Source organism: Dromiciops gliroides, chromosome 1, assembly GCF_019393635.1.
Source record: "Dromiciops gliroides isolate mDroGli1 chromosome 1, mDroGli1.pri, whole genome shotgun sequence".
NCBI lineage: Eukaryota > Metazoa > Chordata > Mammalia > Microbiotheria > Microbiotheriidae > Dromiciops > Dromiciops gliroides.
In genome coordinates this window covers 153,981,763-154,053,851 of record NC_057861.1, presented here as the reverse complement: position 1 = coordinate 154,053,851, position 72,089 = coordinate 153,981,763, and the positions used below count along the sequence as shown (strand labels likewise).

Sequence of the window (72,089 nt, the reverse complement as noted above, 5' to 3'; positions counted from 1 at the left end):
ACGTAAGCTTAAGGAAAGGGTCTGTTTCAGTGTTGTCTAAATATCTGGAAAAGTGTTAGTACATAGTGGGTATTTAATAAATGTATATTGATTGATTTCCTGTACCCAAAGATCCTCTTGATATTCACTGCACTGATGTTGTCCAGATTAAAATAACAAAGTTCATTCAAATCTATCAACTTCTCAAAAAGAAGAAATAATATAAATAAAAGTTGCTGTTAAAATAATTACTCCAAACCAACTGTCTCCTGGCCCACTTTGACTTCTAAAAATATTCTTCCTCTTTAGGGTTTCTAATATGTCATGTCTTCAGCATTATGTTTAAAAGAAAACAAGCCAGCGATCGATCATCTCCAATCGAGCTAAATTCAATGGGTATTGATTGAGCACCTCTTATGAGTAAACCACTGGGTTTGATGCTCAGAAAATACAAATATTATTAATGATATATTTGTAAATACATCTAATACAATTATTAATGATATATTTGTAAATACATCTAATACAATTAAAAAACACTTTAAAGTTGTTTTTAACCAAAGCTTTGATTTCATTGGCACTAGATCTATACCTTCTCTGCAATTAGTAATTAATCTTAAACAGTAATCTGGGGCACTAATATATTAAATTATTCACCCAAGCTCATACAGCTCAAATAGGTCTTCCTGGCCCCGAGGCCAGTTTTTTTACCATTATATGACATTTTCTCATTCGTAGTATTTACATGCATTATCTTATTCAATATCACAATAACTTTGGGAGAATAAGGTATAGTCCCATTCCTAGTTCACCCTCTAAAATAGGGCATAAGAACAATCAGATAGCTTTAATACAAAATAGACTGTGGAAATGCCCAAATCAAATGCAAAGTAGCATCAAGGATGAGACCCCATGGAGCTAAAGGAATCTGAAATACTTTATGGAGAAGGTGTCAATTGAATTGTGACTTTAAAGCCAGGTAAAATTTCAACGGGCAGTATTGGGGAGCAGGAGAGTGGATTCCAGGCATCACACAGAATTGATTTTTCACAACTGACTATGCAAACACTTGCTGGGCTATGTTAACTGCCTCTGAGCAAGTGCAACAGAAAATCAAACAAGGATCATACTAGAATCAATCAACTAAGATGACATAAAAGTGATTATTGATCAGACATAATGAATGAGGAGGCCTCTTAAGTACCTTCCAACTTTAATTTTCTGTGATGCTGTCATTTATTAAGGGCCTATCATGTAATAGGCACTGTGGGAGAATACAAAGACTTATAAGGCAAGGGTTACTAATAATTTGTCTATGAAGCAAGACACAAATATACTATAAGGAAGTATGTAAATGCCTCATAAATAGCATCAACAATGAGTGCCAGAATTTGGGGGGAAAACAAACACACACACTCATAGAAGATACAAGTTGAACATCAGCCAGAAGCTTTGGTTGGAAGAGTTTGCCTTCATTAGATTGAGAAAACTTCCAGGCTGCCTTCTTAGAGCATGCAGAGATCTGGGGGAGCTGCAGCCCCTTGGAAGGTGCCGATGAGCCTTGGTCCAGGATATCTGTAACTCTCCTCCTTCTCCTCTCTCCCTGACAGCAGAGAGCTTCAGAGGAAGGGAGTACCACTGGAACTGCTCCCAAAATAGTAGACCATGTGGGGAAGTGGGCTTCGATGGCCTTAGAAAGACTATAAGGAGAAGTTGAGGTTTGTGGGGGTGGAGGGCAGGGCGGGGCAGCAGAATGGAACTGTGGCGAGGAAGGCCACTGTTGGTGTTATTTAAAGTTATTTAGTCACTGGAATTGAATATACTTTTTTTTAATTTTTTTTTTTGTGGGGCAATGGGGGTTAAGTGACTTGCCCAGGGTCACACAGCTAGTAAGTGTCAAGTGTCTGAGGCCGGATTTGAACTCAGGTACGCCCAAATCCAGGGCCAGTGCTCTATCCACTCTGCCACCTAGCTTCCCCTGTATATACTTTTAAATAGAGACTTGTAAAGATATCTAAGAGAGTATATATCCCAAGTTTCCAGGTGAAGGGGAGGGGAGGGGAGGGAGAGGAGAAGAAAGGGTGGGGAGGAGAAAGAGGAGGGCAAGAGGGAAGGGGAAAGTTTCTTCTTGAATAATGAAAATCATGCCCAGAATAGGAATTTCCCTCATTGGATATACCACCTTCTGAAGGATGAAATTATCATTGAGGCAAGCCAGGAAATTATTAGGTATTTTTTGTACTGGTAGAGAGAGGTGTTGAACAGATGTCCCCAATAATACAAGTCCCTTATCACTACTATAGCAGGTCTCCATGCCAAGCTTGTAATGTTTACTCCATTCCTGATTTATTTCTTCATTTTATCCAAGTGGTCCTGGTGGCAATATTACTTCTCTTTCTGTTTCTGTTCATCTTTACCCAAATGCCATTCAGTATGCATCTCCTCTCTGATTTCTAGATTTCCTCAAATGTATTTTAATATAAAACATTACTTCTCCTTCCACTTTTATCTATCCAATTCTACTCTACAATCATATAAAATCATTGAATCGTACATATAGAGTTATAAGAGGCCTGAGAGGTCATTAAATCCAAGGTCCTCATTTTACAGATGAGGAAACTGAGGCTCAAAGAGGTTAAAGTGACTTTCCCAGGGTCACAAAGTTAGTAGGTTACTAAAGCAAGATGAGAACCCAGATCCTTCTGACTCCAATTCTAGTAGTCTTTCCCCTATACAGTGATTCTTCCATATTCTAGATATGAGTCCATCCCATTTCTCAGTGATACCTGGGATCAAATTGATTTCCATTCTTCAGGAAGGATGTTTACTTTGCATCTTAGCTCAAATAGGTCCCACAGCCCCATATTCTCTGTTCTTCTCAAATAACTACGGGAGTCACTGTTTTTGTTTTTTTCATTTTATGTTAACTCATGGTGAGTCCACAGTGATTGACCTCAGAGAGAATGGAAAAGCTTCTTAATGGTAGGGTTTGTTTCAGGTTTATCTTTTTAATCCTTAGAACCTAGCACAGTGTCTAGCACATAGAAGGTGCTTAGGAATGTTTGCTGATCAAGTGATTAATTGATTACCTAGTCCCTGACCCAGCACCTCCAAAAGGAATCAGAATGCCCCACTGAGTCTCAGAGGGTTCAGAGAGATACTCTCATCCTCCTTTGTGTCTTCTTTTTTTTTTGGCGAGGCAATGAGGGTTAAGTGACCTGCCCAGTAAGTGTCACTTGTCTGAGGCCGGTTTTGAACTCAGGTCCTCCTGAATCCAGAGCTGGTGCTTTATCCACTGAGTCACCTAGAAGCCCCCTTTTGTGTCTTTTTTTAATCTTTTTGTCTTACTCCTTGGTCACCAGGCAAGGTTATACAAATTATCCCCAAGCTGGTTCTTGAAGATTTACAAAAGGAGTCAGGGAAGTACAGAGCACAATGTCCCCACTGGCTCCTGTTCAGCATATATCCCTATGTTGTAACCCCTTGCTACACATGCATGATATATAGCCATCATGACCCATTTTGAATAGTCTATACACCTTTGGCCTCTCATTTCTTAATCCTGAACTGTATTGTCCAACATATCTTTTCCCTGTCTTCCTGTCTCTACCTTCCTATTGATAGTATCATTATATATGTTTATTTTATTTGCAAGAGTTTGTGAAGTTCTTTGTAGAATTTCTTTACCACTTTCTTCAAACTCTGCAATAAATATTGATACAAATTGTCTCCTTAAGAAGGACCTAAAAGTCATCCTCCTACTTAGCTGTAACTTCCTTATATATTCTGGCATGATTTATAGCATGAATATCTATTTTAATAAGGTTTCATTCCTTCAGGAACAATAATAACTAGCATTTTATATAGTACCTACTATGTGCTAGGCACTGTGCTAAAACCTTCAGTAATAATAATAGCTAGTGTTTTTATATAGTACCTACTATGTGCTAGGCACTGTGCTAAATGTTTTACAAATATTAACTCATTCAATCCTTACAAGAACCTATCATGCTATCATGTGCCCCATTTTACAGTTGAGAAAACTAAGGCAGACAAAGATTAAGTGATTTACCCAAGGATGCACAGGGATTATGTGTGAGGCCAGACTTGAATTAAGGTCTTTCTTATTACAAGCACAGTGTTCTGTCCCCTGTACCACCTGGCTGCCTTCAGTATTATATAGATTCATTGATCACTGGGAAAGGATCTCACTTTTAAACTACCAACAGTTGAATTAATGTCAAAAAACAGTCTAAAAATTGTAATTCTTGACCCCCTTTGTATTCCCTTTTCAAACTCTCTTCCACCATCACTGTAGAGTAGAAGTGCCATTGAATACAGAGAAACATTAGATATTTTTCTTTTTTTCATGTGTTTCCATGATCAGAGAATTATTTATCTAGTGACCGACCTCCTGGTTATGAGCCTCCCAATGCTTAGGTAAGCTGGTTCTTGGATAATTGACATGGTTTCTCTTAGGGACAAGATCTGAAGTCTTTCCAAATGGGGAAGAATTTGCCACAGCTTGCCTGTGATAGATAGGCTTGAAGAAATCAGAGTCCCTTCTATACCATGATGAGGCATCATAGTAGGATTTATCAGGAGCCTTGGAAGCAATACTTTAAAAAAAAAAACAGTCGAGGCAGCTAGGTGGCACAGTGGATAGAGCATAGGCTCTGGATTCAGGAGTACCTGAGTTCAAATCTGGCCTCAGACACTTAATACTTAATAGCTGTGTGACCTTGGGCAAGTCAGTTAACCCCAGTTGCCCCACAAAACAAAAAACAAAAACAAACAAACAAAAAAACAAACCAGTCACCGTGATGATTCTTTCAGGATTAAAAGTTATTCATCAATGAATCAACAAACATTTATTAAGTGCTGGCAGCTAGATTGACACAAATAAAATAGTTCCTGCCCACAAGGAACTTACATCGCAATGAAGAAACTAATAAAAATTTCTATATAGAATGTAAATGAAATGAATAGAGGATATGGAGGAATAAAGGCAATAGCATCTGGGGGAACCAAGAAAGGTTTCATGCAGAAGGTAGAACTTGGGCTGAACCTTGAAGCAAACCAGGAATTGCAAGAGGCAGAGGTGAAGGAGTGAATTCTGGGCATAGGGGACAGGAAAGTGCAAAGGGCACAGAGAGCGGAGATGGAGATTCACATGCATATGGACGTATATATAGAACTGTGATTAGGCCGATGTGCTTGAATTGTAGAATGCAATGAGGGGAGTAAACTATAAGACTGAAAAGTTAGGAAAGGGCCAGGTTGTAAAGAGATTTAAATGTTAGACAGAGTTCAGATTTGATCCTGGAGGCAATAGGAAAGCTACTGGAGTTTATTGGGTAGGAGTCGTGACATGATCAGACCCGTGCTTCAGGAAAATCACTTTGGCAATTGTGTGAAGGATGGATTACAGCAGGCAGAGGCCTGAGGCAGGGAAAACAACTATAGGCTACTGTAATAGTCTGGGTGAGGGGTGATAAATACCTAAACTAGTGTTGGCTGCAAGAGTGGAGAGAAGGGGATGGAGATGAGAGTTGTTGTGGAGATAAAGGCAAAAGAGTTGGCAACTGATTGGATATATAGGGTAAATTAGAATAAAGAGTTAAGGATGACATTGAGGTTGGGAACAGGAGGGAGTAGAAGGTTAGTGGTACCTTTGGAAAAGAAGAAAGTCTAGGGTAGAGGGAGAGAGAAAATAATGAGTACTGTTTTAGACTATGTTGAGTTGAAGATAACTTTGGGTCATCCGATTTAAAATATCTAATAGGTAGTTGGTAATACAGGAGAGAAGCTGGGACTTTTTACATAGATTTTGAATTCACTTGCACTGAGATGATGATTAAACCCATGGGAGCTGATGAAAAAGAATATAGAAAGGGGCAGCTAGGTGGCACAGTGGATAGAGCACCGGCCCTGGATTCAGGAGGACCTGAGTTCAAATCCGACCTCAGCCACTTAATACTTACTAGCTGTGTGACCCTGCGCAAGTCACTTAGCTCCCATTGCCCCCCCCAAAGAGGGAAAAAAAGAATATAAAAGGAAAAGAGAAGAGGGTTCAGGGTACACTCACAGTCTGTTGAATCAAACGGAGATGAAGAGAAGTAATTGGACCAATAGGAGGAAAACTGACAGAGAGGTGTCCTAAAAAACCAGAGCAAAGAGCATCTAGGAGAACAGGGTTGTCAGCAATATCAAAAGCAGCAAAGAGGTCAAGAAGATGAGGATTGTGAAGAAGCCATTAGACTTGGCAATTAGGAGATTATTGACAGCTTTGGAGAAGGCAGTTTTAGTTGAGCTATGAGGTCAAAAGCTGATGGTGCAGTGGATAAAGCACTGGCCCTGGATTCAGGAAAACCTGAGTTCAAATCTGACCTCAGCCACTTACTAGCTGTGTGACCCTGGGCAAGTCACTTAACCCTCACTGTACCCCCCTGCAAAAAAGATGAAGTATTGGCATAGTGTAGATCGAGTTCTAGACTTAGAGTCCCTAATATCTGTGTTCACATAGTGAATAGCTTTCACATTTTGTATTCACAAAATGTCTTTGATTCTTATAGACTATGTGAGCATGAGCAAATAAGTGCTATTATTATCCTCACTTTACAGTTGAAGAAACTGAGGCAGATAGAGATTAAGTGACTCGTCCAGGGTGTTGTAGCTAGTAAATATCTGGAGCTTGATTCAAACTCAGGTCTTCCTAATTCCCGGTCCAGTGCTCCATCCACTTCACCACCTAGGTAAATAAAGTCTAAGATAGGTGTAGCATTTGTCTCATTTCTTTATTTCTGAAGGTCTTAGAGCCTATCCTCACTCTTGTTTGAAATCAACAAGAGAAAACATTGAATAATCTTTATATATATATATATATATATATATATTTTTTTTTTTTTTTTGCGGGGCAATGGGGGTTAAGTGACTTGCCCAGGGTCACACAGCTAGTAAGTGTCAAGTGTCTGAGGCCAGATTTGAACTCAGGAACTCCTGAATCCAGGGCCGGTGCTTTATCCACTGAGCCACCTAGCTGCCCCAATCTTTATATTTTAATAATGGTTTTTCAAAACTAATTAGAGTTGAAAGGATTTTCCAACTAATATAGAGGTTATTCAGAATATCCTGAAACTCTGAATAATCTCTGTCTGAATTATCAAATCCTCTCAATGATAGTTGGTTAAGTAGTCTGTCTGCCTCCTCTAATTTCTCATAAAGTACAGATGTAATTAAACAAGTAGCAGACTGAGGAAGTCCAAGTGGTTCAGGGCAGGACAAAATTCCCTCAGGCATGAAGTAATGCTGTCCAAATGGAAGCATGGACAGCAATTGACTCTAACAGGGCAGGAGAGGCCTTGGCAATGGGGCAAAGAAAGAGAGTTGCAGATTGAGACAGAATATAAGGAGCAAATACCTGACAAAAAGATACAGAAAAGAAGACCAGCAGCTGGCTCCCTAGGTAGAGAACAGGACCATTTCCCTGGGTTTTTCTCCCACAGCCTGGTAAGAACCTATACTATACAACTGTGGAATAGCTGAATAAGTTGTGGTATATGATCATGATGGAATATGACTGTGCTATACGAAATGATGTGCTCGGGGGCAGCTAGATGGTGCAGTGGATGAAGCACCGGCCCTGGATCCAGGAGGACCTGAGTTCAAATCCGACCTCAGACACTTGACACTTACTAGCTATGTGACCCTGGGTAATTCACTTAACTCTCATTGCCCTGCAAAAAAAAAAAATGTTTTAAAAAATGTTAAGAAATGATGTGTTCAATGATCTTAGAAAAATATGGATAGACTTGCATGAAATAATGAAGAGAAAAAATTAACAGAACCAAGGCAACTTTGTGTAGAGTAACAGCAATATTGTTTTTAAGAACTTTAATAAGTCATTTTGACTATTATAAACACCCAAATTAACTACAAAGGACATATGAAGGAAGACCCTATCTATATGCAGAGAAAGAACTGATAAATAGAAGTATGTATAGAATAGTATAAATAGAAGTATACACACACACACACACACACATACACATATTTATGTCTAATGGTAACCATCTCTAGGTATGTGGGGAGGGAAGGAAAGAAAAGGAATTTACATGAAAATTTTATTATATTTTTAAAGGGAGTAGCAAGTTGTACATAATAGATTTGTAGTTTCATGTGCTGTCATCTTTTTATTGAGCTGTTATGGAAATGCTTGTTTTATTCCATAAATTAAATTAAATGTATTCCATAAAAATAAAGAAGTTATATTCACTGTCACAATTTTCTTTTGGTAAAGGTTGAATCATGTTGGTTGTTTCTTTATGTCCCTTCAGCCTAACTCTTTCCACCCACCCCACCCCCCTTCCTCATGGTAAATAAGTGGTGTAATGGATAGGGTACTGGACTGGAAGTCAGAAGACCTGAAATCAGATCCCACCTTACTAGCTGTTTGATCCTGGCAAACCATTTAACTTCTCAGCTTCATTTTCCTCAGTTAAAATGCAGCTAATAATAGTGCCTACTTCAGAGCATTGATAGGAGAATCAAAGGAGATAATATAAGTAATGTGCTTTTCAAACATTAAAGGCTACATAAATGCTAGCTATTATTATTAAGTATAGTCGCAGGCTTCAGTTCTTGTGTCCTCTTTTTTGGACTTCCACTTTCAAGAGAGAAGATGGATGATGTCAATCCCACTTCAGATAAATGAGAGAGAATAAGACTGGGAAGAAGCCTATATGAGAGGTGCTAGTAATCTCCAACATGTCCCTATCCCTAACTTACTATAAAGTGACTTTGGGGAATTTCCCCTTGGGAACTAGTTGAGCAGAGTTATCACACTCCCAATGAGAGAGTTTCCTCACTCCATTCCTTGTTACATATTCTGCTAGGTATACATTTTCTGACTTCTGTTTTGCTATTGACTTGGATAAATAGGTTTCTTAATACTTTAAGAAAAATAAAGAGGGGGCAACCAGGTGGCACAGTGGATAAAGCACCAGCCCTGGATTCAGGAGGGCCTGAGTTCAAATCCAGCCTCAGACACACTTGACACTGGCTGTGTGACCCTGGGCAAGTCACTTAACCCTCATTGCCCTGCCAAAAAAAAAAAAGAAAGAAAGAAAGAAAAGAAAAAGAAAGAGCAGATTTAACAACAGTGTGTAAGGTACTATGACAAGCCACCAGCACTCCCAATGGATAGGTTGATAAGAATAAGACTAGGACAACTTATTATTAACTCTGGCTGGAATAGCTGAATATGAAGAGTCCATTTTGCTTTTGGGAACAGTAAGGAACAAATTTTTAAAAATAATTAAAAGGAAATTCCAAAAATTTGTAATTGGTCAGGCAGCTAGGTAGTACAGTGGATAGAGCCCTAAGCCTGGAGTAAAAAAGACTTAAATTCAAATCTAGCCTCAGATACTTACTAGCTATGGGACCTTGGGCAGGTAAGGGCATTTAACCTATGTTTGCCTCAGTTTTTTCATCTGTAAAATGGAGATAATAATAATAGCATCCAACTCCCAGGGTTATTATGAGGATCAAATGAGATAAAAATTGAAAAGGGCTTAGTAAGTGCTATATAAGAGCAATTATTATTATTGCTATTATTATTATTATAAACAATAATAATAATTAGTGGGGTGACACAGTTCAGCCCAAGTAAGTTGGAGTTTCCTCCAGTTTATACCAGACCAGCATCCCAAACCAGTATCATTTGATTCTAGGGGCTGATATTCTCAAAAATAGAAGTGGGAAAAAGAGGCAGACCTATATATTCACTGGGGGGATGGCTCTTCATGTTTATATCAGTTACCAAGAACAGAAAAGCAGCTGTTTATTCCCTTGTACAGGGAAAGTACACAGGGTCATAATCTTTCCTTCCAGAAGTTCCAATAGCCTTTCTCCAAAACAAGGCCACATAGCCAATGCATCCTGGTAAGCCTTTGCTTTCTCTTTAAAGTATCCCCATTTCCTCAGGCGATTATTTTGTTAGATAATGAGGGCCACCAGTGGATTTACCTGGAAGCAGAACTGCTGTCATTGCTTAGAGTGGGGGGAAACCAATTAAAAACCCAGAAGTTCAGACTTATTTTGCAATATTGATGTGACCAGAGGTTGGGCTTCATTTTATAGGGTTGGGATGTTTCTATTTTCAATCCTCAGTCTGTTCAGGTTTTCTCTGCTCCTGTTCTTCAACTGTTTACTTCACAACTTCTTTGCAGATTCTCGCCCAGTGATTAATAGGATTTGACTTGTCTGAATGATTGCAAAGTTGGCAATAGTACCTCAGAGCATTCATCACAAAGGCTCAATTTACTACATAGCAGAAGCTCATGTTCAGTTGGAAGTGTTTGGAAATCTGGTTTTTGAAGCCCATTTTCAGAGACACCGAATATCCCTTGTGCCCCTTTGTTTACTGATGAACTTGAAGTTCGCTCACTGTCCCAAGAGGAGAGGGGACTTGTTTTTGCTCTAACTTTGAATGAAATGTTTTGTAAGACATTAGCTGATATAGCCACATTAATTTCATTCCAATGGATATCCTTACCACTTACAAGGATAACTGTGACATTGTTTTCCAAAACCTTGAGCTGATTTTCTCTTTAAGACTACTTACTCTCTAATTGCCAGTAATAACAAGAAAAATAATAACTTACTAGACATCCTAGCAAAATGGATAGAGTGTTGGGCTTGAAGTTGATAAAACCTAGGTTTAAATCGAGCCTCTGACAGTTATCCATGGTGATAAAGAGCCAAAATGTTGTGTAACCTGGCTTTCCTAGAATGTAAAAATAGTGTTTTATGCCGCTTTTCAATATGCATTAAATTTATTGAAAGTAAGGAGTCTTGTTTCCTTTCTTCCCAATCTAACACAATGTCTAAGATCTTTTTTTAAAGGCATTTGGGGTTAAGTGACTTGCCCAGGGTCACACAGCTAGTAAGTGTCAATTATCTGAGGCCGGATTTGAACTCAGGTACTCCTGAATCCAGGGCCAGTGCTCTACCCACTGTGCCACCTAGCTGCTCCCAATGTCTAACATCTAGTAAGTACTTAATAAATGTGTGTTTGGTTGGATTTTTACCAATGGGTCAAGACACACAGATGATGTAGTCAGTGTCACAATTTATTTTATTTTCTCTATCACAAAATATAAAATGTGAGACACCTGTGGGATTACCAACCAGAGGACATTTAGCCAGCTTCATGGTTATCATATCACATAATCGTAAGTCTAGAAAACCTCAGAGGATATGTAGTCCAGGCCACTCCAATTTTGGAAGAAGATATTGAAGTCCAGCAAGATCAAGTGATTTGTTCAAGGTCATACAATGAGTATGTACCAGAGGCAGAGTTTGAACCCAAGTTCTCTGACTCTCAACCTTGTACCCTTTCCACTGAACCAAACTTCTGCCATGCCAGATGTGGCCACGTATCTTTCTTCTCTGTTTGTTTTGTTGGGGTTTTTTTTTATTTTGCTTTTTGATTATTCTAGGCACTCAGTTCATCCCTAAAGCTAAACCAGTGTTGTGTTATTAATAAGGATTCCTCCTTCCTACTTCTCCACAGGTCTGATAACTATAAAAGATGACCAATCCTTATACTTTCTGCTGCAGAAAACATTCACGATCTAATAATGGAGAATTGGAAGAAGACAAACCAGTTGATGCACAGGAGGTGAAGGTAGAGATGAAACAAAATATCTCATTATTGAACGGCATCTCTTTAATAGTGGGAAACATGATAGGTTCTGGTATATTCCTGTCTCCCAAAGGTGTTCTGCGGCACAGTGCCTCCTATGGACTTTCCCTGATTATCTGGACTCTCGGAGGGATTTTTTCATTATTTGGAGTTTTGTGTTATGCAGAGCTAGGGACCACCATCATTAAGTCTGGAGCAAGCTATGCCTACATCTTGGAAGCCTTTGGCGGTTTTGTAGCCTTTATTAGACTCTGGTCATCTTTACTCATCATTGAGCCAACAACACAGGCTGTTATAGCCATTACATTTGCTAATTATATCATTCAGCCTCTTTTCCCACACTGTGAGCCCCCATATGAGGCTGTCAGATGGATGGCAGCTGCCTGCATTTGTGAGTATAATACATTGTTATCTTTGTTACTTCTATAACTTTGCTTTATTTAAGGTGTTTTCATGGACCATCTTTGAAATTTCCTTAGTCAGAGTTTTCTAATTATTAAGATAAACTCATGAAAAGCAGCAGGGCACAGTGGAAAAGAGAATAACTTACTTTCTTGGTGCCATAGGCAAGTCTCGCAGGCACCCATCTTCATTGTCAGAAGGAGGTCCTTACAAGAACTTCCTACCCTGATGGAATCATAAGTCCAGTCAAAAACAAATCTCACATTTACATAGAACCATGAAGTTTAAAATGTTTTCTTCACAATGCCCCTCTGAGGTATTTAGTAGAAATAATTCCGCTTTTATGACTAAGGAAACTGAAGCTCAGACAGGGGAATTTTTCTTTTTTGCCCATGATTACACAGAAAGTGTCAGAGCTCAGATATGAGCTCCAAGTAAAATACCCTTTCCATAGTGCTTCCCATTCACATTAGGCCAATTCACATCTGAAAATATAAATTTCCACACAAAATAAATTGTAGCCCGAATCTAATTATTCCTTTGGAGAGCCATATTTATTTATTTTAGATGCATCCACTGAGAAGATGGTTGAAAATACTTGGGATGATTTCTACCTCTTGACAGAGAAGCAGTGGCCTAGAGGTTCATAATGAGACATACATGTTCATACATTGGATGAATTTATTTTTGTTTCAAGGGAGGGCTTCTACTTGGGTGGGAGGTGGTTGCAGAGATGTGCTGGTGCTGAGCTGATTGTTAAATATTCAGTCTGAACATTCACATCTCTGAAATTAGCGAGCACTACAAATCAGGGTTGTTCTGTTGATTGTCAAGACTTAAGAAAGTGATGGAGAAAATGTTAATAATGAAGATGTGACATGAAAATGTGTCATGTGAACTTCTTTTGAGAACCAATTTACAAGCACATGTCTGGTTGTAGAGGACTAGATGGGTAGTGATAGTGGTAGTAAAAGAACAAGGGAAGAGGAGGAGAAGGAAAAGAAAAGAAGACAAAGAAAGGACTGATGAAATATTTTTAAAATATATAGAAGAGAGGCAGCAAGGTGGTGCAATGGATAGAGCACCGGCCCTGGAGTCAGAAGGACCTGAGTTTGAATCCGGCCTCAGAACTTGACACTTGCTAGCTGTGTGACCTTAGGCAAGTCACTTAACCCCAATTGCCTCACTAAAAAAAAAATATATATATATATGTATATATTATATATCTACATTTAATATATATAGTATTCTATATAGAGAGAGAGAATAGAGCAAAAAAATTTCAGGAGGGGATACAGAAAAGCAGGGCAGTTTTGTTACTATTATTTTTGATATATTTACTTTATACTTTATACTTTAATATTACCTTGATATATTTATAATAAATAGTAAATATATATAAATATACTTTAAATATTACTTTGATATACTTTTTTGATATTTACTTTTTAAAAACCTATATGTAATAGAAATTCACAACTTAATAAACAATATTCTTTTCCATTCTTTTTATATTGAAAATTCATGTTTGTTAAATTCATGGTAAAATAAAAAGGGAAAAAATTTTTAAAGAAAATATGAAAAAGAACCTAGTACCTCTGATCTAAGCTAGATCTTCCAGTTGACAGGTTCCTAGGTTAGTAGGTAATGAAAATGAGACAAGAATCTAGATCTCCTGACAACCAGCTCTATCCGAGATTGCATTCATGTGTACTGTGAATTCCAGTCTCACTTTGACATCTAAGAATATCTATTAATTGGAAGAGGCAGCTTCTGATGTAGGCTCTTATTTTGATTTAGCAACAGGTCTTGGGAAAGTAATTTAGCTTCTGCTTTACATTTTGTTTTCAAATAGAATTCCAGTGTATTTTTCCTTGGTTTCCCCACAGTTGATTAACTATAGCAATGCCAAAAGCATTAAACTTTATGTAAAAAAAAAACCACACCAGTGGCTCCTGACCCAAGGGAGTTGGAAGAAAATCTCCCCTACCTCTCCCACTAGGGGCCTCTAGGTCTGGACCCACATTCAAGGACCAGATTGAGTTTGGGTATTTCTAGTCCCTAAAGCTAGAGGTCTGGCTCTTTTTGCCCCATTGCAGAGCCCCTAGGAGAGGCACTTGAAGCTTAGGCTTTGCTCATGACTAGGGTTGCCTTCAAAATAGAAGCAGAAGGGGCAGCTAGGTGGCACAGTGGATAAAGCACCGGCCCTGGATTCAGGACTCCCTGAGTTCAAATCCGGCCTCAGACACTTGCTACTTAACTAGCTGTGTGACCCTGGGAAAAAAAACAAAAAAACCAAAAATGGAAGCAGAAGGATACTCTGTATGATATAGACCAAGTATAGGAAAAGGATGAGAAGAAGGATAAGGATAAACCTTTATATAACTCCTACTATGTTCCAAGCACTATGCTAAGCACTTTACAAATGCTGTTTATTTCCTCCACACAAAAGTAAAAGACTCACAAGAATACATTGACAAAATTCAAACAATCATTAGTAATGTATAACTACAATCAATTGTACTCTCCTGTAAGGCTAATATTAACAAAATGTGAAGCATTTTATGGGACTGCTGAATTAGTATTTCACCTTCTACTCATTTCAAACCTTATAGGCTCAATACTACCTCCCTCAAGCACCATGTCTTCTGGCAAACCAGGCCAGGGGCTTGGGGATCCTTCTCCCTTCTCCTGTCTGCGGTCATCTTCACTGAGAAGGGTGAAATGTAGAATCTTGAAACTGCCTGTCAGCTCCTGTTGTGGGAACTAGTAGCTCTTGACCTCTCAAACTCATGAAAATGCATCCAAGGCCAGAAATATCTCATCTCAGGACTTATGTTTGGCCATTTGCCACATGTTCCAGACTGAGGAAGGAAGCGGGGTGGGGCAGAGTGGGGAGTCACTCCATTCAAAGCCTACTGATTGGGAAGCTCTTCCTGGTTCGGTAGCTAATGCCCTCTGATATAACTCTGATGCGGCCTCCTTCCAGTTGTCCTCGTTGGGAGACCAAGGAACCACTTGGGGTTTGCTATGTCATCCCACAGCATCATATCTTTCAGCACTCAGTCAACCCACTGGAAAGGGTGAGAACAAATGTGTCACTGGAAGGAAGCTAACCACAATGGCAGCATGTGTGGTTCTGAAAGAGGCCCAGCTCCAGGTATGCCCCAAGGCACATTCTTCAGACAGAATGAACTGGTTAAGAGGAGAAGGAGGAGGAGAGGTTTTCTTATTTGGGCCCCATCTCTCTGATGGTGACCCTGCCTGTATGGCTTCTGTGTATTCACCAATCAATCAACATTTATTAAATGCCTACTATGTGTCAGGCATTGTGCCATGTGCTGGGGATACAGAAAAGAGGCAAAACCAGTCTCTACCCTCATAAGGGGTATTGTGACCTGTGGCACCACAGAGTTGCTGTGGAGACATTCTCCTCATATCCCAAGTTTCGCTCATGGAGATAATGTACCAATGCATTTAAATTCTTTTCTTAATGTGAGGCTTAGCTCTGGTTTACATTAAGCCATGGTATCATATAGCTTTTATCCACATCACAAAATGAATTCTGCCCAATTTGGTTCCAATTGTTTGAAGACTAGCATGAGATAGATCACAGTTCTGAACCAAACAAGCCCCCAAAATTATGTGTGTAAAACTGTTAATTTGAGGATTTTAAAATGAGGGGGATTTTTTTTAAGTTGTAGCCAAGATACACTGTTGGGCACTGAGAATATTGCAAAGGGGTGCCACTATGGAGTTCCCAGCAGTTTGTCGTAAGAGAGAAAGCACTGGATTTGGAATCAAAGAGTTGGGTTCAAATCCTACAATTGCTACATAATAGCTTGGGCAAGTGATTTAAGGCCTCTCTGGGCCTCATTTGTCTCATCTGTAAAATGAAGGGGCTGGACTGTGGGACAACAGTACAGGCTACAAAGATCTTCAGTTGTACTTAATTGATTTCTAGGCAGCTAGGTGGTACAATAGATGGAGGGCTAGGATAGGAGTCAGGAAGACCTGAGTTCAAATTCAGCTTCAGACACTTACTATCTATTTAACCCTGGGCAAGTCATTTAACCTTGTTTGCCTTAGTTTCCCCAGCTGTAAAATAGAGAAGGAAATGGCAAACTCGTCCAGTATCTTTGCCAAGAAAACCCCAAATGGGGTCATGAAAAAGTCAAATATGACTGAAAAAATGACTGAGCAACTGGCTTATAAGACTGATAAGCCTAAATCATAGAATAAGTGTGGGAGTGTCTGACATATTCCCTTTCATTCTAAATCTATGACAATGATGCTGATGCAATGATCTCTAAGGTCACCTCCAGCTTCGAAATATGGTCCTATGCTTCCATTTATGCTCTTAGGAGTATTCCATTTAGGGGCATGTGGCACTGCTCCAGCTCTGGAGTGGGGGAGGAGGGGGAGGGAGGGGCAAAGGAGATGGCTGGGAGAGGGAAGCAAAAAGACAAAAAACCTAAGAGGAATAATACAGTGTGGCCTTGGGCAATTAATCATTTACCATCTCTGAACCTCATTACATCATAGAGCTGTTGTGAGGCTTGACTGAGATAATGCATGCATGATACCTTACAAAATTTATAACATCACAGCTATGTCAATTATATTTACATTTTCTCTACAGATGCTTTAGGGACATTTTTTTATTTCCTCCACAGGCTCCTTTCATTCATCAACTGCATCAGTGTGAAGTGGGGAACCAGAGTACAGGATATTTTCACATATGCCAAGATCTTGACTCTCATCCTGGTCATATCTGTGGGCATCTATAAAATTTGTAAAGGTAAGGGAAGAAGGATTGAATATGAAGATGTGAGTAAATAAAATCAAATATATAAATAGAATAATTAAAGTTAGACCAGTTATGATATGCATGTTATTCTTGTTTGTTTGGGGTTTTTTGGGGTTTTTTTGCAGGGCAATGGGGGTTAAGTGACTTGCCCAGGGTCACACAGCTAGTAAGTATCAAGTGTCTGAGGCCGGATTTGAACTCAGGTACTCCTGAATCCAGGGCCGGTGCTTTATCTACTGCGCCACCTAGCTGCCCCTATGCATGTTATTCTTGAAGCTATTCAGGACCCCAGTTCATTCATTCTTTTTTTTTTCTTTTTTAAAAAATCTATTTATTTATTTATTTTAGTTTTCAACATTTGTTAAGATAAGATTTCTAATTTCCAATTTTTCTCCCTCCCTCCCCTCAGTTCATTCATTCTTAAGGGAGGTTTCTCATTGAGAGTACCCTAGAATAATTGATTCAGAGATCCAAATTAATAAATAAAAATTAAAAACCTACCTACCATATTCAAGGCACTACATAAACTATAATGACCTTTAGGAGTGTTTTATTAGCCTCCAAATTGAATGAACTAAAATGACAGCATTGATTCTCTTACCGCCACCACCACCCTTCCCTTTTGAAGCACAAAAACTCTATACAGCTTGAGTCATGTTAAACTCCATTTATAAAGATTGACAGAATCAAAACTAGAGGAGGCCATCAAAGCTTTGCCTTAAGGTGGAAAATTTAGATGGCATAAAAATGTAATACCAGTACTCCTTCTGCAAATTAGGAGGTAAGAGGAGCAGAGTTCAGCCAAAGGAAGGTGTTGAAGCAAAAAAGGAAGGGTTTGCTTCTAGGTTTCTGTGGAGTCTTGGATTGAAGCCTATTCACTCACTCTCTCTTTGCTCAGCCTGTAAAGAGATCACCAACTAGCCCATTCCTGCCCATTCCCCTCCTCAGGGCCTCCTTTACCCTTTCTTCTGCCCTCCCTCCACTAGTACCTACACTCTCCCTCAGGACAGGTGAACAATAATACCAAAGCCAACTTCTCTCCCCCAGGCTTTAAGGAAGGGAGCCTTTTTGGAAAGCCTCTTCTTTTTTTCAATTTTTAAAAATTTTCCATATACTACAACTTGTTCAGTCATTTCCCAATGAACTGACATTTGGGAAAGCCTCTCTGACGGAGTAAAAATAACATCCAAATCCTGTAGACTGGACAAGGTGACCTCCAGAGCTCCTTCCAAGGCTGAGATTTTACCCTTTAAGTCACTTTGATAACTACTTTTCTCTCCCACACAATCAAATTTGTCTTAATTGTTCCATATATTGTTTTCATACTACGAATCACAAAGTTAATTAATATACTGCTTGCCCCAGTTGACTCTTCTTGTCACAGGAGTTGAAATCACCAATTATAGCTCTGAGTATTAATAAAACGTATAAATAACACATTGAAATAAAAATGGTCATTGTAGAAAGATCACTGGACCTGGCATCAAGAAAACTGGGTTCTAGGCCTGATTCTATCATTACCTGTGTATGCCCTCCTGTCAGTTACTTCCAAAATTTGGACTTCATGTTTCTCCTTTGTAAAATGAAGAGTGTGAAGTTTTTTTTTCCAGTCCTAAAATTACATGAATTATCCTGCCTTGAACATTTTGTAGTTTTTACAATTACATCAGAGGTTGTGATTTATTCTACCTGTTATATCTATAATTCCTCATTGCTTTATGATCACAATATAAAGATTTCCCAGGTGATCACGGAATGTCTGTTGAATCATTTAATCAACTTCTTGCTATGCAAATTAGTCCTGCCCTTAAGCTGAAGAGCCTTAAAAGAAGTCATGCTTGAAAAAAAAGTTTCACATTTGTGACAAAGGAGAGAGAAGGTTATCAGATCTTCCTGCTATATGTCAGGGGGTGCTTGAGAAAGAAGAACAGGTCTTGAAGAAGAGTCTATGTATATATGTAGGTCTGTATTTGTTTAAGCTAATTTCTTTTAGATGGGGAAAGGGACCAAGTATTTATTTATTAAGCTCTTACCATATGCCAGGAACTGTGTTAAGTGCTTTACAATATTAATTAAGGTAGGTGCTATTGTTAGCCCCATTTTACAGTTGAGAAAACTGAGGCAGAGGTGACTTGCCTAGGGTCACACAGCTAGTAAGTGTCTGAGACTGGATTTAAATTCATGTCTTCCTGACTTCAGACCTGACTCTTTATCCATTGCACCACCTACATGTCTCTAGATGAAAGATCTTTAGACAAAAAAAAAAGAAGTTTAGAAAAGGCTCGTAAACAAACAAACAAACACTGTGGGTTTAAGGAGCCTGTCTGCAAGTTGTACTGGAAAGAACACTAGCTTTGAAGTCAGGATAGCCTGGAGTCAAGTGTCTGTTTTCCTACAAACACTTAGTAGCTATGTGGCACTAGGCAAGTCAGTTAACTTCTCTGGGCCTCAGTTTCCTCACCTATAAAATGGAAGGTCGGATAGCCTTTAAAGTGATTTCAAACACTAAGTTTCTGTTCTTATCGTTCTGTGACTGTTGATTATTTGTGATGCAGCCTGTGCTTCTAGAAGAATGAAACAGACAATTGTAGTTCCCTGATTCAGAGGGACAAGTATGGAGGAAAAACATGAAAGCATAGCATGATCCTAATAGAATTGTGCCATGAGTTGAGGCTGACAAAGAATGACATAGACAAAATAAAAATATTCTTGAGCTATACTAGGTAAAAAAAACAAGATTTAAGAAATGCTCAGAATCATTGCTTTGAGTAAATGAGATGATGGTAAGAGACAATATTGTTCATTTGGTTTTGGTTTTGTTTTGTTTTGTTTTACCAAACAGAATGAATGTAAACTAAAATAGGACTAACATAGCTAATACAAAGTTGAAACACAAGTAGGAAAATAGTAAAGAGGACCAAACTACCACTGATGAATCCAAGTCATCAAGCCCAGATGAACTATATTCCAGAATAGAGAAAGAACCGATGGATGCAGTTATTATTCTGGCTGGGTCTAAGGAGAAAGGAGAAGAAGTGGAGGGAGATGGGTCACATTATTATATTTGTTGTTGCTGTTCAGTTGTTCAGTCGTGTCTGACTCTTCATGACCCCATGGATTATAGCATGCAAGGCCCTTCTGTCCTCCACTATCTCTTGAAGTCTGTCCAAGCTCATATCCATTGTTTCCATTACATTGTCTATCCATCTCATCCTCTAGCATCTCCTTTTCTTTTTGCCTTCAATCTTTTGAAACAGCAAGGTCTTTTCCATTGAGTCCTGTCTTCTCATTATGTGGCCAAAGTTATTTAACCTTTCAGTGAAGAGCCTGAATTAATGTCTTTAAATACTGTCTTATTTGATCTCCTTGCTATCCAAGGGATGCTGAAAAGTCTTCTCCAGCACCACAATTGAAAAACATTTCCCCATATTCCATGTTGGCATAAAAAACACGAATTACATATCCTTAGTCTCCTACCTCTTTCCAAATGAAATCTACCTGGAAAATCAGGGGATTAGACAGATGATTTCTAATTTCCCTTCCAACTTGAAGTCCTGTGATCATATAATTGCACTTCTGCTATTAGGACTATTGCTGTGGGATATATGGGGAATTGCCCTAACCTTCACAGTAAGATGCTAAAGCATATGATTTGACTGTATTCTTACAAACTCTTTCTTACCTCTTTGATTGACTTTCCTGAACCACCTATAAAAATCAAATATATAGGGGGTAGCTAGGTGGCACAGTGGATAAAGCACCTGCCCTGGATTCAGGAGGACCTGAGTTCAAATCCAGCCTCAGACACTTGACACTTACTAGCTGTGTGACGCTGGGCAAGTCACTTAACTCCCATAGCCCCACCCAAAAAAAATCAAATATATACATATATTATATATAGTATAAATCATATATAATATGTTTTTGCATATGAGACCACTATTTACATAAATATATTAATAAAAACAAAGATATACAATTCTCTCATTGCCTTTTCATGGGGCTATGAGTGTAATGGCCTGAAAGAGTTAATGTACCAGGGCTCCTTTATTTCCTAGAGATCAATTTTCCCTAAAGGCAACCAAGTTATCCCTAGGACTTCCCTTACATACCTTTCTAGTCACCTGAAGTCATAAAAATTCCCATTCAGACAGATTTGATGTGCCTCTAACTCTGTGATATCTGAAGACATTATACCTTGTAACACTTTGCTGTAAACCACCTTTTGTTAACTGTTCAATAAGTTGCGTGTTCTATATTTCATCCTAACATGGAACCTGAGCTCACTGGATTACCTGAGCACCAAGATATATGACCCCAGGTAAGTCACTTAAATACTGTCTGCCTCAGTTTCCTCATCTGTAAAATAAGAATCAAAGCAGCACCTATTTCACAGGGTTCTTGTGAAGACCAAATGAGATATTTGTCTTTCCTTTATTTACTTATACCTCCGCTTCACACAGATATTAGCTGAAAACAGTTTGTCTTATGCCAAAACACTGACTTATTAAATTATTATAGGAGAAACAGACAATTTTAAGGGTCCATTTGAAGGTTCCACCAATGACCCAGGACTTATAGCACTAGCTCTTTACTCGGCTCTTTTTTCCTACACTGGATGGGATACACTGAATTTTATCACTGAGGAAATGAAGAATCCTGAAAGGTACTGTACCAACAATTATACAAAAATTGAAATGTGGAATTCCCCAAAGTAGCTACTATGAGAATAATATGAAACAAAATCCAAGGAAACTCCTAATTGTTTGGTTGTAATAGAATTTTATTAACAAATTCATTGCTAGATATTATGTTTATAATAATGATAAACTGTATCCAGTATCAGAAATCTATGGCAAAGATTACTTTAAAATGTTTTTAACAGAAATAAGTACCTGAATAAGTAAAGGAATATCCTGCATTCATAAGTAGGCAGAGTCAGAAATAATACAGGGTGACCAGGGATTTCCCCCAGATGCCAACATTGGCATCTTCTCTTTTGGGTTCTACTTGTCCCCTTTTTTCCTTCCAAATTCCTCTTCTTTTCAAGAGCACTAGCCATCTGATTGGTTCTTTCCCTCCTTGGGCATCTGGATGCTATTCCCTAGCATCCCTTACCCATGATGGGGCCCATCTTCCCACACACATGGACTATCCCTGATAGGATGCCTGACCTGAAAACTCATGCCACACAAGACATGAAGAATTAGTGCAGGATAAATGTGTTTGGAGAGACATCTAACTACTGTCATCCTGCTTTCCTCTAACTTTCTTCAGGCTCTATAATCTTTCCCTTTCTACTCTGATGTATTACCAAAGTCTTCTTCATGCTATATGCCTTCCTGTCATATTTTTTCCATCTTTTAATGCTGATTGAAACCTACCCTTGTCCACTAAACACCACAGCTCTTAGAATCTTCAAGACCTGTTCTTCTTTCTCAAGCACCCCCTGACATATAGCAGGAAGATCTGATAACCTTCTCTCTCCTCTGTCACCATTATTCAGCAGCCATCTCTCCTCCTTCAGAGTCATCTCAGTCAGTACAGAACCTTGTTATAGAATTCCTAGTTATGGCTCTGTGGCTGGATCAAAGAAATATAGTAAAAATGTCAATAATACCAACCAAAATGGGCAAAATATGAAGACAAAAATAGAAAAGAGTTGTAATATCAATCAGCAACTGCTTCTATAAAACCTGAATAGTATTAGAAAAATAAATAAATGGAATAGAATAGAAAACTCAGAAGCAGAATTTGGCATATATGAGTTGATAAACCCCTATCTGAAAATTACCAAGAACTGGAATCAATTAAATAAAAATTATTGGCTACATTGACTAGAGAAATGGCAAAAAATAAGTTTTAATCCATGCCACTCCTAAACAATAAATTATAATTGAATACATGCTCTAAATATTAAAAAATTATCTAAAACCTCAAAGAAAAAGGAATGATATATTTGTTTCAGTTATAGACAAGTACATATTATTATGGATAAAAATCAGTAGGGTAGATGACATAAAGATAAAAGAATATTATTCAAGGAAAAAATACCTAAAATAGATTGTGGGGAAATATGCAATAAATACACAAGATGAAAATAAATAAATAAATGTACAAGATGAAGATCTAACATCTAGAATTTGTAAGGAAAGAATACATCCATAAGAGTGGATAACTCATCCATGTACACTGTGCAATGGAGATTTGAACAAAAAATCTGAACAGCTTTTAAAGGAGGAAAATTCTAGTACTAGAAATTTTATTCTATTAGAATGTAATATCATTGAGGGCAGGGAATGTTTCATTTCTACCTTTACATATCCAGTGCCTGGTCCATAGTAGGTAAAATGGAATGGAAACACATTTAATAAGTCCTTACCAAGGCTAAGCATTGGGGGCAAGGAATAGGGACTAGACCTGTGATTTCATCAATATAGGGAGCTGCAAGGAGAAGAAACTCCTTCTATGAAAGCAGATTGGAACCTTTTATACAACTTACAGTCTTAGAGAATTGCCTATAAGAGGGCTTCTCAAACTTTTTCCACTCATGGACCCTTTTCACCTGAGAAATTTTTATGGAACCCCAGGTTTATAGGTATATAAAATAGGTCTACATAACATTTTGCTGTTGCCATATTTTTAATGACCCTTACATTCAGTTATGTGACCCCCCATATGGGACTGAAACCCACAGTTTAAGAAGCTAGAGCCTAGCGTAGCAAGAGTGTAAGTGACTTGCCCAGGGTTGCACAGCCAGTGTGTGTGAGAATGGTCAGAATAGAAACCTAGGCTCTTGGACTGGTTGTCTATTAGCTACATCTGTGGTGTCAAACTCAAATAGAAACAGGGGTCACTAAACTGCATGCGATGAGGATTCCTATGGGGCATATACTAATTTATTATCTAAATTGCTATTATCTGTATTTTATTATATTTTATTTGTTTTGTTAAATATTTCCCAATTACACTTTAATCTGGTTGGAACTGCACTTAATGCTGTTCTAGTGGCATGTAGACTTAGGCATTACACCACCATACTGCCTCTCAAGTACTTGGAATGCAAATAGAAAAATGAGACAAACTTTGTTCTCAAAGAACTCACAATCTAATTTGGGAAGGTAACATAAATGAGGGTTCAGTAAATGGCAGCTCAAAAGGCTGCTTGGTACCTGGCTTCTTGTAGGCAAAGCTGGACAACTGGCAAGGACCTGGAGCATCTTTTTTTAATCATAAAAGTATTTTGTTATTTTCCAGTTACATGTAAAGATAATTTTCAATATTTGTTTTCATAAGTTAGTTCCAAATTTTTTCTCCCTCCTTCCCTTCTCTACCCCCTCCCCAAGACAGCAAGCAATCTGAAATAGGTTATATATGTATAATCACATTAAACACATTTCTGCATTAATCATGTTGTGAAAGAAGAATCAGAACAAAAGGAAAAAAGCTCAAAAAGAAAGAAAAGAAAAACCGCCAAAAAGTAGAAACCATATGGTTCAATCTACATTCAGAATCCACAGTTGTTGTTTTTTTCTGGATGTGGAGAACATTTTCCATCATGAGTTCTTTGGAATTGTCTTGGATCATTGTATTGCTGAGAAGAGCCAAGTCTATCATGGTTGATCATCATACAATGTCTCTGTTACTGTGTACAGGGTTCTCCTGGTTCGGCTTACTTCACTCAGCATCAGTCCATTTAAGTCTTTCCAGGTTTTTCTGAAGTCCACCTGCTCGTTATTTCTTATAGCATAATAGTATTCCATTACATTCATATATCACAACTTGTTCAGCCATTCCCCAATTTATGGGCATTCCTTTGATTTACAATTGTTTGTCACTACAAAGAAAGCTGCTATAAATATTTTTGCACATGTGGTTCCTTTTCCCTTTTCTTTGATCTCTTTGGGATGCAGAGACCTGGAGGATCTTGAAAAGCATTGGCTGGGCCAACAAGATAGTGGATCCAATCATCAAAATAGAGTGGGGTTCTAAGATACTCTTAGCAGAAAATGAGAGTAGAGGGAGGTTCAGCATCCAGATTCAAGAAGGCATCCAGCACATGGCAAGAACAGGAAAATGGGACAATTAAGTTAGGTCAGAGGAGAAATTGCTTCTGGGGATAGTATTTGTGAAAAGGTTATACATTGACAGGCTGGACAAAGAATAGAAGATCTTCGATAGTGGTGCTGGTCCTAGTGGTTGGGCTACCCATTGGTAATTAATCAATTAGTTTATTAAATTGAATTGAGGAATTACAAATTATTAATAACCACAAGAATATTTGTTTTAATCCCAATTACTCAGAGAAATATACTTAAGACAACATAAAGCTACCACTTTATGCTTATTAAATTAGAAAAAAAGTAGCAAAACAAATTTATCAAAGTCAATGTTAGTGTGTCTTGAAGGAAACAAAAACTCTATCACATGATTGTTGGGATTAGTCAAAATAAACTTTTTAGAGAGAAATGTGATAGTATACAACAAGGATCACAAAACTAATACTAACCCAACATTTCCATTGCTGGGACTTTATCTTATTGTAAAAAGGGGAAAAAAATACTTATCAGGAGAATTCTGGCATAGAGATGGCCAGGAAGTGAGGTGGAGAGTGATATAAAGCAAAAGCAGAGACAGCTAGGTGGCGCAGTGGATAAAGCACTGGCCCTGGATTCAGGAGGACCTGAGTTCAAATTTGACCTCAGACACTTGACACTTACTAGCTGTGTGACTCTGGGCTAGTCACTTAACCCTCATTGTCCCCCCACACACGCACACACAAAAAAAAAGATAAAGCAAAAGCTCCCCAAACAAAGCCCAGAGTGGTCCAATGGATAAAATATACTACTCCAAGCTGCTTCTCTATTGGATTAAAAGGAAAACAAATATTATTAAATAGGCTACTACTTTAAGGTTAAAATAAAAAAACCACATTCCCTTTCATAATATATCTGCTTATTCTACTTCAATCTTATTTCTAAAATTGAGCACATCAGTTTCTCCTGAAACCTGTCCCTCTTCCTGACTTTCTGAGGTTTTTCAATGGTACCCCCATTTTTCAAGTCACTCACACTCATAACCTCTAAGTTTTCTTTGACTCTCAGCCCTTTTCTCTCACCCTTGACATCTAATCAGGTACCAAGTCCTCTCAATTTTATCTTCTCAATATCTCTCAAATCTGCCCCCAGCCTAATTCAGACCTTCACTGTCTCTCTTCTTAGCTGGAATATTGCAATCGTTTTCTAACTGACTGAAGATAACAAAAATCTCTTACATTCCTATAATGTTCTACAGTTTACATATTTTCTGCATAATCACCCTATAAGATGGGAAGTGCAGGTATTATTATCACCACTTTACAGATGAAGAAATTGATTTATTCATCTTCAGTTTCCCCACCCCCTTCTCATCCATGCTATAGACCAGGGCTTCTTAAACTATTTCTATTCATGACCCCTTTTTGCCCAAGAAATTGTTATGCAACCCTGAGTATATAGGTATATAAAATAGGTGTACATAACCTTTTACTGTTGCCAAATTTTTCACTACCCCACTTTCAGTTCAGCAACCCCCTCATGGGTTTGCAAACCATAATTTAAGAAGTAGGCTATAGATGACACTAATCTCCTAAATTCATAGTCTTGATAAGTCTTACCACTTTTGATAAACCTTGAATGTATTCTTATTACCTACTGAAAAAGTCCAAACTCCTTAGCCCAACTCTACTGGACTTCAACAATATGATTTTAACTTAAATCTTAGCTCTCTCCCTACACCCAACACCCTCATTCCCTCTGCTACAATTAAACTAATTTATTCTTTTTTTTTTTAATTTTAGTGAGGCAATTGGGGTTAAGTGACTTGCCCCAGGTCACACAGCTAGTAAGTGTGTGTTAAGTGTCTGAGGCCAGATTTGAACTCAGGTACTCCTGACTTCAGGGCCGGTGCTCTATCCACTGCGCCACCTAGCTTCCCCTAAACTAATTTATTCTTCATCAACCAAATATGCCCCACATTTTCATAGCTGCCTGCTAAAACCTTACCCATCCTTCAAGGCTCAGTTAGACTATTCTTTCTACTCAAAACTTTAAATAAATAAATAAAATGCACATGTATAACCTATATCTGATTGCTTACCATCTCAAAGAGGGGGAAGGGTGGGGAAGGAGGGAATGAGAGAGGGATAGAATTTGGAACTCAAAACTTTAAATAAATAAATAAACTATTTTTTCTTCATGAAGCTTTCCTTGAGCTGCCGAGGAGATAGAGTTCTCTCCCTTGTCTAAACATACCGTGTTTTATTTCTACATTTCTTATTGATTTGTCACATTCTGATTTCACTGGAGTTATTTGTATTTATGTCTTAGTCTCTCTACTGGATTGAGAGCTCCTTAAATTCTTATCTCTGTATCTCCCACAGTACCGTAAATATAGTAGACACTTAAGTGTTGATCAAACATTTTTATTAGTTAAAAAATAATTACAACTACTGTGTCCTTTACATTCTCCTTCTTAGGAACCTACCATTGGCCATTGCTGCATCCATGCCCATTGTCACCATCATTTATTTGCTGACTAATGTGGCTTATTATGTTGTCCTGGACATGCCAGAAGTTCTGGAAAGTGATGCTGTAGCAGTGGTGAGTTTTCAGATATGAACTGCCATAATGTAATTCCTTATTTTCCTCCTAAAAATGCCAATCCTCCAAACCTTCATATTTTGTTGAGGGCAGCCCCATTCTCCCAGTTACCTGGGTTTGCAACCTTAGAATCATCCTTGGCCCTTTCCTCTCCATTGTCAGTCCCTATTGTCAATGAGTCAACAAGTAATGCCTCTTCTTTCCCCCCAGCATATCTCCCATCTGTCCCCTTCTCTTCACTGGCCCAGCCACTATCCTAGTTCAAGCCCTCACCATCTTGTTATTTTTCATGGTGAGAGAGCTTCTCAATTAGCCTTCCTGCTTCTAATCACTCCCTTCTCAAATCACAACTGCCAAATAAAATCCTTAAATCACAGGTCTGACCATGCTAGCGCCATGCTTAAAAAACTTCAGTGGTTCCCTATTTGTTGTTCAGTTGTTTCAGCTGTTTTATATCCAACTCTTTGTGACCCCATTTGGAGGTTGTCTTTGCAAAGATACTGGAGTGGTTTGCCATTTCCTTCTCCAGCTCATTTTACAGATGAGGAAACTGAGGCAAATAAGGTTAAGTGACTTGCCCAAGGTCACACAACTAGAACGTGTCTAAGGCTAAACTTGAACTTGGGAAAATGAGTCTTCCTGACTCCAGACCCAGCTCTTTATTCACCATGCCACCTAGCTGCCATAGGTTCCCTATTGCCTATAGAATAAAATATAAATTCCTCATCCTGGCTTTTAAAACTCAACCAATTTAGCTCTAACCTACCTTTTTAGGCTCTTTTACACACTCTTTGTTTCTTCCAAAGAAAACATCTAGCTCAGGAGACCTTAACATGCGATGTGGGGGTGTTGGGAGGGGCATGAACTTTTTTTAGTATTTTGATAACTGTATTTCAATATATCTGGCTTCCTTTGTACTACTGTGTATTTTATGTACTTAAAAATATTGTTCTTAGAAGGTTTAACCAGACTGCCTAAGGGGTCCAGGCCATTAAAAAAAAGTGAAGCACTCCTGGAATAGCTATTTTATTAGTTTTACCTTTGATCTCCCATATCCAAGTTCCATGCCTAAAACATATTATTTCTTCACCTTCACCCTTAGTATCTCTCAAATATTATCTTAGGTACCAACTGCCTCTTGCCATTAGCCTTTCCTGATCCTCTCCCTGTCCACCTAATGCTACTAATTTTTAATGCATACTCCTAATATTATTTTCTATTTCCTTATCTGTGCATTTGTTGTATTCTCCCCTTCAATCCCACCCTTCACCCAATATAATATAATCTCCTTAAAGAAGTGGATGATTGGGGCAGCTAGGTGGCACAGTGGATAGAGCACCGGCCCTGGATTCAGGAGGACCTGAGTTCAAATCCGACCTCAGACTCTTAACACTTACCAGCTGTGTGACCCTGGGCAAATCACTTAACCCCAATTGCCTCACACAAAAAAAAAAAGAAGTGGATGATTTCTTCTTTGTACCCACCCACTTGAAAAGAATAAATTCCTTCAGTAAACATCGACTCAGAGCCTACTATTTGTACAAGGAGCTGTACTAGATACCATAAAAGTCACAAATGAAACAACCCCTGCCTTCAGAAGACTTACATAGTAAATGCTTAATCAATGTTTGTCGAGTGAAATTGCAGGCACTGACTTCCTGGTTGATTTTGTCATGATACTAGGTCAGCAGAAAGTCGTGATTTAGAGGTAGTGTGGTAGAAGGAACACTGGTTCTTGAGTCAGCAAATCTAGTTTCAAATTTCACATCTGCTGATGACTACATGCTATGTGTATGGCCTTGTAAAAACCACCTATACTCTCTTTGGACCTCAGTTTCCCCAACTGTAAAATGAGGAATTTAAACAAGGTGATCTCTAAGGTCTCTTCTAACTCTAAATCCTATGATACCATGTTGCAATTGTTTTTTTCATTAATGTCACAGTAACACAAACAAGATAGAATCAGAAATGATAAAAATGGTCACTAGTTCTGATTTTCTGTATCTCATTAAGATGGTCCTACAAGTGGCATGACTGGTATTTGCAGGGCCTGGGTGCTCATGTGACAGGAGATAGAGTTCTCTCCCTTGTCTAAACATACAGTGTTTTATTTCTACATTTCTTATTGGTTTGTCACATTCTGATTTCACTGGAGTTATTTGTATTTATATCCTAGTCTTTCTACTGGATTGAGAGCTCCTTAAATTCTTATCTCTATATCTCCCACAGTACTGTAAATATAGTAGACACTTAAGTGTTGATCAAACATTTTTATTAGTTAAAAATCACTTAACATCTCAGGGCCTCAGTTTCCTCAAGTATAAAATTAGAGTGTTAGACTAGACGGCCACTAAGTTCCCTTCCATGTCTCAATCTCTGGTCCCATGAGCTTAATATAGAATAATATAGAAACAGCACACTTTATAGACTTCACTTTAACATATCACACAGTAGGCATCCTTATTAATTTCATAATTGCATCAATGTATTCCACTTGTCTCAAACTGTCCTAATACAGATTCTCTAAAATAGCTTCATCTTGAAATTTATTCTGACAAATTACTTCTCAATGAGTTTGATTTTTAAGAAACATGTTTATTTGCCTTTTATTATTGTGCTGTTTTTCTTCTTTTTTTTTAACAGACTTTTGGTAACAAGGTCTTCAACTATGCTCAGTGGCTAATTCCTATTGCGGTAGCCATGTCTTGTTTTAGTGGATTAAATTCATCCATCATTGCAGCTTCCAGGTAGGAAAAGTCAAGGTGTCCCTGCTTCCCCCTAGCTTTTGGTGATCTTGACCTTACCTGAGCCTTTAACGCATTGTTTATACTTATTTTTATTATTTTAATGTGTTGCAGTTTGTGTATTCCCACACACATGAAGATCTCTTCCCTTAATAAGCCTCTACTGTACTAGGAGAGAAAGCATCTTTTCATTTATCTTTCTATCTCTCTAACAGTTAGCAGTGCCTTGAACATAACCAGCATTTAATGGAACTTGAATGTCCCTAATAAGGGTTTTTTGGTGTTGTTTTTAAAGCTAATCTAACAGAAATCGACAACTCTTAATATTGCATCACATTGGGGCAGCTAGGTGGCACAGTGGATAGAGCACTGGCCCTGGAGTCAGGAGTACCTGAATTCAAATCTGGCCTCAGACACTTAACATTTACTAGCTGTGTGACCCTGGGCAAGTCACTTAACCCCAATTGCCTCACTAAAAAAAAAAATTGCATCACATTAATTGAACAAAAAGGGGCAAAGCACAGCGAAGGTATGGTCACGTTTTATAATGTAAACTTATTTGGGGGAGGCAGGGCTTTCAAAAGAAAAAAATATATATTTGATAAATGCTGAGAAGCATCCACAGTTCCATGTCACTATGGCCCTTGTGAAAACAGAATCTAAAAACAGATTTTCCTTTCAGGACTGCAAGGAAAACATCCCTTGCATTCAGGCAACTAAAGGAGGAGGTGTTGCACAAAAATAGATTGTTGCTGACAAGAAAATCAAAGGGAAAAAAAGGGTGGGGTGGGGTAACTGCTACATGAAAGTGATGAGTGGAAGAATTCAGAGGGAACTGAACAATATCTAACTAACTGATAAATATTACAAAAGCAGCCAGGAAAAGCAAATGCAGGGTGGCATGATGAATGGAGAGCATCAGTCAAGAAGATTCCACCTCTGTCATACACCGGCTCTGTGATCCTGGGGTCACCTCTCAGTGCTCCTGGTGCTTATCTGCACTGGGGAAGGGAATTAGTTCCTCCCAAGGAGCCCCCTATTTGATGACATGATATTTCCAGTAATGAAACTAACTCTCTCTAATTCTCTCGGCTCTCCCTTTTTTCTCTCTCCCTCTCCCTCTCCCTCTTTCCCTCTCCTCTCCTCTCTTCCTCTCCCTCCCACCCTCTTTTCCTCTCATTTTCTCTTGTTAATTGTCTAGACTTAAGGAAGTTATAAAGAAAATGGTAATAATGCAAATTAACATTTTTGTGGAGGAGAAGTGGTGGACAGAGGTGGTGATGCAAAGAAGGGGAAAAGAAAGAAAAGAGAATCAAGGGAAAAACATTTTAAATGCAAAAGAGAGAAGTTCAGAAGTGCACAGAAAGAAATACTTTTGTTACTATTGTGTTATATTTAATATAGGAATAGGGAATGAACCTGTGATGTCATTGGCACGGGGAACTACAGAGTGAGGAAACTATCAATGCATATTGGTACCTTCCCAGCAGCTGAGAGGTTAAGTAACTTGCCCAGGGTCATGGGGTAAGTCATAAGTGGTACTTGAACCCAAGACTACCTCCTCTTCTCTACCCACTACAACACACTACCTCTATAAATATAATTTACATTTTAAATTTATATACTTTCAATATACACTTAAAAAAACAAACTGCATATAATAGTTCACAGTTTCATCTACAATCCTTTTCTTCTGTCATCTGTTAGTTGAAATGTTCAAGTTTGCTAAGTTCAAGATAAAAAAAGAAAGTTAAAAAAAAAGTATCTGGTGATTGCCAACCCAAGTCTTCCGATCCTCCCATGTGTTTTCCAGGCTGTTTTATGTTGGCTCAAGAGAAGGGCATCTCCCCTGCAGCTTAAATATGATACATGTCAACTGCTTCACCCCAGTTCCTGCTCTCCCCTTCAATGTAAGTAAAAATGCTTCTTATATTACCTAAGAGATTTTGACAACTTTCATCCTTTTCATTTTCTTTCATTTGGCTGAAAATTAAATTAAGAAATAATCTCAAATTAAGAAATTTTAATTTAGCAAGAAAGTACAAGGCACATTGGGCCTAACTCTCTCCTTGGGTTTCTTCCCAGGGAAGAAATATATATAAAAGTTAACAATAGTAATCATGAAAAAGAGAAAAGGGGGGAAAATTGTACAAAAAATATTTATAGCAACTCTTGGTGGAGGCTAAGAATTGAGAATCAAGGGAATGTCTATCAATTGAGGAATGATGGAAAAAGTTGTGTTATATGATTGTAGTGGAATGGTATTGTGCTACAGGAAATGACAAACAGGATGATCCAAAAAAAACATGGAAAGACTAATGAACATCGATGTATAGTGAAGTGAGCAGAGCTGGGAGGACATTTTGCATAGTGACAGTATTGTTCAATGAGCAATTGTGAATGACTTAACCACTCTCAGCAGTGCAATGATCCAAGACAATCCCAAGGAACTAATGAGGAAGCTTACTATGCACCTTTATAGAAAGAACTGATAAAAAGAACACTTGTGGATTGTATATATATAACCTGATTGCGATCTTGTGGAGGGGGGAGGAAAGGGAGGGAGAAAAATTTGGAACTCTAAATCTTGAGAAAATGAATGTTGAAAACTACCCTTACATGTAACTGGAAAATAAAATAAATGTTTGTTGCTAAAAAAAAAAGAAGAAAAGAAAAAAAAGAAATATATATAAAAGACCTTTGGTTGAAATCATCCATATAAAGTGCCAGGGTGATGGATTGGCATGAATAGGGAACTCTAGCCCTGCAGTGGGCAGCTAGGTAGCACAGTGGATAGAGGACCAGGCCTGGAGTCAGGAAGCTCCAAGTTCAAATTCAGCCTCAAACCACTTCACTTCGCCAAGAAAACCCCAAATGGAGTCATGAAGAGTCAGACATGATTGAAGTGACTGAACAAGCCCTGCCACGGAGAAAATACTCCTGCTTGTGTAACTGTTCTGCATACTGTTCCCAGAAGGTAAGTGTCCTAAGTCACCTAGGGCCATCCTTTCCTGAAATGGAACCAGGAAGAAGTGAGAACACATGATTTAGTCTGTATGAGATAGAAGTAGACACCAATGATCATGTCTATACATAGCCTCTGACTTGGACATCTTCCTGTCATTTATAGGATCATAGTACATTACAGCTGGAAGGGGCCTTCTGTTGTTCAGTTGTTTTTCAGTCATGTCTGACTCTTTGTGACCCCATTTGGGGTTTTATTGGCAAAGATCCTGGAGTGGCATGCCATTTCCTTCTCCAGCTCATTTTACAGATGAGGAAATTAAAATAACTAGTGTTAAGTGATTTCCCAGGCCACACAGCTAGTAAAGGTCTGAAGCTGGATTTAAACTCAGGAAGATGGGTCTTCCTGATTCCCACTCCAGTGCTGTATCCACTGTGCCACTTAACTTCCCAGAAGGACCCTTAGAAATCATTTAATAAAATGTTTTTGTTGAGGGCAGTTGGGTGGTGCAGTGGATAAAGCACCAGCCTTGGATTCAGGAGGACCTGAGTTCAAATTTGGCCTCAGACACTTGACAATAGCTGTGTGAGCCTAAGCAAGTCACTTAACCCTCATTGCCCCGCCCCCCCAAAAAAAACTTTTTTTGTTTTATTGATGAGGAAACCAAAGATGGGTGAGGTTGACTTGCCCAAAGTTACATAGCACTGAGATTTGAACTCATATTCTGACTCCAAATCCCATCCATGACCTTTCTTCTACCTTACACAGAATAGTGCCTTGTAATAACTGAAAACTCTCTGCAGAATTTTCTCTGAAACTTTAAACATTTTTAGTGATCTTATTAGGATATGATTTTTTTTAAATATTCTGAATCCTAGAGGACATAGCTTAAACACAAGGTCTTTTTGTAGGTTTCATCTCCACTGCAATGGCTCTTGCTCCTCGGGAAACAAACTTCCTTTATGCAACAGTGAGATGTGGCAGCAATGAAAGCTAATGTGTTTGTAGGCTTTAATTAATAGAGGCACAGTGTTCAAAACAAAGGAGGTTAGAATCCTTCTGTGTTCTGCCAGAATCCTACTACCTCTGAGATATGGTATCCCTCCAATTTTATATGGCATATTTTAGGGAGGACACTTAAAAATATGATTGTGTTGAGTAGAGGGTAACAAAATGGAGTGGGGACTGGATACCAAGTCTGATTTGGGCAGCTAAGTGGCAAAGTGGATAGAGTGCTGGTCCTGGAGTAAAGGACCTGAGTTCAAATCTCAAGTCAGACACTTACTAGCTATGTGACCCTGGGCAAGTCACTTAACCCCAATTGCTTTAAACATCTGGGGCCATCTCCATTTGTCCTAATATATACATATATATATATATATATATATATATATATATATATATATATATATATATATATATCTTGTTACATGGCTCTGGAAGAGAAAGTGAGATTGGTGACCTTGCACAGCCCTCCCTCACTTAAAAATCCAGTTCAGTGCAAGTCATGATATCACCTCCCTGTTTTCATGGTCCCCTTCGAGAATGTGTTTGAAAGACTATCATATAGAAGAGGAATCTGACTTGCTCCAGAGCACAAAATTAGGTATAATGGTTGAATGATGCAGAAAGGCAGATATAGGCTATAGATAAAGGAAATTTTCATATGTTGTTGTTGTTCAGTTGTTTCAGTCATATCTGACTCTTTGTAATCCCAGGTTAGAGTTTTCTTGGCAAAGATACTGGAGTTTGTCATTTCCAGCTCATTTTACAGATGAGGAAACTGAGGCAAACTGAGTTAAGTGACTTACCCAAGGTCACAAAGCTAGTAAGTGTCTGAGGTCAGATTTGAACTCAGGTCTTCCTGGGTCACCTAGCTGCCTATATAGATATCTATACCTATAAATGTAATCCCTATACATATCTATAAATGCAATTGGCTTCTTTGGGAAGTATTAGACGTCCTGTCATTGGAAGTTTTCAAGCAGAGGTTGAATGGCCTCTTGCTGGAGATATTGTAGTGAAGAGCCTTGCACAGTTAAAGTTACAGGTTTGACTACATGATCTCTGATATTCTTCCCCAATTCTAATATTCTGCTCAGCCAGTTTCCCATAGCTTTGGCCATTCATGCCTAAGGAATGTCTCATCTTTCATAACTGGGAAAACTTACTTCTTCTATATCTTAGATGTAAAATGAAGGGATATAATTTTCAAGGGAATAAATTGATTTCTCCCAACGAAACCAATTCTAGAATAAACAAACATTAAAAATATAGTTTCATATATAAGTAAGCAAAATGACATAAAAAGAAGTTGTAAATACTGGCATATGCAACCATACCCTTCTGTGATTTGCCAGGTGAAAAAAGAAATAACGACTATATATTTTAATTTTGAAAAGGTAGCTCTCCTAGTTGTGTGACCCTGGACAAGTCACTTAATCCCAATTGCCTAAGAAAGAAAAGAGGTAGCACACAAATTGTCCTTTCTACTTGACATTATTACTTATGCTGCTATTTGAAGAACATCACAATTCTTTGTAACTTAGATAAAGATAAATGCATTCCTCTTAGCAGGAGCATTTAAAGCAGGTTATTCTGATTAACAGGAGTTTGCCAGGCCAAAGTGGCTACTTTTCGTATTCCCTTTTGACATGAGGAAATCTGGGTCTGTGACTCATATGTCATCCACATATATTTTGATGTCTCAGTGTTTGTCTCTACCCTGCATGTTGCATAATAGGGAACTGTAATTTGCACTTCCCAGTAGTCTAGTATTTCTTGGGGGGGGGGGCGGGGCCATGAGGGTTAAGTGACTTGCCCAGGATCACACAGCTAGTGTCAAGTGTCTGAAGCTAGATTTGAACTCAGGTCCTCCTGAATCCAGTGCCGGTGCTTTATCCACTGCACCACCTAGCTGCTCCCTAGTATTTCTTTTTGAAAAAGTTAAAATTATCCCTACTATATGGCTCTTAAACCACTAATAGTGGGAAATTTTTCATTTTTGTGAAATTAATTCCTATTAATACAGAAGTAATTACTTAACATTTGTTGAGCTCCACTCTGTGCAGAGTGTGGTACTCGTGCTAATGTTAAGAGAAGACAGATAAAAGAATGAGAAAACATGGTCTGCCCTGACAAAAGAGATTAATCTGGTTTTAGCTAGATCTCTTTTTACATTAGGGAGGATACTTCCTGTGAGGAAAATCCCTCTACCACTACTCATCAACAGTTGTTTTTAGAAAATTGCCTGGGTCACAGGGAGTTTAATTTAATCAGTCAGTCAATAAGCATTTATTAAAACTGTGCTGAATTCTGGGGATACAAAGAAAGGCAGAAGATAGTCCCTGCCCTCAAGGAGTTCATAATCTAATGGGTTAACTGATTTACCCAGGGTCACACAGACAGAAGTAGGACTTTAAACCAGGTTTCCCTAATGCTGAAGACAGCTCTGTCTCCACTATACAACATTGCCTATTTAGTGGGTGGGTCTAGGGAGGCATCTAGTTGAGGGAGACAAAACATGTGTGCATTACAGGACAGTGATAGATAATGTACTAAAACTGAATAAGATTTCTACTGAAAATTTAAGATTATATTTATTGATATAAACAAATATATTTTATATAAATATAAATCATATAAATATTTCTTTTATAAATAAATAAAAAATTTTAAAACCCAGAAGGAAGGCAGAGTAAGACTGAGTTGATCCAGGATGGTTTCCAAGAAGTAGATTTTGATCTGGATATTGAAGGAGTTGGTAGATGATTTGGCAAGAAGGATGGACAAAAGCACTTTAGATAGGAAGAAAAGATACATGCAAAGGCTTGTGTAGCACTAGTCACATGTGGTTCTGCCACTCCTAGTTCCCCTAGAACAAGTGGGTAATGTTTGTAGGAATCACCCGTATGCAAATAAGGCATGAAATAAGGTGGGGCATTCTCTACTAAGAGACCAGGCAGAAACTCTAAATCAGGCAAGTGATACCCAAATGGATCAATGATCTCATCAATTTAGGAGTTCTCTGAAATCACAAGACATACAGGCCTGTGTATCCTTGTGAAGCTCTTATCCTATGTTCACTCAAAGTTTTCTCCCAAATGGGTCCATTCAGGGCTAGAGGCCTTTCTCTCTTTCTCCCCTTATCTCAAAGTGGTCAGTGGAGGACTCTGACTGTCCATGTGTTATTCCTAGCTCTGGCCACATGAGCATTCCATCTTCTCCTCCTATCATCCAAGTCCTTGGTGATATCCTTTACCTCTGTCCTTCTTTGGAATTCCCTCTCAGGAATTGTGGCACAAGCACCCCCATCATGCAGATCTCTATTGTGCCTGGAGCATTGGACCTGGATTCAGGAAGACCTGAGGTCAAGTCCAGATACTTAATAGTTGTGTGATGCTGGACAAGCAATTTCATGTTGTCTCTGCCTCAGTTTTCTCATCTGAAAAATGGAGATGATATAGCACTTAATTCCCAAGGTTTTGTAAGGACCAAGTGAGATAACATTTGTAAAGCACTTTGCAAACCTTCAAGTCCCATGTAAATGCTATCACCACCATCATCATTATTATTGCCTTCTATATGATGCTCATTTTTAGTTATTCACAAGACAGTGGCATTCCCTGTCTTGCTGCCAAATGGCAACAATGGAAAAAAGATTAATATTAAAAAGAAGAGCTTTGAAATTTCCTGAAATCATCCAGTCTGCTCTCCTCCTCCTGTTCAATTCTCTACTAAGCTTATGGTTCATCTATAATGTCCATCCCAGATATACATACTGTTGGATATAATATATAGGTGGCATTGCCACCATCTTGGTGCAAATCCTCATCATCTCAAATCTGGACTATTGCAATAGCTAGTTGGTCTCCCTGCCTCACATCTCTACCTCCTCCAGTCCGTCCTCCAGTCAGACGTCAAATTATCCTGCTAAAGGGCAGATGTGATACCATAGCAACCCCTCATTCGATAATCTCCAGTGGCTCCTTATCACCTCTCGGATCAAAATAAAACCCTGTTTGGCATTCAAAGCCCTTCCCTTCTTCCTTTTTCTATCACCTTACATCCCCCACGTACTTTGCAATCTAATGACATGGCCTTCCTTGCTGTTCTTCTCACAAGTCACTCCATCTCCTGACATCTTGTAGTAAAAGAGTTTATGAGGAAGTATATTGTTCTACCAAATCGAAGGCTTTTTCATAATCAACACACAATAAACACAATGGGATGCACCGCTCTCTTCAGCTTTCAGTTAGTTGTGAAATGATAAAGATGTGGTCTGTTGTTCAATGTTGTTTGTGAAAAACCTCTAGTTCCCTAATGACTACCCTCATTGAAGATGTACATGATTTGTGCATTTATGATTCTTATAAAGATTTGGTATAGATGGAAGAAGAGGCAGATAGATGAAGAGTTGTTGAGGGTATTAGTCACCTTTTTTCAGTATTTAATGTCTGCTATTTGTTTTGGGAGGGGTTGGGGGGTTTTTTGTTTGCTTGTTATTTGGGGGTTTTTCGGTGAGGCAATTGGGGTTAAGTGACTAGCCCAGGGTCACACAGCTAGTAAGTGTTAAGTGTCTGAGGCCGGATTTGAATTCAGGTCCTCCTGAATCCAGGGCCAGTGCTCTATCCACTGTGCCACCTAGCTGCCCCTCTGCTATTTGTTAATGTGCCTTTGGCATCTTCTCCTTCTGGTGTCTAGTATATCAGGTCCTCAACTCTCTCACAAATGCATTGCCTTGAGCACATATCTCCTCTAAATTCACTCAGTCAAATCTGACTGCTTTTCCTATCTTTAATCTCTTGAGTGACATCTCTATCCCCTCTATAGGCAAAATTGGGACTGTGTGGTTGTTCCAACATCCTTGATAGATAAAGAAGTTTATTGAAATTTTTCAGATTTTTTTTTGCAAACATTTTCCTTTTTTCTTATGTTTGTGATCTTCTATTTTTACTCTCGAATGTTCTTGGGATGATTTTCTTAAGCTGGATTTCTTGGAAAGCTTTTTTTAAACTGAGTTTATCCTTTGTTGGTTTGTCTGCTTTATGAGGCAATCTTGCTCATAATCATCCTACATAAGATGTATAAAAAGAGTTTTTATTCTAATCCAGGCATGTAGCTATGACTGGTATATAAATCTGGTCTTTGGTAACCAAGATGATTTCTAGGTTCTTTTTGACTCCCTGTTATTGTGATTACTTTACATTATTTAAATGTATGTGCATAGTAGTAGTAGGCCTCCACCAGTCACAGACGACCATGGATCAGTGCCTTGAAGAGCCACAGGCCTCAGTGTGGCTGTGCAGTCTGATAAGGGAGCCACAGCTTCTGAGTGACTTATAACCAATAACTGCTGCATCCTGTGTTGTATCTACCCCATGAGGAGTAGATGGAGTGTCCTCTCCAGGGCGCTGGCCTGGGCGGATCAATATGGAAAACAAGCTGTTGCCCATGCAGCGGGTTTTCCCTCTCTGCGACATTGGTGGATCCAAAGGAGAGGCAGAGCCAATACAGTTTGGCACCAGTGCCACCGCAGGAGTTGCCAGAGGGACGTGATGTCTAACATCCAACTGCCTAAGGGACTCCGACTCCTGATTTTTCCTCAGGGGTAACTCCCGAAGTCTTTCCCATATATGGGTATGGCCGCAAGGCAGCGGAGGTTTAAAATCAGGGTTTCCTTCTCCTAGGCAGGTTGCCTGCCAAGGCTGACAAGCCCCACCTGACCGAAGCGACTGGTTTTAAGGCCCCAGTGACTCGCCTTTGCCCCTTCTCCTGTTAGTGGAAACAGTTCCACCATGAGAAGGCCAGGAGTTGGGCTTGGGTTATCAGAGGCTATTTGAGATGCACGCTATTGGAGCATTTTATAGAGAGTGGGAACTTATCCCCACTCCTACCCCAGCATGACAAACCTTTGGAACCTCACATTATATATAGTAATTTCTGTTGTCCATTTCCCATTTTTATTTTCAATTATATGTTCAATTAATTCAGGGTTAAGCTGCTTCAAGTGTATACCACATTCTTTTTCCATTTTTGTTTCTCCTCTCCTCCTTTTCCTCTTTTCCTTCTCCCCTCCTCCTCCTCTTCCTCCTTCTTCTTTATTTCTTTTTACTAATTTTTATCTTAGCTCTGACAAGTTGGTCATCTGAATATGTGGAGATAGCAAACTCACAGATAACTTCCACATGAATAACAAGTTTTTCCCATCTATTTCTTCTAAAAATCTCCTATACCAAATAACACAGCATTTAATTGGCACAAATAGTCAAATAAATAATGGGTAAAATCAAGTAATATAATCAATTTAGTCACAATAAATGAAAGGATACAATATCCTAAAGACTCCCATGTTGCTTGGTGTGATGGACCACTTTCTATACAACTAATACTCTGAGATGATCGTGTCATGACTGAAACATCTCTCATGAATCCATCTGCCTTCATCCTACTGTGACTCTTTTTCTCAACTCCATCACTCTAAGCTTACTCTTTAAATACCATTCCCTGAACTCAATGCTATCTCATTGTTCCCTAACTCCGGAGCTGCTGTTCACTGTTTCTTTGCTAACCTGCCGGTGGCTGTTGAAGCTGTCAGGTCTTCTTTCTTAGGTAAAGGGGACAATGTTACACACAGAGCTACTCAATACATTTTCAGCTCTTCACCACCTGAATTGAATCCAAAAGAGTCATTCAGTCTTGACCATTTCACTTTTTTCACATGCCTCTATCCTCAATGATTTACAGCAAATTCCTTTAACTCCCATCATTCCAAGGACATGTAAATTGTCTTGAAGCTTCAATAATCCTCAAGGAGGCACTTGGGAACACTAAGGGAAGAGAGGCAAAACTGTAGAACTTTGTTTTGCATTCCTGCCCCAAGCCAAAGGTCCTTGTGTCCCCCATACTTGGAAGTAAAAATGATCAAGCTTCATTGAATGATGTGCAGCCATGACCAGAAAAGCCTATTAGCCCATGATATAATTTAAAAAGCACTAGATGCTAGGCTGTGTTAATATATTAGGCAACAAGGAATAAAACTTCTCTAGGTTCTTCAGTAGGAGGTTAATATAATAAATAGGATAGATATATAATAAATAATGAATATATCTTTATAGATGATATCTATATAATCAGTGACTTAGTTGATAGAGTATTGGACCCAGAGTCAGGAGTACCTGGGCTCAAATTCTGCCTCTGACAGCTACTAGTTATTTGGCCATGAGCAAATAAGTCTTGAAGATTCTCCCTCCCCCTCAGTTTCTCCATAGTAAAATTTGTATAATAATATCTTGTGGGGACCAATTTTTAATTGGGGAGTGTTAGCTAAGCGGCTCGCTGCAATATTGGGGCAAGGAAGGAGACCAGCAGCCTCCCTCAAAACAGAACAGGATTTATTTTAACAAGAACAAACTTAAAAAAAAAAAAAACATAAACAGGATCAGTAGGATCAAGGGAAAGAAAATAAAATGGGGAAAGGGAAATTATACAACCTGAAAAAATACCACCACCCAGGAATCAGCTGAGAATAACACTGTAGAGCTCCTGTTGCCTTCCAGCTTCCAGCTAGAATGGCAAATTCTCCTCCCCAATCCCAGAAAACCCCACACAGCCCCCAGCCAATTGGATTGCCGCTCTGACAGTCACATGACTGCCCTCACTAGGCTTCCAATCATTATAATTTTGCCAGGCCCATGTAGGCATTGGCGAGGGGTGATGACGTGAGGTGCCGGCACCATGGCAACAGCTACCAGTGAGTGGAGCACCGTGTGGTTTGCGAAGCCCCAGGCCAGTGGGCACTGAGTCATAAAAACCTCAAATAACAATTAATTCTTTACAATCTATAACATAGTTCATATATCCTAGATGAATGGTTATTCTGTATCAGTGGGGAGAGTTTCTATACCAAGGAATTCCCTATACTGCTGACTTTGTAGGTTGGAACTTCACTATAGGATCTATTTTGCAGGGCTTTCGTAAAGACTAAATGATATAATATATTCAAAGTTCTGTGTCTATGTCAGTTATTATCATCTGTGTTAGCATATTTATGTTCAACTTAAACCTATTAATGAATTTCTTTAACTTTTATAGGGATTGACAACATTGCTTTATCTCCTGGTGGAAGATGTCTTTCAGCTCATAAACTACTATTCATTCAGCTATTGGCTATTTGTTGGGCTCTCTATTGCAGGATTAATATACTTGAGATATTTAGAGCCCCATAGACCAAGGCCCATCAAAGTGAGTAAAACTCATCAAACAGTTCTTTAGAAGTGGGCATCTTGTACACAAATTGCTCTTTTTAAAACTATGTGAACCTGGGAAAGTAGCATTCAGCTGTAATCCCAGCTGCTGTGGTGGGAGGTGGATCAGACTGGCAGATTTCCAGTTCAGGAATTCCAAGCTGAAGTGCTTTGTGATGATATGGTGTCCACACTAAGTTCAGCATAAATGTACTGAGCTCTCAGAAGGGGAGTAGGTCAAAGATCCTCTGCCAATCAGAGCAGCCCTGTGAGAAGCCCCTCAACTTCCAGAATAAGTAAAATTTTGTGAGCAAATCTGAAATTTCTTTTATAATAAGAAATTAACTACAACAATAATAACATTTATATAGTGCCTACTACATGCCAGCTAGGTAGTGATGTGGATAAAGCACTGGCCCTGAAGTCAGGAGGACCTGAGTTCAAATCTCACCTCAGACACTACCTGAGTGACCCTGGACAAGTCACTTAACCCCAATTGCCTTAAACATCCAGGACCATCTCCAGTCATTCTGATATATATCTCGCCACTGGACGCATATGGCTCTGGAGGAGAAAGTGAGGTTGGTGATTTTGCACAGCCCCACCTCCTCACTTAAATACAATTCACTGCAAGTCATGACATCACCCCAATGTCATGGTTCTCTTCGAGAAAAAAGGAAAAATATACACACATATCACATATATGAAGTATATATACAAACTGTCTATACTATATGCATGTGTGTAAATATATACATATATACATGTATATGTACATACACATGTAGGTACACACACACATATATATATACATATACACTATATGCCAAGTACCTTGCTAAGTATTATCTCAGTTGACCCTCATTACCACCCACTGAGGTAGGTCCTATTATTATCCCCATTTTTCAGCTGAGGAAACTAAGACAAACAAGAAGTTAAAGGACTTTCCCAGCATCATACAGCTTGTGAGTGTCTGAGGTAGGATTTGAACTCACATCTTCCTCTCTTCTGGTCTAGCACTCTCTCCATTGTGCCACCTAGCTTTAACCAAACACACAACATTCATTTTATTTTCTTGTAGTGCATTTAATTCTCTGTTCCCTATAGTGGACTATTTCTCCCTCCCACCCCCAAAAAAAGCTTAATTTTAATTAAGTATTTATCTGGGGAAGTAAAGTACCATAGTTTTCTGAAAGGAAATTAACCAATAAAGGGAGATTACATCAGAGATAAGGAGTAGGAAGAACATGAAGGAATATAATAGACTACAAAAGGGGATGAAAAGGAAAATATGGGCAGAAAATTAGAAGACTAGGGTCATGGAATTGAAGGAGAAGAAAAGAAGCCTATTTCTCCTTCAAGGATGCCTTAAATACCAGATAATATTGCCACAGATACCTATACACCAAACATTCTGCAGTTTCTTCATTTCCTTAAACACTTCTAATTGTTAAATAAGAACCATCATAACTAAATTTCTGGGAAGAGAGATATAATTTTGCCTCTGAGATAGGTTGGTTTGCTAGTTTCTTGCTCAGATAGTTGATTCAGTCCACTGCTAACATGCATCTGTAATGAGACTGAAAGATGAGCAATGTTTCGAAACGGAAGCAGTGTGAGATTGAGTCAAGAACTCTGCCTCTGACACTAACCAGCCATGTGACTACATACAAGTCACTTGCCTCAGCACCTCTCTAAGTAAAACTGACAGCCTAGCATGTAAGCTCTCAGTTATTTCTTCATTCTGAGGGATGAATTCATTTGTTTCCCCATTAATGATATTGATTTTATGGGAAGATAAGAACACAGCAAGTCATTTTAATGGTGTCATCTGAAAGTTTATTAGGAAAAACATACTTTTACATCTAAACTTGTTTAAGTATGCTGAATCCCTTTAGCAATAGCTCTGCAAATTTGTACCCAGCTTTTGTTAATAGCTTAAACAATAACACTAGAAAATCCCAGTCTATTTTTTCTCAGATTTCTGGGGCTGAGGAAAATAATAAATGTTGACAATCAGATTATTTATGTTTCTTAATGATAATGTACATATTATCATTCATAGTTTTCTTATCACCCAGTTTACTTACATTTAGGTGGAGATTGAAAGCAAAATTAAGAAATGTCAGTGTTGGCAGGGCTAGATCAGTTCTGTACATGACCCTTGACTGACACTTCTCAGCCAGTCCTTTGTAGGTTATCTTCAGTGGCATCATTGATTAATTTGATAGAGTTATAATCTGAATTGGACATGAGAGCTACCCCAATTCTAGATCATAACATCTATGGATCCTTCGGGTTTTCTCCCTCATTTATACAACCAATGTTATAACCTACATAACATTTATTGGGCGATGGGTAGGAAACATAAGTGAGAGCCTGTGGAGAGAAGAGAGATGACTGGTAGTTGGCAATCTCCCTAGGTCTATAAGCCCTAGTGAGAATATCAACTTAAGGAAAAAAGGCAAAACTGAAGAAATTAGTTATTAGAAATTAGTCTACTCATTTTCATCCAATTTTTGTTTCCTTTTAATACCAACTCAGCCTTTTCTTTCCAGTGGTTTATTGCCTGTGTACTCTCTTCCTGGTGATTATACCTCTCTATAGTGACACTATTAATTCTTTAATTGGAATTGGAATTGGTTTGTCTGGAATTCCTGCATATTTCGTGGGAGTGTATTTATCAGTTGAAAGGAGACCTCCATGTCTCCAAAAGTTTTATGGTAAGGAACATGAGCATCCTATGTTTTGGTCTTTAAAAATCCCCTTCTGAAATAGCTACTGGTAAATGGAAAACTCATGCATGGACTTTTACAATAGCTTTCTGGTTGGTCTGTCTGCCTCAGCTTTCTCCCCCACATGAGCACATCTTCCACTCATTTGTCAAATTGATCTTCCTAAACCTTAAGACTGACCTTGTCACATCCCCATTCCTATTCAATAAACTCCAGTGGCTCCACTAAATATTATATATTTTGTTTGGAATTCAAAGCCATCCATAACCTGGTTCCCTCCTATCTTCCCAATCTTGTTATACATTACATATCTACCCCCATCATAGTTGTTAGATGTTGTCTAGAAGTATATGGCTGGGCCCATTACCCAATCACCTTATAATAGGAAATATAGATACTAAGGAAGAGTATGGAAGGGATTGAGGGATTAATTAAAAATAGGCCAATCACTCCTAAGAGAGAGCAGAAGTAATACTCTTCTAGTCTTTAACAGGCTAATAACCCATTTTACCTTTGTAAATGTCTGTGAATGAATAGTATACTCCCAGGAGCATTTTACAACAGAATCAGTTTAGTCACTAGTTTCTCTATTGGGAAATAGGAACTTAGTGACTTAGACTTTATTATCAAAAGCAGATTACAAAAAACAAAACAAAAAAAAAAGCAGACTACATTATGTTCCATATGGCCTTAATGTTAAGTGTATTGTACTATTTTCTTTTTTAAAATGGCATGGGGCAATTAGCTCCATAAAAATAGAGCAGAGCAAAGCAGAACCAATGAAATGGCAAGAGGAATGAGAGAAGCAAGAAGGACTGAATTTAGTCACTAATTTACCTCATCTCTTTTGATTTCCTTTCCTTTCATGGAACTCTATTAAAGTCCTCTTTAAATCCATTGGCTGTTTCTCAAGCTTTGTCTTCATTGACCCCTACAATGCTTGATACTTTCAACCAATAACTCTGTAATACTGTCTAATCCTAGTTTCTGACATATCACAAGCTCCTGATTCTTTGCCTACTACTGGGGGGGCGGGGAGGCAATGAGGGTTAAATGACTTGGCCAGGGTCACACAGCTAGTAAGTGTCAAATGTCTGAGGCCAGATTTGAACTCCAGTCCTCCTGAATCCAGTGCCAGTGCTTTATCTACTGCACCACCTAGCTGCACCCCACATAGCCTTTTTGTTTCTTCTCTGCTACACATCAGTATAAGTTTTTACAATTCTGTCTTTGCAGTGTTCTATATCAATCCCTCCTTTCCATTCTCACTGCCACCTCTATAATTCAGTTCTTTGTTACTTTTTCCTAGACTACTGCAATACCCTACTTATACTCTCCTTCCCTTCAAATCTATCCTATGCATTGTTGTTAGAACAATTTCTCAATGCTTGGCCTTTACCATACCACTCAAAATCTTCTGAATTCAAGGATACCCTCAATAATACTATGCTTGTATTTCTCTTATGCTTTTATATTCCAATGTGTATCATGTCTATTTGTTTATATATAGAGAGAGATAGATATCTATATAGATATCTATCTATCTATCTATTTATCTATCTATCTATCTATCTATCTATATATATCTTATTCTACTTCCATATTTTTAACTCCTTTCTATTATTTATTTTTGAGTCACTTCCAACATCTAGCATGGGACTTTGCACAAAGTAAACATTTCACAAATATTTAAGATGAATGAGGATTATAGTTAGTAAGGAAAATCAATCAACGGACCTGTTGTTAAGTGAGTGACTACTATAGACCAGGCATTCTTCTAGGCACTGGGACTAATAAATAAAAAAACTAGTGAAAGAAGGTAAGAAGGAAGGCAGGGGGGGTAGCTAGGTGGTGCAGTGGATAAAGCACTGGCCTGGATTCAGGAGTACCTGAGTTCAAATCCAGCCTCAGACACTTGATGCTAGCTGTGTGACCCTGGGCAAGTCACTTAACTCCCATTGCCCCACCCCCCCCCAAAAAAGAAGGAAGGCTAGAAGGAAGGAAGGAAGGCTAAAAGGAAGAGAGAGGGAAAGAAAACAGTTCCTTCACACAAAGATCTCACAATCTGTTGTGCCCAATATGCACCTAAATGGGAATACATAAATGTAGCACTTCCTTTGAAAAGGTTATCTTCCATCTAATAGTTACAGGTTGGATGCCCAAGAGGACAATTATGCCCTGTCCCTGATTTGGGGTACTCTGTATATGCATGCTCCTAATTCTGATTCAAATGGAGCTACTTGACTATGCATTTAAACCCAAATCACTCTGGCTTTCACTAATTGGCCAATAAGGGGTCCTACTCCAAACCTCACTTGTTCATTGTTTGGATTTTTGATGGCTTAGAGTGAGTGTACATTAGCAATTGTTTCTGTTCTGGCCAGAAACTCTGAGGGTCTTTCCCTCCAAGACTAATTCTTTTATGAAGGCAAACTAAGCCATCTTTCCCCTCATTTCTTACATAGCCTTTACTGAATGGACATTGCCTCAGACAAACTGAGACCTGGGAAGGACCTTAGCTTAAAAAGACTAAGGTATTCCATCAAATGCAGGGCCATCACCAGTCATCTTGACCCATGTCTTGTCACTGGACTCCAATGACTCTGGAGGAGAGAATGATGCTGTCAGGGAAATGGGGGGGGAGGGGAGAGGAGGAGTCCTTAGGTATTCTTCTTTAAAAAATTACACCGTTTTGCAAACAAATCCAATTAGAATAAAATAATCTTTTATTTAGGCGCTAGAGAAAGAGAGATAGACTCTCCAAGGGAGAAAATGGTTTAGAGACATGATTCTCTAAAATGCGTTTCTCCCGAAACAGAAGAAAGGCAAAAACTTTCTTAGACGTAGATGGGATGACCACCACCTGACAATGGAAAGTTCCCTTTGGGGGTGGGGGAAAGCTTGAGTAAGGTGGTGGTCCTGACTTCTGAAGTTATCTCTGTCCCCTGGTGCTGATCAGGCAGCAGTTACACCTAATGGGCTTATCTCCCTTACTTGTTAGGTGTGTCCTTCCTGATAGCTTAGCTTCTCAAGGACAGTTACCCCAGACCCATGTCCTTTAGTGTAGCTGGCCAGTTTAAACTTTAATAGTCCCAAATTCCTTAATATGTCCCAACCCCCTAACAGACGCTGATGACTCTGCACAGCTCTGCCTTACTTAAACCTAATTCACTTGCAAGTCAAGATATCACCTTCTTAGGGGGCAGCTAGGTGGCAGCTAGGTGGTGCAGTGGATAGAGCACTGGCCCTGGATTCAGGAGGACCTGAGTTCAAATCCAGCCTCAGACACTTGACACCTACTAGCTGTGTGACCCTGGGCAAGTCACTTAACCCCCATTGCCCTGCAAAAAAAAATATATATATATATATAGAGAGAGAGAGAGAGAGAGAGATATAGATATATATTCTCCCCATAAAGCTAAGGCATAATCTCCACAGCATCATTTGGAAGACTGGGCCCTTATGAAGAATACACTGCTACTGAGGTACATATTTAGCCAAGACTACTCATTCTTCTGGAACTTCAAGAAGTCAATGCCTTTGCCTTCAGGTTGTGTCCTCATGCTTTGTTCCATTGAGCAGCTAACTCAACAGGTCTCCCTTGGCTTTATCTACTTCACAACTTACTTTAAAATTGCCAGTGTTAATTCCCTTCTTTTTTCATAGCTAACTCTGTGCTGCCAGAGCTCACACTCCTTAGAATTTCCTCGGTGACTCCTTAGGGCAGAGGTCTACAAAACTCTTTTGATTCTATATCCCATTAGGTTAAAAAAAAATGAGCATGCATCCTTAATATTTATATATTTACTTATATATAAATTAGTACTTGTTTTTACATTTATATACATTCTGAAAAAAATTTCTATACATTCTGAAACTTACACATTAAAGGTAATATGGTATAGTGGATAGAGAACTGATCTTGAAGCTAGGAAGACCTGGGTTCAAATCCTGTCTCTGAAACCTATTGCGTCACTGAGCAAGTCACTTTAACTTCTCAGTGCTCTAGGAAACTCTTTAAGAAAATAAATTACATAGCCCTGGATTCAGGAGGACCAGGGTTCAAATCTGGCCTCAGACACTTGACACTTACTAGCTGTGTGACCCTGGGCAAGTCACTTAACCCCCATTGTCCCACAAAACCAAACAAAACAAACCAAAAAAAAGAAGATACTTAAACCCAGCTAATCAAAAAGAAAAGAAATTACAGAGAAGTTGCTGACCTACATTGGTAGAGAGAGTTTCCTTACCCAGGAGTCCCAAATACAAAAAAATATATATCCATACATCTAATCTATACCCCCATAAAAATTACACAATAAGAATAGAAATTGAAAAAGGATAAGATGAAATAATAGTTGATCCTAGAATCAATAGGGAGACATTGGAACTTATTGAGCGGGTGGGTGATATGAAACCTGTATTTTAGTAAAATAACTTTGGTGTCTGTGTGGAGAATGACTTGGGGATGGGAGAAGTTTAAGACTGGCAGTCCAAATGGGAGGCTATTGTAATAGTCCAAGTGACAGGTAATGACATATTGACCTAGGATGGCCATGGACCTATAGAGGAATGCATGCAAGAGAGGTTGTAGAGATAGGGAGAAAAAGATCTGACCATGGATTGGATATATCTGGTGAGGGAGAGAGAAAGAATTGAGTAGGAAAGGTTGCAAACTTGGGAAACTGGATGAAAGATGGAGCTTTCAATAATAGGGAAGTTCAGAAAAGGGGTGGATTTGGGGGGAAAGGTCATGTAATAAGATCTGCTTTCACATCCTATTGATGACTACTTGTAGCATAAGACTATTCCACTGAAAATGAAAAGAGGGAGAAGGGCCTACTGACTAGTCACTTTTAGCACCAAACTCACCATCTGGGGGATGCCTACTATAGCCACTGGATGATCTTGGGGAGGGAGCAGTTCAACAGATAGTTATGCTAGGGTGGGGGAAAGTATTGATTTTTACAGTGAAACATATATAACTCTTGCTTTGGTGTCCAGGTAATAATTAAATAATTTTCCTGAGGGTCTTGAGACCCAAAAAGGAAGGGATGGTGAGATTGTAGGCTAGCACAAGAATAAGAAGGAACAAAGTGGGAGAGTAATTGGGGATAGGAATAGGTGTGGTTGGGGCAGCTAGGTGGTGCAGTGGATAGAGCAACAGCCCTGGATTCAGGAGGACCTGAGTTCAAATCTGATCTCAGACAATTTACACTTACTAGCTGTGTGACCCTGGGCAAGTCACTTAACCCCAATTGCCTCACCAAAGAAAGAAAGAAAGAAAGAAAGAAAGAAAGAAAGAAAGAAAGAAAGAAAGAAAGAAAGAAAGAAAGAAGAATAGGTGTGGTTATATTGAAGATAAGCCCTATCACAGGAAGGGAAGCATGCAAACCATTGAACCCTCTTCCCACCCACCATGAGTTGAGGCTGTGGTGGCCCTTTTGGCCCTTACTTTGTACAACAGTGGCTTTGAAGACAGACTCCTTAGAGAAAGTCGTTCAATTTTGTATAAGGCTACCAGAGATGTTGTCAGCCTTTTCGTAGATAATAGCTGCCTTCTAATTCCATCCAGAAGATATCTGTCAAACCTCATAAAGAGATAACAGAGTGAAAGCCCTTCTTTATACTTCATTTAAGATCATAATACCTTAGTGTCTTCTGTTGACTGCTGCCTAACTTTTTGTCATTTCTTTCTGAGGTCTCACAGGAAATAACTTGATGAGGGGTGTCCTGATTAATAAGTCTTAACTATAACGAATAGACACAAAATATATACAAAGTAAATTCTGGAAGGTCACTAAGCAAGAAAGTGGGGACAGGGAGAGTCATGAAAGGCTTCATGTAGATGACGGTGATGGTGCTTCAGCTGAGTCTTTAAGAAAACACAAGTTTCCGAAAGATGGAAGGGGAAGGAAATGTATTCCAGGAATGGAAGACAACCTGCACAAAGGCAAAGAGAGAGAACAATAAGTATCATGTATGAGGAACAAGGCCAGTTTGACTAGAAGGGGAATAATGTATAATAAGGCTGGAAAGGATGGGGTCAGCTTGTGAGGCTAAATAGGGGTTTATATCTGGTCCTAGAGGCAGTAGGAAATCTCTGGAATGTATTGAGTAGGGAAGTCACATTTTCAGACCTATGCTTTAAGAAAACCACTTTGATAGGTGTGTAAAAGATGAATTCCTGAAGTAATAACAATGATAATACTAATAGAATTTCCTTTTCAAGAATTCTCTTTAAAAGAAGATATATATATATATATATATATATATATATATATATATATATATATATATAAAACTATACCATTGGTGGAATGATTGAATTACAAGCTTGTCTGAAGGCAAAGGGGCTGTTTCAAAAAATTTAGTCATTTACAGACCTATGGCTGGGCAAAATATTCAGCTGTGTTTCATAATGTAGATGAGTAATATTTTACAAGGATTAATCTTACCAATATGACTTATCACTTTTGTCCATGTTTGTTTCAGTTTCAACAACAAAATACATTCAGATTTTGTGCTACAGTTGTCTTTCAGACCTCGATGTCCAACAGGAGAAAAGAGATGAAAAAGCTAAATAGATTTCACTGAAGGTTTACCTATCTATAACATTTTGGTGGCATGACATTAAACTATAGCTTTGATTCTTTGTGTTATTTTCTTTTTTTTTTTGTATTTTTCTATTAACCCTTTCCCTGCTTATATCAGTTACCTATGCCACTGAGCTTTAATATTTATATGATTAAACTATTTCAAACCTTAATATTGTTATGTTGGGATTTGTCTTTACTGAGTATAGTTTGGGATTTGAGGGGAAAATCAATAACTGTGGCTAATGTGTAATTACTATTAGGAATTCATCGAGGAAAAATAGATATCAAGGAATATCATCACAATTTACAATATCACTGAGTGTTTATTGTCCTCAAGGATTCAATGGATCCAAAGTCACTGTTCTTTTGGCCATTGCTTTCTGAGTGCAAATGGGAGAGAAAGAATTTCCCATTTCAGAGATGTTTGTCCTTGTGTTACATTAGCTGAAGCAAGTGACTTCCAGATTTCTAAGAAGTTGCTCAACATCCTGTTTGCATGCATAGAGAAGAAAAAAGTTCATGTATGTGGACATGTTCAGAGAAAGCCACAAAAAGACGGTTTTTAGGAATGTACCAAAAATACATTTCTATGAAACTCATGAAGGGAAAATAAATTAATAACCAAATATTTAAACAAGCTACAGTAGTCATCTAACTTGTCATTCTACGTAAGACTCTGACAGTCAAAACAAGGCTGATGGGGCAGCTAGGTGGCGCAGTGGATAAAGCATTGGTCCTGGATTCAGGAGGAACTGAGTTCAAATTCGGCCTCAGATACTTGACAGGTTCTAGCTGTGTGATCCTGGGCAAGTCACTTAACCCTCATTGCCCTGGGGGAAAAAGAACTAAGGCTGATAATCACATGATTTAAGTCTAACTGAAATAATGATGTAGCAATGGGCAGAAGAAAAAATTCTAATAAAGTTTAGGGATAAAAATTATTACTTTTGAAAAAAAAATTAATACTTTTGTTCCTTAATATAGAAATATTTATAATTCTATTCACAGGACTTTTTTGTTTCAAATAAGAGGCTTTGAGAACAACATAGAAATGACAGACTTTAAAGTTGGAAAGGATTTTAGAGATCATTTAGCCAAAACTATTTTACAGATGAGGAAACTGAAGTCCCAAAGAATTAAAATAACTTATGACTTTTCCAGTATCATTCCAAATTGTTTTCTAGAATAGTTGGAACAATTTGTAGCTCTAATGATGGTCCTTTAGTGTACCTATCTGCTTACAGACCATCCAATATTTACTGCACCTAACTTCTGTAATCTTTAGCAATCTAGTGCATGAAAGCTGAAGTTTTGAGTTGTTTTAATTTGCATTTCTCCTAGTATTTTGGGAAAGTCTTTTATATGATTATTGGTAGTTTTCATTTCTTTTTCAAAAATATTTTGGTTCATATCCTCTGACCACTTATTGTATATTTGGCGATTGCTCTTTTTCTTACATATTTCTTATCAGTTCCCTACATAGTTTGCATATGAGGACTTTATTCAAGATACTGAATTTGAATATTTCCCTCCTTGACTGACAGATTCTCTCCTTATTCTAACTACATTGAATTTGAAGGTTTAAAATTTTTCATCATAATTGCCTATTTTCTCTTCTTAAATAACCTCTATCCTTTGGTTAATAATTGTCACCCTGAAAAAATAGTCATAGCTGTGGAAGATCCCTCCTTACATTTTGCCTACTTTTTAAATAATATAAACTCATATTTAGTTCACATATTTATTTGAAGCTTATTATAGTGTATGACATAAGATGTCTTGCTATCACTTCCAGGGTCAAATAAAAATCCTCTGATTGGAATTCAAAGCCATTCATAACATACCCCTCCACCTTTCCCAGTCTTCTTATCCCTCACATTCTCTGCCAACCCCAATATTTTTCCATCAAATGACACTGGTTTCCTGGCACTTCCATGTACTCCCACTCCCAGGAATTTTCTCTGGCTGTTCCCCATGTATAAAATACTCTCCCTTCCTCATCTCCACTTCTTGAATTCCCTGACTTCTCTGGATTCCTTCAAGCATAAGCTAAAATTCTACCTTCTACAGGAAGCCTTCCCCCATCCCTCTCTTAATACTAGTGCCTTCCCTCTGTTGTCAATTACCTCCAATTTATCCTGTTGTTGTTCATCTTTCATTTTCAAAGAGGACCAATGATATCACATTGGTCTTGACTTGGACTTAAATTGGATTTAAGTGAGGCAAGCTGCACAGTCTTCAGCCTCATTCTCTCTTCCAGAGTCATCAAAGTTCAGTGGCAAAACAAAAGTCAGGATGACTGGGGATGGCTAGATATGCAGCAGATGACCTTGGCCTCTTCAATGTCTGACCAAGCTCTAAGTGTTCCACAGTGCCTGCTTCAACTATCTTCATGGTCATTGGAACAAATTGTTCTCATCTGCCCATTGTGCCAGGGGAAATTTTCACGTTTGGGGTAGACACCGCCCTAACTCACTGATGGGTTTGAAGCCTGTCGGCTACTCTCAATCTGGTTTAGCCTGTCTGATGAGATGGTTTTACTGGGGTGTGGCCACTGCACATCCTACAGCTTCTTGAAGCCACAGGTGAGAGTTGGGTAAATCAGATGAATACTAAAGGGGGATGAGCAGTCTTGAAAAGGGCTCAGCAAGCCCTCACACAAGGAGTGTGAGCCTAAGATTTTTTTTAAAGCATTCCGATACCTCTCAAAATGTGGGCAATATATTTTCTTTATCCACTTGCTTTCTCCTTGTAAAGATTGCTAGGTCAATCCCTTTTGGATGGCCACAGATCTCAAGCAGCACATCACATGATGTTCTAGGGATACATTCCAAACAATGACATCTTCAAATGCCATTCTTGTCTGGAAAACCTCACCTTTTACAGTGAATCCCTCTTCCATTTGGACCTTAAGTAAGACAACTCCCATGATTCTGGTAGATAGCTATGGTCAGAAAATTTTTCTCCAGTATTCCTTTCTTGATTGTCAAACAAAGTCATCCCAGTTGTTTTATCTGGTAACAAATTAACAGTCTTATGGTTTTAATGTAGGAATGGGAAAGACTTTGTAAGAGGAAAAATTATAAGACTAAATTTAATTCTGTTGAGGGATTTTTTGGTGTGTGATCAGCAAAACAGAAGCTGCAGCATCTTACATTCTATCCCCCTACCAAGTCAATTATGTGAATGGAAAAGGTGTGGAAAATCACTTGCCAAAGCATGCCCCTTCCTTTCTTTTATCTTTATTCAGGACACTCACCATAAATTTAAGAACCCATTCTCACAGAGATAAGAAAGTGGGCATATAGCTTAATAATTGGTTCAATGAATCTTCCACTAATTGGATATAAAATTGAACCCTCTAGAACCATGTAGACTAATAATAGCTAGCATTTCTATAGATTTGCAAAGAGCTTTGCAAATATTATCTCATTTTATTCTCAAAATGCCCCTGGGTGGTTGGTGTTTTATTATTATAATTTTACAGATGAGTAAACTAAAGCAGACAGAAGTTGACTTGCCCAGAGTTACACAACTTGTAATTGTCTATAGTCAGATTTGAACTCAGGTCTTCCTAACTCACAGTCTAGTACTCTATCCATTGTGTCACCTAGCTGCCTCTGTGAAATCTTCCTTCCATACAGCCCTTCATATATTTAGGTACCATTAACACATCCCTGCAAGTCTTCTTCTCTCTTCTTCTCATGGTTAAACATCCTCAGTACCTTCTCCAGATCTTCATATTTGTATGGTTTCAAGTCTCCTCAACATTCTCAGCACACATTTTGGAGTACACTAATTTTTCAAAGTTTGTCTTTCTCTAAAGTTGATGCTGAAAATTGAATAGAATATGCTGAATGGGGTATGTTCAGGACAGATTAAAGTGGTACTATCATCATCATTCTCATTCTGGACACTAGCAAGGAGCCAGGTAATGGTCTTTTTTTCCCCTGAAGAAGAATGTTCAGTTTTGCCGGGTAGTTCATTATTGGTTGTAATCCAAGCCCTTTTGCCTCCCGGAATATCATATTACAAGCCTTGAGATCCTTTAATGTTGAAGCTGCCAGGTCCTGTGCAATCCTGACTATGGCTCCATGATATCTAAAATATTTCTTTCTGGCTGCTTGGAGTATTTTCTCCTTCACCTGGTAATTCTGGAATTTGGCTACAATATTCCTTGAAGTTTTCCTTTTGAGGTCTCTTTCGGGGTTGATCCATGGATTCTTTCAATGATGATTTTATCCTCTGATTCTACAATATCAAGGCAGTTCTCCTTAATAATTTCCTGAAATGTGGTGTCTAGACTCTTTTCTTTATCATGACTTTTAGCTAATCCAATAATTCTTAGATTATCTCTCCTGGATCTATTTTCCAGGTCAGTTGTTTTTCCAATGAGGTATGTCACATTTTCTTCTATTTTTTCAGTCTTTTGATTCTGCTTGACAGATTCTTGGTGTCTCATGGAGTCATTAGTTTCCATTTGCCCAATTTTAATTTTTCAGGCATGATTTTCTTCAATAAGCTTTTGCACTTCCTTTTCCATTTGACCAATTTTTTCTCCCATTTGGCCAACTGTATTTTTTAAGGAATTGTTTTCCTCAGTCAATTTTTGTGCTTATTTTTCCAGTGTAACTCTCGTTTCTCTCATTTCTTTTTCCATTTTTTCTTCTACCTCTCTCATTTGGTTTTTAAAAGCCTTTTTGAGCTCTTCAAAGAAGACTTTTTGGTCTTGAGACAAGATCCTCTTCCTCTTCTTGAGTCTTCACTTGTAGGCATTTTGACAAACTCATCTGAGTTTGAGTTTTGGTCTTCCCTTTCACCATAGAAGTTGTCAATGGTAAGAGTCCTTTTTTGTTTCTTACTCATATGATAGCCTATTTTTAAACTTATGAAGTGGAAGTCCACTCCTGGAGCACAGGGGTCACTGTTGCAAACAGTGTCAAGCTGCAGTGTCAAATTGCTCACTATGTCAAGCTGTGCTGAGTCGCCCTCCCCTTTCACCCAGGTGAGACAAACCTTTCCTAAAGTCTTCTAAATTATCTCAAGTAGAAGGATTGTGTTTCTCTGTCTTTTTGTAGTTCCAGAATCTGTTTAGAAATGTGACTTAATGTTGTTTTTGAGGGAAACACAGAAAAGCTCAGGCAACTTCCTGGCTTCTCTCTGCCATCTTCAAGGAGCCATGTAATGGATCATGAATCTGTAGTCAGAAGATGGTGATGATTAAAAATATGAGAAGGGGGCAGCTAGGTGGCACAGTGGATAAAGCACCAGCCCTGGAGTCATGAGGACCTGAGTTCAAATCATGCCTCAGACACTTGACACTTACTAGCTGTGTGACCCTGGGCAAGTCACTTAACCCCCATTGCCTTGCAAAAAAAAAATATGAGAGACATAGTTTCTAGTTAATTTAATAATTTTATTAATAATGCTGGCAGGGAGACAGCTAGGTGGTGCAGTGGATAAAGCACTGGCCCTGGATTCAGGACTCCCTGAGTTCAAATCCAGCCTCAGACACTTGACACTTAACTAGTTGTGTGACCCTGAGCAAGTCACTTAACCCTCATTGCCCTGCAAAAAATAAAATAAAATAAAATAATGCTGGCAGGTAGTTAATAAAAGTATGGTCATTTGGATGCCTCTGTCAGATCAAAGCACGTAATGCAGTCGGGAGGGGAGAGGGAGGTCGAGGGTATCATAGTTTATATGTTCTTTGAAGAGGAGGTATTCTTGAGGGATGCTTACTCAACTCTTATTGGCTAATCAAATGGGAGATGGGCTATCTTGGGGTATGTGACTTAGGTCACTCAAATCTTGGTCAGAGACATCAATTTCTATATCACTTATCTAGATAATAGGGAGAATCAATATTTTCCCAGAGTCTGTCTGAGCAAACACTATGAACAGGAATCCTCCCATTAATCCAAACTTAGTATTTATTTTAGATTAGATCTTGGCCTGAGCAAATCTCTGAATGAGGAAGTACAAAAGGGGAAAAACCTTGGTCCTAATACTATAATTAGTTATTAAATATAACATAAAAATATTCATTTCTCACAAGATTAAGGTTCAAATCCTAAGTCTGCCACTATCAACCAACTTATTAATCAACAAGCATTTAAGAATCTATCATATGGCTGCTGCCAACTCTGGCCATACCTCTGCCCAAGTTTTGAGTCAAATTCTATGATATCTAACAAGGGAGGGCCCCACAAAGTTGGCAGTGAGTACACACAAATGACCAGGGGAAGCAGAGCTGGAGCAGCAATGTCAGGAGAATGAATAAGCATTTATTAAGTACCTATTATGTGCCACATACTATGCTGTGTTTTATAAATATTAGTTCATTTGATCCTTACAACAAACCTATAAAGTAGGTGTTATTACTATCCCCATTTTACTTTTGTAGAACTGAGGCAGGAAGAAGTTAAGTGACCTGCCAAGCTCAAACAAATCGCTAGTAAGTGTCTGAGGCTGGATTTGAACTTGGGTCCTCCTGAATCCAGGGCCCATGCTTTATCCACTGTGCCACCTAGCTGCCCCTCCTTTCATAATTTCTTATGGGACAATATTGTATTCTATAGCATAATTTGTTCAGCCCCAACTGATGGACAAACTGATTTCCAGGTCTTTGCAATAACAAAAAGTGCTAGTGCAGGGCAGCTAGGTAGCACAGTGGATAGAGCACCAGCCCTGGATTCAGGAGGACCTGAGTTCAAATCCCGCCTCAGACACTTGACACTTACTAGCTGTGTGACGCTAGGCAAGTCACTTAACCCCAATTGCCTCACCAAAAAAAAAATTGCTAGTGTAATAATTTTGTACATAAGCATCTTCCCTTTCTTTAACTCATTGCTTTCTAGTCATATTTCTGGGTCAAAGGATATGTATAGTTTAGCAATGGGGAATGGAGGGAGTTCCAAATTATTTTCTAGAATGGCTAAAACAATCCACAATTCCACCACACCCTTTTTAAGAACTATTAAGAGGTCTCCCTAACTTGTGTCTTTGAGTTGCCATCTTTTCCAGAAACACTACACTCAGAGCATGCAGGAGGCCCTGAACACTTCAAGGATGAAGTCCACCCCTCTGCAGCTGACATAATTTGTTGTTTCCATCCCAAACTGGACTTCCTATGTGTCCTTCAGAGTCAAGACAGGCACCAACCAGTGTGTGCTAGGCTGGACAATTTGCTTATGCAGTTGACACCCTGTAGATATGCAGACCATCCTATCTTCAAAGTCTAGCAGCTCTCAAGGGAAAGGTTTTTGGAGGGGTTTTGTCCTTTTCCTCTCTTTACTGTACCTTTCCCATTCCCCTGGCATACCCCTACCTGATCTTCCTTCCTTTGTCCTGCTGCCATAAATACTCAAGTTTCTATACAAATTGTGAACTCTTTGGGTTCCATGTGTATGTTCATTTCACTTGTAATAAACCTGGTTTTCATATAAGTTTTGTGATGTTGTGATTGCCTGTTGACACCCTGGATTAGTATCTCTTCCAAAAGTTGCCATTTTCTTTTTTTTGTCATCTTTCATGATCTGATGGAAATGAGGCAGAAACTCAGAATTGTTTTAATTTGCATTTATCTTATTATTAGTATTTTGGAGCATTTATTGATACGACTATTAATGGCTAGGATTGTTTCCTTTGAGAACTGCTTGTTTATATTCTTAGACCATTTATCTATTGGGGAATTGTTCTTGTTCTTATATATTTGAACACTTCCTATATATATATGTATAATGTCAGATCTTTATCAGAGAAACTTAGCTACACAAACTTTTTCCCAGTGAAATAGATTGATTCTGTCTTTTTTTATCAGTCCTGTTTATAATTAACTGATTTTGTCCTGTAACTGCCTGCCATGATTCTTTGTCTCTGAATTTAGTTCAGAAATTCAGCTATCCTGTAATTAGTTAAGTTGAGAAATCCAGTTCTTTGGTTAATCACTGTTCAATTCTTGTGTCAAGGAAATCTGTTACCTTTTAAGAAAGTCTGATTTGTTATCCAAAGAAGTCTGGTCCACTCTCTTTAACCTTGCAGATGAACTCAAACAATGAACATTTCTTATAAACAAATTATGCTATACAAATATAGGAGGGAAGGAGGGGGCTTTTGCTGGCCCCTCATTCCCAATTTCTTTTTTTTTTGTTTGTTTGGTTTTTTTTGTTTTTTGGAGGCAATGGGGGTTAAGTGACTTGCCCAGGGTCACACAGCTAGTAAGTGTCAAGTGTCTGAGGCCGGATTTGAACTCAGGTACTCCTGAATTCAGGGCCGGTGCTTTAACCACTGTGCCATCTAGCTGCCCCATCATTCCCAATTTCTAACCAATCATAACTTGTTTCCTGCTGACGCAGTCCTATTCTTTGTTCTGCACTTCCCTAAAAATTATAAAAAGAACAGCCATTCCCCACCTCGGGGTTTTATCTTTGTTGAGGAAGCTGAGATCTTATTTATTGATAAATTTGCTCTTTACTAATGTGATCATGTTCAGAACTTTTTGCCTCAGTCTACCTTAATTTTCATGCTATACCAGTTAATTATTTCTCTTCTAATTTTATCTATAATTAATTTTTGTTTGTACAAGAGCTTTTCAATTTTATGTAATCAAAATTATCCATTTTTATCTTCCATATTCTTCTCTATCTCTTTTTCGGTTATGAACTCTTCTATTCATAGATCTAAAAGGGCCTTTCTTTCTTGTTCCTCTAATTTGGTTATGATATGGCTTTTTCTATCTGTCATATATTTGTTTGGAGCTAATCTTGGTATATGATACGAGGTATTAGTCTCAATTTAATTTCTGCCATAATGCTTTCCAATTGTTCCATCTAGAGCCTTGGCTATTAGGTTTATTTACTTATATGTGTTGTGTACTGATAGATGTCTCTATTTTTAAGCAGGACCAAATCATTTTGATGATAGTTGCTTTTTGTAATATAATTTGAGATCTGGCAATACTAGTCCTCCTGAAGTTATTTTGAATGGAATTAATTTTTCTATCTCTTCTTATAATGTTTGACCGATAATATACAGAAAGGATGATGATTTATATGGGTTTGTTTTATACCCAACAACTTTGCCGGAGTTATTTTCATTAATTTTTATTTGATAGGGTTCTCTAAGTAGACTTGCAAATCAACTACAAAAGTGTTCCTTTTGTTTCCTCTTGTCCCATGCTTATTCCTTCAATTTCTTTTTCTTATCTCAATGCAACAGCACTTCCAGAACTATATCACATAAAAGTGGTGATAATGGACATCCTTGATTCATTTATGATCTTATCAGAAAGGCTGCTAGTATTTCTCCTTTATATAAAATGCTAGCTCTTGGAAAGAGTTAACCCTAATTGCCTCACCAAAAAAAAGGGGAGGGATCAAATAATAGTACCTATATATTGCCAGCTTCCTTGTGAGGATCAAACACAGCCAAAATTCAAATTATACATTTTAATTAACTTCTTACCATAATCTGTCTACTAAAGTCTTCCTCTGAGACTTTATCATAGTGTGGAATTGACACTGGGTTTTCGAAGGCACTAGGAGGGTACAAGCTCTAGCAAGTTAACCAAGGTGAAGGGAAAATGATAATATATGTAAAATGCATATAATACATAAATATGTAAAATGTTTTATAAATCTTAAAGTATCATGTAAATGTTATTATTATACTACTTATGATATTAGGAAAAGGTTCATGTATTCCTATGAGTTTAATGTTCTGAACAGAAACGAGTATTGTATTTTGCCAAAAACATTTTCTATGTCCATTAATAAAATAATTTTATTTTCATTATTCTTGTTATGTTTGCAATTTTCCCAATGTTGCACCAACCCTGAATGAATCCCTGGTATAAATTCAACCTGGTACATCATCTTTTTAATATGTTGCTGAAGTATCTTTGTTGTTGTTGTTTGTTTTTGTTCAGTTGTTTTCAGTCCTGTCTGACTCCTTATTTTGGGTTTTCTTGGTAAATATACTGGAATCATTTGCCATTTCCTTCTCCAGACCATTTTACAGATGAAGAAACTGAGGCAGACAGGGTTAAGTGACTTGTCCAGGGTCACATAGCTAGTTAGTGTCTGAGACCAGATTTGAATTCAGGAAGATGTCTTCCTCACTCCAGGCCCAGCACTCTATTTATTGTACCACCTAGCTGTACAAAGCCTCCTTGCTAATATTTCATTAAATACTTTTGTGTCATTTCTTTATAGTTTTCTTGTCCTATTGTATCTCTTTCTGGTTAAGGTGTCAATACCATATTTGTATCATAGAAGCAATTTGATAATATCCTTTATTTTATACTTTTCATAAATATCTTATATAATATTAGAGTTAATTGTTCTTTGAATTTTTATAGAGTTCATTTATAAATCATAGTATCATATTTTTAGAGATGGAAGGAGCCTTTGGGATGATTAAGACAAACCTCTCATTTTACAATTGAGGAAACAGACCCAGAAAGGTTAAGTGACTTGTCCAGGATCACACAGCTGGAACGTGTCTCAATCAGCATAAACCAAGATCTTCTTGGCTCCAATGATCTATACACTATTGCACATTGTTTCTCCAAAGTTAACTGAGGTTGCAAAAGGAGTGATTTGTCCAAAGTCACACAGCTTTTAAGTATCTGAGTCAAAAACTAAACTCATGTACTCCTGACTCTAAGTCCAGTACTATGTCTACTATGCCACCTCAGTGCCACAATCTACCTGATCCTGGGTTTAGGTTTTTTTCCCTTCAGGAATTCATTTATGGCTTATTTTAATTGTTTTTCTGAGAATGGGTTATTTAAATTATCTTCTTGTTATATTAATTTAGGTATTTTATATTATGATAAATAAGTCAAAATTTTTCCTTAATCTTTCAGTGCCTGGTACATAATAGGTACTTAAAAAATTGACTGAACAACTGATTGTTGGCATATAATCAGGCAAATTGTTTCCAACAATTCCATTTGCTTTCTTTTCATTTGTTATGAATTTTTTCACTTTTGATGTTGGCAATTTGGTTTTTCCTCTCTTTAAAACAACTCATGACAGCTGGTTATTTATCTGTTATTTTGTTGTTGTTCAGTCGTTTCAGTCGTGTCTGACTCTTCGTTACCCCATTTAGGATTTTCTTGGCAAAGATCCTGGAATGGTTTGCCATTTCCTTCTCCAGTTCATCTTACAGATGAGGAAACTGAGGCAAACAGGGGTAAAGTGACTTACTCAGGGTCATGTAACTAATAAGTTATCTAAAGCTGTATTTGAACTTGGGAAGATGAATTTTTTTGACTCCTGGAACTCTATCCACTGTTACCACATTGCTGCCCCTTATGTGTTATTACTATTTTTTTAATTAAGAAAAAAGTTCCTAGTTTTATTTGTTTTCTCATCCAAGTTCACAGAAACCCCTGAAATCTAGGTTAAGAACCCCTTATCTAAAATAATTCTATAACACTAAGCTGAGTAAAGCAGACTCAGAGGTATCTTGAGGCTATCAGACAAGGGGGAGGTTGCCTACATCAGTTCATTGATGTGGTTCTCTTCAACTCACTAGGTCTTCACTGCTTACTATGGAAGGAAAAAAATTCAAACTATTTGGCCAAGCTACTGGTGATGAGCATATCCTTACTTAGCCAGGTTGATCTTTGGATTTCCATCTCCAGATCTGAACTCAAAATCCTTTCACCTTGAATAACTAGCTTAAACTTGTACCTTTTTAAGATCAAGAGCCTTTGAAAACCCAAGGTCAACTCCACACCATGATGAAGCAAAAGAAAAAAAGTTCAGCAGAAAGACTTTGGTAAGAGACTAATCACATTAAAATGTGTACGTTAATGAGTAGATGAGGGTATGAGATAATTTGGCACTAGAAGGGTGTGCACATAGGAGAGTATTGGAGCAAGAAAACTGGTAGGAGAGCAAACTATGCGTGAGAAGAGAAATGCCTTCCTGTTTGAACCTCAATCTTTGCATATCTCTTCCTATGTTTAGTAAAAATAACAGCCCACCTGCATATTTAGTTCTGAATAGTGTTACATTCTAAATACAATTGTAGTTACTAGATTCATTTATCGCTTTGTTTCATTTGTGCTTGAGTATAGGAGAGGCAAATAATATGAAAATTGGGACATTCCCAAAATTTTCTGGAAAAAGATACCTTTCAGTATTAAATAGCTCATCAAGATCACATGCCTTTACAGTCATCATGTACCAAAAACTGTACTGGAAAGAGACTCCAAATTTAGCCAAAGCAGGACTTCCTCTTTAGAAGTCATATGCTGTGCCTCTCTAACCACAACTATTCTTGACATCAGCTGAGATTATATGTGAATATGTAGGTACATATCAACTGGGAGAATGTTGGGGAAAAAAAGCAACCCTGTGGCATATGAATGTACTGAGCAGAAAAAATAACTAATCATCAACTCCATATACATTAATGCCAAAACTATGTATGTAGCTCTAGTCCCTCTCTTGAGCTCCAGTTTTGCATCAATAACTGTCTATTGAACATTTCCAAATGGATAGTCCATATATGTCAAACTTAACATGTATAAAACACATTCTTTCTTCCCCTCAAAACTCATGGTTTTTCTGAACATTCCTATTTCTATCAAAGTCACCGTCAGCCATCTTCTTACTCAGGTTCACAAATTTTTTGTCAACCTCAACTCTTCATTTTCTCCAAACCCCCTCTCTTTCCCACCAACTGCAGAGTCTTTTTTGAGTATGCCTCCTCAGTACCTCACATTTCATCATTCCCTCTCCACTCATAGGCTATCACCTTAGTTCAGGCAGTCATAACCTTTCACCCAGACTATTATAAGAGCCTCCTAATTGTTCTCCCTCCATCGAATCTCTACCCCATTTAATCTATCCTCCATTCTGCTAAAGTACAGATCTGATCATATCACTTCCCTATAAAAAAATGTCTTTTAGGATTTATTTCCTTGTGGTGTATTTGAGGCAGCATAGTTTAGTGGATAGCGGACCCGCCTGGGTTCATTCAGGGCTTCTCCAATATGAACTGACTATGTGACCAAAAGCAAGTCACAACCTCTCAGGCAACTTTCCATACTTATACTGTAATTCCATGGTTATACCATAATTTACAACTGATTAGATAATCTACACAAATAGAGGGAATTTCTACTTCATTAGGAATTCTCTACACACAGGGATGTGGGTTTTTTAAGTGTATAGCACAACACATTTTTAAATTTAATCTACATATATGGTTGATATGAAAATATGTTTTTGCAAGATCTCAAATGTACAATGGATAACATATTGCTTACCTTCTCAAGGGGTGAAGAAACGCTAGAAGGGAGGGAGAGAATTTGGAACTCAACAATTTTTAAAATGAATATTTAAATGGTAAATGATTGTGATGGAATGCTACTGTGCTATAAGAAATGATAAGCTCAATGATCTTAGAAAAACATTGAAAGACTTGCAAGAAATAATGAAGAGTGAAATGAGCAGAACCAAGACAACATTGTATACAGTAATAGCAATATTGTTTTAAGAACAACTTTGAGCAAATAAATTATTGAGACTATTACAAATACCCAAATCAACTATAAAGAACATATGAAGAAAGATGCAATCTGCATCCAGAGGAAGAACTGATAAACTGATGTATAGAATAATTTCATATATATATATATATATATATACCTCTTTGTATCTGATGGTGGCCATCTATAGATCAGGGGGGAGGGAAGAAAAAAATTCATTTGATAACTTTATTATGTATTCAAAAGGAATAGCAAATTATACATAGTAGATTTACAGTTTTATGTGCAATAATCTTTTTATTATACTATGTTGTAAAAATGCTTGTTTTATTCCACAAATTAAAAATAATATTAAATTTTTAAGTGAATATTAGATTTTTAGAATGTAATTGGGAAATATTTAATGAAATAAAATACATTTTTAAAAGTTTAATCTGTATTATCAACATTTTCTTTCTTCCCAGACGATAATATATATCACCTGTATCTAGAATTCAATTTCTAAAGTATAAATTTAACAATACGTTGTCCCAAGTCAACTCCAGAACACTACCAAAATGAATTACAAGATCAGATGAACATGAACAACAAATTTTCACTTATCCATGCATTTACATTGAAAGTTAGAATTACTTGAAAATTGGGCATTTTGTGGATAACATTCATTATTATTTTTTATTATTTTAGAACATTTTACTATTATATAGCACTTTAAGGTTTGTAAAATATTTTGTATATTTGCATATTTGCAATTGAAACCCTTTATAAAGATCAGATGTTGGTATGTTGGCTAAAAATAAAATCACAATTGTACAGGGGTTATTTTTTTAATCTATATGAACAGCAACAAGAATCTACCTGTCTCACACTCTCTATTTAACTTTCTTATATTTTTAATACATTGTGAGAAGACCAGGTTAAAAGGTTTAAAAGTCAAGAGCAGGAAAAAAAAAAAACAACCTTTTTTTAATCATCATGGACTTTGTATTTGCATGCCAACAGACAAGTTGAACATGAGCCATGCAAACAGCAGAGGGAGCCAAATCTCCAGTCACAGCACACACATATACATCCATAACCTAGGCAGCCTCTCCTTTAGCTGCCAACTTAGCCAAAAGTCTTCAAAGCAAATAGGAAAACATGCTTCAAAAAGCAAAAAGGCAGGAGTGGAGGACGGGGGGTATGGGAGTAGACATAATAACCTCTACGGGTCTTTCCAGTTCTGGAGTTCTGTGACCTTTGATATATTTCCTCATTTGTCATTTCGGGGCAGCAATAGCCTCTACCCATTACTGGTTTGACACATCTGGGAGTCTCAGCTTCTTCCTTTCATTTCAGGAGAACTGGAAATTCAAGTCCAGCCTTGAAGGAATATGAAAATGTGACTTAGAGCCAGTGCTGAATATTAAAAAACAAAACTTCATGAGATCCCTGGTATTGGGAACTGATATACTAGAACTTTTGCCTCCATACTAGCTATGGAGGGTATTAAGTATTTACTAAATGCCAGATATTTATTAAGCACTTACTATGTGTAAGGCATTTTAAGTGCTGAGCATACAGATTCAAGTAGAAAGAAAGATAGTCCCTGCCCTCAAGGATCTTACAGTCTAATAGAGGAAGACAATACACAAAAGGGAGCCCAAAAAACTGAGGAGCAGGGATGAGTATGTGTGTCCAGAAAGTCAGGAACAGAATCTGGAGGAAAATAAAAGATGGCTGGCCTAAGTCCTTCCATAAAGTGGAAGCTCCAGGAGAAATTCATGGATGGGAGAAATATAGTCTAGGCCTTCAAGAGGAATAACCCATATGGAAAGAGCCCTGGATTTGGAGTCAAGAAAATATGCATTTAAATTCTACCTGGGACACTTACTGTCTGTGTGATCCTGGTGGCAAGTAATTTAACCTCTCTAGTGATCAGTTTTCTTGTCTGTAAAATGAAAGGCTTGGACTTGACCTCTAAAATCCCTTTTAGTCCTAAATCTATAATTTTATGATGCTGAAGCTTACTGATGCCCATCTTTCCATTGCCCTCTGAGTAACATGCAATCTTAATTCTTCTGAGGTCATGGTGTCCTAAAGTTTGCCACCACATAGCACTGTCAAAAGAATATTACTATTTTATCACACCTATCCGACTGGCTAATATGACAAAAAAGGAAAATAATAAATGTTGGGGAAGCTGTGGAAAAATTGGAACACATGCATTGTTGGTAGAGCTGTAAACTGATCCAACCATGCTGGAGAGCACTTTGGAACCATGCCCAAAGGGCTATGGGACTGTTCCTACCCTTTGACCTAGTGGTACCACTGCTAGGTCTGTATCCCAAAGAGACCACAGAAAAGGGAAAAGGACCCACATGTACAAAAATATTTATAGCTCTCTTTGTGGTGGCAAAGAATTGGAAATCGAGGGAATGCCCATCAATAGGGAATGGCTAAACAAGTTGTGGTATATAAATGTAATGGAATACTGTTTTGCTGTAAGAAACAATGAGCAGCAGGAGTTCAGAGAAACCTGGAAGGACTTATATGAACTGCTGCTGATGGAGAGGAACAGAAGCAGGAGAACATTGTACACAGTAACAGCAACATTGTGTGATGAACAATGGTGATAGACTTGACTCTTCTCAGCAGTGCAACAATCCAAAACAGTTTCAAAGAACCCATGATAGAAAATGTTCTCAACATCCAGAAAAAAAGAACTGAATTATGAATGCATATTGAACCATACTGTTTCTACTTTTGAACTGGTTTTTTTTCCTTCTTTTTTTTTTTAGGTTTTTCCCTTGTGCTCTGATTCTTCTTTCACAAGGTGACTAATGTATAAATATGTTTAATGTGATTATACATATACAATCTATATCAGACTGCTTTCCATCTTGGGAAGGAAGGAAGGAAGGGAGGGTGGGAGAAAAGAAAATTTGGAACTAAAAATCCTGTGAAAACAAATGTTGAAAACTTTCCTTATAAGTAACTGGAAATAATAAAATACTTTAAAATAAAAGAATATTGCTATTTTAGGGGCAGCTAGGTGGTGCAGTGAGGAAAGCACTGGCCCTGGATTCAGGAGGACTTGAGTTCAAATCCAGCCTCAGATACTTGACACTTACTAGCTGTGTGACCCTGGGCAAGTCACTTAACCCTCACTGCCCCCCCAAAAAAATTACTATTTTAAAAGGACTCTTGTGGCAGAGAGGAACCATCCCTTTATATGTGAAACTGTGGGTAATATGCTTCCTTTATCCACTTATTTTCACCTTATGCAGACTTCTAGGTCAATCCCTTTTGAATAGCTACAGATCTCAAGGAGGGCACCCTGCAATGTTACAGGGATATATTCCAAACAAAAACATCTGCAAACTCCATTCATATCTGGAGAACCTCAACATCTATAGAAAAATCCCCTTTCTATTTGGATCTTGAGTAAGACATCCCCCATGATCCTGGTGAATACCTGTGGTAAGTAAAGTCTCTCTCCAACTATACCTTGCTTTGATTGTTGAACAAAGTCATCTCTGTGGTTTCCTCTATTAATAAATTAACAAACTTGTATTATTTTAACATATGAATAGGAAAGACCTTGTAAAAGGAAAATTTGTAAGGCAAAATTTAATTCTACTGAGGGAAATACTTTTTTGTAATCAACAAAAAATAAGCAAGTGAATTTTATATTCTATACACCAATGTCAGTTGTATGAATGTGAAGGAGTGATCTTTGAAAAATCACTTATTAAAATCTGCTTCTTCTTTTCTCATATTCTTATTAAGGGCACCCTTGATAAATTCAAAGACCATTTTCACATAAATGGAAAAATAAGCATATATATTGATAACTGGTTTTATATGTCTTCCACCCAATGCATCTAGTTCTCCCTCCAGAGTTATATAGAATAAATATAATTCTTCTTCCACATGACAGTCTTTAAAATATTTTTACTGGTTGCCTGATAGGGTGCTGCCACCATGGCCTTTATAGAATAAAAAACTCTTTAGCACTTCCTGGAAGGAAAGAAACTTATTAGCTATAACACCTAAGCTAATGATAACAAGGAGCAGCAGATAGCCCAGATGGACAAAAGACACACATATTATCATGCAGAGACTAGCATAGCAAATACCACAAGTAGAGATCAACAAAGATACTCAGAAAGGATGACATGAATCCCAATGGAAAGCAAAGATCCATTGCCTTGCAAAGAGTAAAGATGGGGTATCTAGCATGACTGAATTTTATATATATATATATATATATATTTGGTGAGGCAATTGGGGTTAAGTGACTTGCCCAGGGTCACACAGCTAGTAATTGTTAAATGTCTGAGGCCGGATTTGAACTCAGGTCCTCCTGAATCCAGGGCTGGTGCTCTATCCACTGAGCCACCTAGCTGCCCCTGAATAATAATTTTTGATGTTCATTTAGCACTTTAAATAACTGATCCATTTACATATTATCTCATTTGATCCTCACCACAACCTTATGATATAGGTGCTTCCACAAAGCTGGTGTCTGAGGTAGGATTTGAAACGTTTGTTTTCCCACCTCTATCCAATATGTTATCCATGGTGCCACACTGCCTCAGATGTCATGTTGAACAGCAGCAGCAGTCCTTTATCATCAGAGGTAAGTGGTCTCTACACATTTGTTTCCTCACTACATATGTTCCATGAGTCTGCTCTGACCTGTGTGTTCCTTAGTCACACCTTGTTAAGTATTGGGGAATCTGGTGGATGGCAAGTCTCCATGGAGGATGCTAGTGAGAAGATGGCATCTCTCAAAGAGGAAGGTGCTATGAAGTTGCTTCCAGGAGAATCACGATAATCTGTAAGGGCAGTGTTTTGGGGAGACAGCCTCTGAAACTTGTGTAAATCTTCTGTAATAGGTTCTGGTTAACTAACCATATGTTGAAAAAGAGGTTCTTTGACTACAAAAGGACCTCTCAGCTTCCACTGCTGTCTCTTTTACCTCATTCTTTTTAGGCTCCATTTGGGGATTACTTAGTTCACAGTTTCTGGTGACAGACCATGTCAAGGTTGAGCATTTCACAGAGTCAGGAGAGTCAACCACAAACAGGAATATGGGAGTCAGAATTCAAGCCAGATTTCACAACCAGCACAGCATTAATGCACCTAGGAACAAGGAGTAACAATTGGGAATTACTTTGAGGACCCCAGACCAGCAGTGAGATGCTATCTCATCTTGCTGCCACATCTGGCCATGACCTTGATGAGACCAATGCTAGGTAAGAAATGAGCTAAGTTATGAGCTTACTCCCCCAAAGACCAGGGGAAAAATATATTCCCAAGATACCAAGATAAAGGAGAAAGGGGAGGGAGAAAATGTATATGTTCTATTTGAGAATGTTTGTATTTTTATTCCTGTTATAGCTTTGAAGTAAATATCCCTTTGTATGCAAATATCCCAATCAGTGTTGAGTGGCTAAATGCAACTATTCTCTGGACCCCTAAGAAACAGAAAGAATACAGTAGAGAGGGAGGGGGTGTTAAGACAATGGAAATAACGTAAAAAACTGTGCTAGTCTCCCAGGGAGTACAGAGAAATACACGCTATAATCACATAGGAGGAAAAGTGAATGAAAATGAATAGATAAAGAATCCTGATGAGGACTTAGAGGGGGATAATTGGAAAATTTGTTATGATACTTTATATGTTAAAATTAATTAAATGCAGATAGGTGCTAAGAAAAGGAAGCTGATTTGGATAGTTATTTAATATTGGTTTTAACATAATATTAATTTTTTTAAATCCTATCCAATCTTTAAAGCCCTGCTCACATACTTCTACCCACTCCTAGAGCAACCTGTACTTACTTTATGCCTTTTTCTATAATCTGTGTACCTCTTACCTATGAATTATAAACTCCTTGAAGGAAGAGGCTGTTCTACTCACCATTATATCCTATACCACATTTGTCTATACATAGTGGATATTCATTAAATATTTGTTTCATTTGAAAGCCCATGATTTTCTTATAACTAACCACTGTCACATGAGAATCACTTATAAAACCACTATATAACCTGCATAATTCTGATTCTTTCAAATCCATATGAAAAAATACCAATATCTTGTCCTTCACATGTGCAGATGACACTGTTATTAGGATATACTTAGAATTGTTTTTAAAGTACTATTGTTTACCCTCTTTTCTGGTCTATTCTGTAGTCAGTAAAATTCATTTGCAAGAAGGCAGCTTAAGCAAAGTGACAAGAGAACTGGATTTTGATTCAAAACGCCTGGGTTGGAATCCTGATTCTGCCATTTAATCTCTAAATTTTCTTAGAGTTTTCACAATTTTCTCATCTGTAAAATGGGGGATAATAATAATACATTCATTACAGATGACATGGGACTTAGAATAAATCAGAAGTTTTTCCTGTAAGGAAAACAAAAGATGACCAGAAAACAGGTCAGACAAATCAAGGAATCAAGGTACTATCAAAGTTTAGATTAACCAATCAGATATGAGGAGGGACATACATTAGAAGTAAGAAGAGGGGGAAGCTAGGTGGCACAGTGGATAAAGCACTGGCCCTGGATTCAGGAGGACCTGAGTTCAAATCCGGCCTCAGACACTTGACACTTACTAGCTGTGTGACCCTGGGCAAGTCACTTAACCCTCATTGCCCTGCAAAAAAAACAAAAACAAAAACAAAAAAACAGAAGTAAGGGGAGGGGGGCAGCTAGGTGGCGCAGTGGATAGAGCACCGGCCCTGGAGTCAGGAGTACCT

General features: G+C 38.1%; 1 protein-coding gene across 1 annotated transcript; it reads left to right on the top strand.

Moving 5' to 3' along the window:
• Positions 1 to 11,572: 11,572 nt before the first annotated feature.
• Positions 11,573 to 51,814, top strand: LOC122746695 (Y+L amino acid transporter 2-like). Its single transcript, XM_043992561.1, has 10 exons — positions 11,573 to 12,081; positions 16,765 to 16,889; positions 21,420 to 21,564; positions 27,415 to 27,538; positions 30,182 to 30,285; positions 32,096 to 32,192; positions 42,341 to 42,490; positions 42,654 to 42,658; positions 45,037 to 45,215; positions 51,723 to 51,814. The coding sequence occupies exons 1-10, from the start codon at positions 11,573 to 11,575 to the stop codon at positions 51,812 to 51,814; spliced, it is 1,530 nt and encodes a 509-aa protein (XP_043848496.1).
• The last annotated feature ends 20,275 nt before the right edge of the window (positions 51,815 to 72,089 follow it).

Coding starts and splice junctions, on each gene's coding strand:
- LOC122746695 (XM_043992561.1), top strand. CDS start 11,573: ATGACCAATCCTTATACTTTCTGCTGCAGAAAACATTCACGATCTAAT. Junction 16,890..21,419: donor CATCTATAAAATTTGTAAAG/GTAAGGGAAGAA, acceptor AAATTATTATAG/GAGAAACAGACAATTTTAAG. Junction 21,565..27,414: donor GAAATGAAGAATCCTGAAAG/GTACTGTACCAA, acceptor TCTCCTTCTTAG/GAACCTACCATTGGCCATTG.